This window comes from Musa acuminata, chromosome BXJ1-6 (assembly GCF_036884655.1).
Source record: "Musa acuminata AAA Group cultivar baxijiao chromosome BXJ1-6, Cavendish_Baxijiao_AAA, whole genome shotgun sequence".
Lineage (NCBI taxonomy): Eukaryota > Viridiplantae > Streptophyta > Magnoliopsida > Zingiberales > Musaceae > Musa > Musa acuminata.
In genome coordinates, this window is record NC_088332.1 from 36880909 (window position 1) to 36941856 (window position 60948).

At 37.9% G+C, this 60948-nt stretch overlaps 4 protein-coding genes across 4 annotated transcripts; all 4 read left to right on the forward strand.

Moving 5' to 3' along the window:
- Positions 1-17933: 17933 nt before the first annotated feature.
- On the forward strand, positions 17934-20138 carry LOC103988994 (uncharacterized). Its single transcript, XM_009407698.3, has 2 exons — positions 17934-18134; positions 18525-20138. Exon 2 carries the CDS (start codon positions 18564-18566, stop codon positions 19929-19931), a length of 1368 nt encoding a protein of 455 aa, XP_009405973.2. The 5' UTR covers positions 17934-18134; positions 18525-18563; the 3' UTR covers positions 19932-20138.
- Positions 20139-27755: 7617 nt separating this feature from the next.
- LOC103988995 (uncharacterized) lies at positions 27756-28873 on the forward strand. The gene is made up of 2 exons (XM_065190196.1): positions 27756-27869; positions 27974-28873. Exon 2 carries the CDS (start codon positions 28176-28178, stop codon positions 28719-28721), a length of 546 nt encoding a protein of 181 aa, XP_065046268.1. The 5' UTR covers positions 27756-27869; positions 27974-28175; the 3' UTR covers positions 28722-28873.
- A 9202-nt stretch (positions 28874-38075) lies between these two features.
- LOC135677801 (uncharacterized) lies at positions 38076-40103 on the forward strand. Its single transcript, XM_065190198.1, has 2 exons — positions 38076-38360; positions 38990-40103. Exon 2 carries the CDS (start codon positions 39127-39129, stop codon positions 39823-39825), a length of 699 nt encoding a protein of 232 aa, XP_065046270.1. The 5' UTR covers positions 38076-38360; positions 38990-39126; the 3' UTR covers positions 39826-40103.
- A 19496-nt stretch (positions 40104-59599) lies between these two features.
- Positions 59600-60367, forward strand: LOC135677515 (protein BIG GRAIN 1-like E). The gene has a single exon (XM_065189872.1). The coding sequence runs from the start codon at positions 59600-59602 to the stop codon at positions 60365-60367; it is 768 nt and encodes a 255-aa protein (XP_065045944.1).
- The last annotated feature ends 581 nt before the right edge of the window (positions 60368-60948 follow it).

Here is a 60948-nt window from a genome sequence, read left to right on the forward strand (position 1 = left end):
GAGTTTCTCTATCTACTTAATTATCTTTAAGACATGGTTCTGAATCGGTGTCCCCTAAGTCATCCTAGCATAGAAGAGGCTCTTGGATATCTCATATCCCTATTCCTCAAACAGTTTATGGACATATAGGAGAATGGATCTGACATCCATCTTTTCATATTGTCTCTGTAACTCAGGAGTCATAGAACCCAACATGTAACACTGAGCAAGAGTAGAGTCATTAATGTACTTCACGTAGCAAGCTATCTCATCCTCGCTCGCCCCTTCCTCGGGCATAGGCATAACTGTATCAAGGACGTACGCGATTTTCTCCCCCATGAGAACAATTCTCAAGTTGTGGAGCCAATCTGTATAATTTAGACTAGTGAGGTGGTTGACATCAAGTATGCCACGTAAGGGATTTGAAAGCGATATTTTTCTGAAAATAAAGATGCAGCAAAAATGAATAACATGCAGATTTTATAAAAAATAAACAATCAAGATATAGACTTCTATCTTAATATGCTCCCATTATTTTATTAGCGAGTCACTCGACACCCTCAACACATGAAACAGAAGTCTCTAGCAGACTTCTAGTGGGGAACAAGATCCAATCAGTATCTTAATGTAACCTCAAGGGACTCGACCAATCACACTAAGCCCAAAAGGTAAGCAACTCTTGCCGATTATAACTCCTTGTGATTCCCGTCCTATTCAACCTCCAAATCACCATAGTCTCGAGGGATTCAACCAATCATGATGCTTGGTTAAGTTAACACCATTGTTACAAGATAAGTCTGATTCAATGATATACCCTCGAGAGACTCGACCAAGCATACCATGTCCTCAGGTCACCGATGACATCTCTATGTCATAGGCAAGATATCGAATCGTATATAGGTGAGTCTCAAGGGACTCGACCAACTCAACCTACACCGGGAATCGATCCCTACCTATAATGATGGAAGGCCACATGAGTTAATCTAATTGCCGCATGTTTATCGACTTAATATTATCGAGCGAGGGGTTTCTATGATTTGGTCTCATAATATAACATGTCACTCATATACATATTTAATATATATCTACATCGTATGCAAATATATATACATATCTAGTATGTATATAAGCAATCACGCCAGATGATTATGGACCACAACCTAATGTGATCAGGCCCAAGCCAGTAGGCCTAATCACTTACATCAAGATCTATGTGTGTAGCGGTACATCTCCATGCCTTGTGATCATCCATCTCGTCCTCATCAGTTCCGTCGACATCTCGATGCATCTCTATGCATCACGATCGTCCGTCTCGTGGGTCCCGCTATCACACCCACGCTCTCGCTATGCCTACTCATGTGATTAAAACTTAATCATAGGTATACAGGCCCGACAATAAACGAGAAATATAATTGAGACTCGCAAGCCTCAATAATAATAATCACAAGTACATACATCATACGGTCCATGATCATTCGTCCACATATCATACATCACATGTATAAATCATCATGTAGGACTACTGGATAATAATAAAAATAATAATAAATTAAAAATTTTAATTAATTAATATTTTTTTAATTCAGGGACATGTAGGAAATTTTTTTAAATTCTGAGGGGTATTTTCATAATTTAAAAAAGAACAGAATCGAAATTTTTCAAATTCCGAGGGACAAAATTATCTTTTGGTAAGAAACCCTAATGTCCTACTGCCTCTCCCCTACTGTTGTTGCTGCCGTCGCCATCCTACCGGCGATGGCCTGTGTGACGAGGGGCGGGGGCGCTGCCCCTGCAAGTGGGCGGCCCCACGGGCGGGCGTCGCCGCCTCCGCGGGCGATTCTGCTCGTGGGGCAGTGCTGCCCCGCCGAGCGACACCCCTGCAGGCACCAATGCTCGCGGCCTACTGTAGGTAGGTCGCCGACCGTAGGTAGTCTCACGCCCCTCCCGAATTTAATTTTCATTCAGGAGGTGTGAACCTAACTCAAAATTGATAATATTATAATTCAACAAACAATCTAGGATCCAATCACACATTTGAGGGCACTAAGAAAAACATTCAAGTCATTCACCTCTACAATCCACAATTCACAAAACCTGTGCAGTTTATAATCATACATCATATCACTAGATGATTCTTAAAATCCAAATAGAGGTCAGATTACCAAAAAATTACAGATTCATAGCTTTATATCAAAACGAAAGAAGGTCTAGTTCTCAGTTGAAATCTTTCAAATTTTGCAGAATAAAAATGGAAACAGAGATTAAGGTTACTATGGGATGGGGTTAGAACACTTGCCTTAAAATTATTTGAATCCCAAATGTGGGAAAATTGATGAAAAACCTCAAACTCTTCTTCTTCTTCTTCTTCTTCTTCTTCTTCCCTTCTCTTCTCAAACTCACGTTGGCTGCAACTCTTCAGGTTTGTTTCTTTACCACGCCGTGATGAGTTCTCAACTCCATCCACGGGTAGCCCTTTCCTACTCGAGCCCTCTCACCCTACCCAAGTGTTAAGTCAGCTCTGAATTTTATATCAAACAGATAGAAGGTGAAGTGGGATTCCAAACATAATATTGTCCATCCATTTCTGAATGACCACCAAACATAATCTAGAGCATCGCGAGCTCTAAGCACATACCCTTTACCATTTCTGGCAAAGGTCCAAATAATCCCACAAACACCAGAGTACAAAAGGGTATTATGAATAATGAATTGGGACATATCGAAAGCACATGCGGAACAACGAAATGTACATATGCCTTTCGAGTCAATACGATACAAACATAATCTTTCATAAATGTATTCAGATTTGAAAGAAAACAAAAGCAAGAGCATACAAGGATTTTAAGAAATCATATATAGCTCAATTGATATAAGAAAGTTAGTTAAATTCAATGTCCAAAGAAATGAAACTGGAAGAGGCACATATCGAAAGCAAATGCGGAACAATGGGATGCATGTGCCGAATCATTACGATGCAAACATGATCTTTAGATGATAGCTGCAGATGTGCAAATAAATAAAGGATAAAAGTATACAGGAATTTAAGGTAATAATGTAAAGCTTAACTGAAGTAAGAGTTATTGCCGAAATCGATTTCCAAAGAGAAGAAACAAGGAAAGCCAAAATCGACCAAAGCTCGATTCTGGCAGAATTTGATAGGAACATTGTATGAACTATTTGGATAACCAATTATGCTCCAATTTATACAAAAGTTGCAAGGTGTCATGCATGCATGAAAGGAGCTAGGTGTCATCTTTAGAGCAAAGATAAGTGGCACCAACTTTAGGTTAGCTAGTGACACATGTCCACTATTTTTTTTTTTAACTTAAATCTGAATCTTTCATAAATTATATCAAACTTCTAATATTTACTCTTAGGTCCCTAGCCATAAAATTTTAATATAATATTATTTAATATAAAATAATTATTAAATAATCCTTATTTTTACAAACAAACCTTTTACTAAATTTTCAAAAATGGGGGATGTTATAGGTAGCTAGCAGTCAGCTGCCTACATGTAGATGGGCAAGGCTGCATGCAGCCTTTGGCCATTTTTGCATTGACAACAATAGTTGCTACCCTTCCTCGCCTTCATCGTCAGCGATCTTGATGATAAAATTCCTCCAAAAACACAATACACACAATTTATAATCAATCTTTTGCACGAACAACCTAGCTCTGATACCACTGTTGGGAAATCTAGGGGCGACATCACATACACAGTGAAAGAACAAAAACAAAATCTCAAATTCCCTAAGTTGTTCGTCGTCGTGCGAAGATTAGTGCACAAAAATCCACGAAACTTAAAACTGCATAAAAGAAAGTTTGCGTTATCTAAGAAGATCACATATCCCTGAATCCCTGCAGATCTTTAGGAGAGGATAAAGGAGGTCAAGCGTCCTTCTCTCTAGCGATGATCTACATAGCAGGGCTACGATGATGCTCCTCAAAACTCTAGGCCTTCTTTGAGGTGGAGAGGGAGAGAAGAATAGGAGAGGCAAGCAAAGACTCTAGCCTATGAACCACTGAATACCTCCTATTTATAGAGGTCCCTTGTCAAACCCTAATGGATCCTCCCCTATTGGGTATTGGATCTACATCCAATTACCCAAGCCTCTTAGATTAGTGGATCTCTATCCAATAATCTATCATGGGCTTTTATTGGATCTCATCTATAGGATCCAATAATTCATTGGCTTATTGAATATCCAATAAGATAGGGGCTCCGGAAGATATCTCATATCCGAACCTTTACTTATCACAATGTCTACCATATGTGTGTGACCCTCTAGGCCCAATATCGAGTTGGTCGTGAGTCATACTTGTCAGAACTTCTTCTGACTCAGTGAAGTATTATCTCTATAATAATTCACTCGACTCATCGACTATGGACATACTAGGCCACTGCGTCATAGTCCCCAAACAGTACAGGAGAATCCAATCCATTGGACCTGTCTATCCTCAATTACCATGTACTTATAGTCCCTTATCCATCTAATATCCCAAAGACCATATATCGAGTATGGTGTTATCAGACCCATATAGTTTCTACTCGAGTCTCGCTCTAATCGGATTCTCCTGGAGAACTCTTTCTCACTCAATCTGAATGACCTTAGCTAGGGATTTGTCTGAGCAAGAATATATGAGATATTTCTCTTATGACACCGAGAGTGGATGATCCTCTTGTTAGGATCGGAGCGGCACTAAGAGGGGGGGTGAATTAGTGTAGTTGATTAAAACTCGTAAGTTTAAAAATAATTTCGTAAATACATAGAGATTTCAATTCGTCAATGACTTGGAGAAAGTAGCTCGAGTAAAGTAAAAAGATGAAAAACGAAAGCTTGCTGCTATGTAAATAATGGTTTCAGAAAAGTAAGAACTCACACATTCAAGGAACGCACCAATTTAAAGTGGTTCGGTCAAAATGACCTACATCCACTTACGAAGCCTTATTCAATGAGGCTCCCAACTTCCACTAGCAAATCACTTTGAAGGGGAAGGACAAATACCCCTCTTACAACCTTTTACAAGTGGTTCACACTCTTACAAATTTTAAAAGAGAAAGAGGGAGGTGAATACTCAAGCTATTGAAAACAAAAACTTGCTAAATACTTTGCTAAGACTTTTATCTTAGTCTCTTACTTCTCAAAGGTTGTGTTCTCTGCTGAGCATTGAGGGGTATTTATAGGCCCCAAGAGGATTCAAATTTGGGCTCTAAATTTTAAATTCTCTTGGGTTCCCGAGGCTGGCGGTGCCACCGCCCGACCTCTCGGGTGCTAGGCGGTGCTACCGCCCAGTCCAGTGGTACCACGGCCCAATCCTCGGGTTCTGGGTGGTGCCACCACCTAGTCTAGCGGTGCCATCGCCTACACTATTTCAGCTCACTGGTTGGGCTTCAAACTTGGCCCAAAACAGTCCGAACTCGGGTCCAATTGGCCCCTACTTGGGTTATAGGATTAACACATAATCCTAACCCTAATTAATGTGCTAAGTATGAATTTAAAGACATTTCCTAAGCTATTACAAAGTCCGTAAGTCAAGACTTCTTCCGGCGAGCTTCTGGCGAACTCTCGGAAACCATTCTGCAGACTCCCGACAAGCTCCTAGACTTCACAATTTGATCTTGGTGAGTTCCAACGAGCTTCTTCGGCAAGCTTCGATCTTTCTCGGCGAGCTCCGCGAACTTCCCATGAACCTTCCGGCGAGCTTCCGAAAAACCCTTTGGCAAGCTCCCTACTCATTCTCGGCTAGTTCCGGCAGCATTCCCGACGAACCTTCGGACTTCCATCGAACTCTTGAACTCCCAACGAATCCTTCGCGCTTGACTCCGGCACTTTGTTTTGCTTTATGTCTTCATCATTATTTTTGGGAAATCATGGGGGTGACATCACATGTGCAGCGGAAGAACAAGAAAACAAAATCCCCGATTCCCAAAGAGATGTTCGTCGTCGTTCGAAGATTGGTATGCAAAATCCGCGAAACTTAAAACTGCGTATAAAGTAGGTTGTGTTACCTAGGGAGACCGTATATCCCTATTTCCTTGCAGATCCTTAGGAGAGGGTAAAGGAGGTCAAGCGTCCTCCTCTCTAGCGGTGATCCACACAGCAGGATTGTGACGACGCTCCTCAAGACTCCAGGCCTGCTCTGAGGTGGAGAGGAAGAGGAGAATAGGAATGGCAAGCAAAGGCTCTAGCCTATGAGGCTCTAAATCCCTCCTATTTATAGAGGTCCCTTGTCAAACCCTAATGGGTCCTCCCCTAGTGGGTATTGGATCTGCATCCAATAAGACAAAAGCTCCGTCGGATATCTCATATATAAATCTCTACTCATCGTAATGCCTACCATATGTGTGTGACCCTCTAGGCCCAATATCGAGCTGGCCGTGAGTCATACCTGTCAGAACTCCTTCTAACTCAGTGAATTATTATCTCTGTAATAATTCACTCGACTCATCGACTACAGACGTACTAGGCCACTACGCCGTAGTCCCTAGACGATACAGAGGAATCCAATCCATTGGACCTGTCTGTCCTCAGTTACCGTGTACCTATAATCCCTTATTCATCTAATATCCCAGAGACCGTATATCGAGCATGGTATTGTCAGACCCATACGGTTTCTACTCGAGTCTCGCTCTAATTGGATTCTCCCGGAGAACTCTTTCTCTCTCAACCCGAATGACCCTGGCCAGGGATTTGTCTGAGCAAGAACACATGAGATATTCCTCTCATGATACCGAGAGTGGATGATCCTCTGTCGACACTCAATAGCCCTCGTAAGGTCGACTACCACTCCCAATGACCAACTGTATTAGATCTGGGACAACCAAACCTATAAGTCTGGTATCAAAGAGTGGAGCACTCATACAGGACATCCTTGGTGTCTCAAGTCTAAGGACCAGATACACCACTAGGACTACGGAATCGCTGTCTGACAATCAGGCATCATCAACCATCCAGCATTCCGTAAGCGGATCAATCAGTGAACTCATTCTCCAATGAGCACCTGTATTGTATCCCTAGTGTCCCTACACGAGCAGCTATGAGACCAGCTGCATCCATCATATGGACGGGTATACAGCACACCAGTCTATCCGGTTATCACGATGTCCCTCTCGAGTAACCTATGACCGGGATTATTTAGGATATATATGTTTAAAGGTGAATCGATCTCATTATCGTGATCTCATCACGATCTGATTCCCATTGCACAAATCCAAGGACATCACAATATATGTATGCATTTATGCAATAGTTATAAAGTGATATTCGCTAAAATATAATAAGCAAAAAGATTCTGTATCAAGTCACACGTGCCATCACTCACGTGATTGGCTTGCTGGGCACTTATGACTAGCAATCTCCCACTTGACCTAAAGCCAATCACCTATGTGTCTGATCCCCATCAGACCCCTGTGACGCTCAAAGACAAAATGAGACAACGGCTTTGTTAGTGGATCTGCAATGTTATCTTCGGATGGAACTCTTTCCACTGCTACATCTCCTCGGGTTACGATCCCTCTGATAAGCTAGAACCTCCTCAGAACACTTCTAATGAGACCCGGGTTCCCTTATTCGAGTAATCGCCCCATAGTTGTCGCAATATAAGGAGATCGGCTCCTCCCTACCCGGCACGACTCCCAAATCTGTAATGAACTTCTTCAACCAGACTCCCTCCTTTGCTGCATCTGATGCAGCAATATACTCCGCCTCTATGGTCGAGTCAGCATTGGTATCTTGCTTGGAACTCTTCCAGCACACTGCTCCTCCATTCAAGGTGTACAATTACCTTGAATTCGACTTGCTATCATCGACATCAGACTGAAAACTTGAGTCTGTGTAGCCTTCAACCTTAAGGCTATTACCTCCATAGTAAAAGATCCTTAGTCCTTCTTAAGTACTTAAGGATACACTTTACTGCTTTCCAGTGCTCCAAGCCTGGATCCGCCTGATACCTGCTCGTGACACTCAGAGCATGCGCTATATCAGGCCTAGTACATAGCAGGGCATCCATGATAGACCCTATTGCTGAGGCATAAGGTATCATATCCATGTTTGCCCTTTCTTGGAATTTTCCATGCCAAAACTTTTGACAATGGTTTCTATGTATCTGGACTGGGACAAGCCAAGCATCCTCTTGGATCTATCTCTATAGATTCTAATCCCCAAGATATAGGATGCTTCCCCTAAGTCCTTCATGGAGAAGTGTCTAGATAACCAAGCCTTTATTGTGGATAGCATTCCTACGTCATTCCCAATGATGAGGATGTCATCCACATATAACACCAAAAAGGTGATAGCGCTCCCACTTACCTTCCTGTACACACAAGGCTCATCTTCGTTCTTAACGAAGTCATAAGATCTGATTGCCTCATCAAATCTTATGTTCCAACTTCGGGAAGCTTGCTTTAGTCCATAAATGGATCTAAGCAACTTACACACCTTATCTGGGCAGTTCTTGGACACGAATCCCTCAAGTTGCATCATATACACCTCCTCCTTGAGGTTCCCATTAAGGAATACAGTTTTCACATCCATCTGCCAAATCTCATAATCATAGTGTGCTGCAATAGCCAGTAGAATTCTGATAGATTTTAGCATTGCTACGGGTGAGAAGGTTTCGTCGTAGTCAACACCTTGCCTTTGACGATACCCCTTAGCCACTAGCCTTGCTTTATAGGTCTCTACCTTTCCATCTACTCTGATCTTTTTCTTAAAGATCCATTTGCAACCGATGAGTACAATACCTTCGGGCGCATCAACTAGGTTCCAAACCTTATTAGAGTACATAGAATCCATCTCAGAATTCATGACTTCTTGCCACTTCCCGGAGTCTATACTCATAATAGCCTCCTCGTAGGTCTGAGGATCAATATCCTCAACATCCTCTCCTCTAATATGTCCCACATATCTCTCAGGAGGATGAGATACTCTATCAGACCTGCGTAAAGTTGAAAATTGTGTATTAGGTACCTGAACAGACTCGGGCTGTAGAGTGGTGCTTGAGCATGGTTCTCCAACTTCGCTCAACTCTATCATTCTCCCACTGTCTCCGCCAAGAATGTGTTCCTTCTCAAGGAACACTGCTCCCTTAGCTACAAAGACCTTTTGGTCCTCGAGATGATAGAAATAATACCCACAAGTTTCCTTGGGGTATCCCACAAATTTGAATCGCTCTGTCCTTGATTCTAACTTATCGGGGTTGTGTCTTTTAACATGGGCAGGGCAGCCCCAAATCTTAACAACCTTAAGATCAGGCTTCTTCCCTTTCCATATCTCATATGGTGTAGACACTACCGACTTAGTTGGAACTCTGTTCAAAAGGTAAGCTGCGGTCTCTAGGGCATATCCCTAGAATAAGATGGGTAGGTCAGCGAAACTCATCATGGACCGTACCATATCTAATAATGTACGATTTCTCCTTTCAGAGACACCATTGAGCTGAGGTGTGTAAAGAGGTGTCCATTGAGATAATATCCCATGGTCCTTGAGGAACTGAGTAAACTCTGTACTTAAGTACTCACCTCCTCGATCTGATCGAAGAGTTTTGATACTCTTTCCAGTCTGGTTCTCCACCTCATTCTTATACTCTCTGAATTTCTCAAAGGCCTCGGACTTGTACTTCATTAAGTACACATATCCATACCTTGAGAAATCATCAGTAAATGTAATGAAGTAGGAGTAACCTCCAATGGCATGAGTTGACATGGGTCCACATACATCACTATGTATGAGTTCCAACAACTCAGTGGCTCTCTCTCCAGTTCCACTAAATGGAGAGTTGGTCAATTTTCCACGAATGCAAGGCTCACAAGTTGTATATGACATGTAGTCGAATGGATCTAGATATCCATCATTTAGTAACTTTTGAATCCTTCTTTCATGGATGTGACCTAGCCTACAATGCCACAGGTATGCACTGTTCACCTCATCTCGTTTCCTCTTAGACACATTTACATTCATGATATGTGGAGTAGTATCTAACATAAATAAACCATTATGCAATGTTCCTTTCGTGATGATCTTATCATCTAATAATATCGAACAACCATTGTTCTCAAAAACAAATTTATATCCACTAACTGTTAAACATGAAATGGAGATAATGTTTTTGATAATAGAAGGAACAAAATAACATGCATCTAATGCAATAAAAGCTCCACTAGGCAGATGTAGGGCGACCTCGCCAACAGCTACTACAGCAACTTTTGCTCCATTACCCATCTTGAGGTCCATCTCGCCTCTCTCTAGTCTCCTAGGCCTTGCCAGAACCTGCAACGAATTGCATATATGATAAGCACTACCGGTATCCAATACCCATGTGTTATCATAAGAGTCTAACAAATGGAGACTGATCATGAATGTACTTGAAGCTTCATCAAGCTTTTGTTTCGCCCTTTCTGCAAGGTACTCTTTGCAGTTCCTCTTCCAGTGCCCATCTTTACCATAGTGGAAGCATTGGCCTTTGTCCTTTACTGGGTCTTTCTTAGCAACCTTTGTTTTACTTGGTCTGCCCTTGCCCTTTCCCTTCTTAAGGGACCTTTCTGCTTTCCTTTTCTTTCTGGTCTCACTAGTGTAGAGAACTGGCTTCTCTTTCTTAATAGTACTCTATGCCTCCCTCAACATATTGAGGAGCTCTGGGAGAGTCACCTCAAGCTTGTTCATATTAAAATTCATTATGAACTGTGAAAAGGAATCTGGTAGGGACTGAAGCACAATGTCCACACACAAGTTATCCTCTAGGACCATTCCTAGACCTGTGAGTTTCTCTATCCACTCAATCATCTTTAGGACATGGTTCTGAACCGGTGTCCCCTCAGTCATCCTAGCGCAGAAAAGGCTCTTGGATATCTCATATCGTTGAGTCCTTTCCTGTTCCTCAAACAATTTGCGGACACGTAGGAGAATGGATCTGGCATCCATCTTTTCATGTTGTCTCTGTAATTCAGGAGTCATAGAGCCCAACATATAGCACTAAGCAAGAGTGGAGTCATCAATGTACTTCACATAGCGAGCGATCTCATCCTCGCTTGCCCCTTCTTCGGGCGTAGGCATCACTATATCAAGGACGTACATGATTTTCTCCGTTGTGAGAACAATTCTCAAGTTACGGAGCCAATCCGTATAATTTGGACCAGTGAGGCGGTTGACATCAAGTATGCCACCTAAGGGATTTGAAAGCAACATTTTCTGAAAATAAAGATGCAGCAGAAATGAATAACATGCAGATTTTGCAAGAAATAAACTATCAAGATATGGACTTCTATCTTAATATGCTCCCACTATTTTACTAGCGAGTCATGCGACACCCTCAGCACGTGAAACGGAAGTCTCCGGCAGACTTCTAGTGGGGATCAGGATCCAATCAGCGTCTTAGTGTAACCTCGAGGGACTCGACCAATCACACTAAGCCTAAAAGGTAGGCAACTCTTGCCGATCACAACTCCTTATGATTCCCGTCCTGTTCGGCCTCCGAATCACCATGGCCTCGAAGGACTTGACTAACCATGATGCTCGGTTAAGTCAACACCTTCGTTACAAGATGAGTCTGATTTGATGATATACCCTCGAGGGACTCGACCAAGTATACCATGCCCTCAGGTCACCGGTGACATCTCTATGTCGTAAGCAAGATAGCGAATCGCGATATAGGTGAGTCTCGAGGGACTCGACCAACTCAACCTACACCGGGAATCGGTTCCTACTTATAACGATGGAAGGCCACGTGGGTCAATCTAATTGCCTCACGTTTACCGACTTAATATTATCGAGAGATGTTTCTATGATTTGGTCTCTTAATATGACATGTCACACATATACATATTTAATATATATCTACATCGCATGCAAATATATATACTTATCTAGTATATGTATAATCAATTACACCAGATGATCATGGACCACAACCTATTGTGATTAGGCCCGAGCCAGTAGGCCTAATCACTCACATCAAGATCTAGGTGTGCAACGGTGCATCTTCATGCCCTGTGATCGTCCATCTCGTCCTCGTCGGTTCCGTCGACATCTTGATGCATCTTCATGCATCGCGATCGTCCGTCTCGTGGGTCCCGCTATCGCATCCACGCTCCCACTGCGCCTCCTCATGTGATTACAACTTAATCATAGGCACGCAGGCCCGACAATAAACGAGAAATATAATGGAGGCTCGCAGACCTCAATAATAATAATCACAAGTACACACATCACACGGTCCATGATCATCCGTCCACACATCATACATCACATGTATAAATAATCATCATCATGTAGGACTACTAGATAATAATAAAAATAATAATCAACTAACCCTTTTAATTAATTAATATTTTCTGAAATCAGGGACATGTAGGGAATGGCTGAACTTATAGGGGTATTTTCATAATTTGGACAAAAGACAGAAACTAGAATTTCTCAAATTCCGAGGGGCAAAATTGTCTTTTGTCTAGAAAACCCTAATGCTCTTTCCCCCTTTCGTTGCTGCCGCCGCCGCCGCCGCCACCCGGCCGGCGGCGGCCTGTGTGGCGGGGCGAGGGCACTGCCCTCGCCTGCAGGCGGCACGCCCGCTAGCGGCGACGCCGTTGCGGGTGGGCGCCCCCTTCGGGCGCCGCTACCTCCCCAGGCGGTGCTGTCCCGCTTGGCGGCCACCCCTGTGGGGGGGGTTTCGCCCGCGGGAGCAGCGGCGGCAGGCGCCGCTTCCTTGCGGCGGCAGGCGCCACTGCCCTACGGCGCCTCTGCCCGTGGGCTGCCAGCCCCGCCGGCAGCAAGCCTGCTGCAAGCAGGCCGTCGGCCGGCTGCTGCAGACGCAGCCCCTGTGCTGCCCGCCTTCGGCTGCGCTTCACGCACGCAGATCGAGGGCAGCAACTGTTGCTGCCCTTCTTTGTTTTTGCGTCAACGATTTTGACGTCAAAATTCTTCCTAAACACAACACACGCAGTTCAAAACCAATCATTCGTACGAATAACCTGGCTCTGATACCACTGTTGGGAAATCATGGGGGCGACATCACATGCGCAGCGGAAGAACAAGAAAACAAAATCCCCGATTCCCAAAGAGATGTTCGTCGTCGTACGAAGATTGGTACGCAAAATCCGCGAAACTTAAAACTGCGTATAAAGTAGGTTGTGTTACCTAAGGAGATCGTATATCCCTGTTTCCTTACAGATCCTTAGGAGAGGGTGAAGGAGGTCAAGCGTCCTCATCTCTAGCGGTGATCCACACTACTGGGTTGCGACGACGCTCCTCAAGACTCCAGGCCTGCTCTGAGGTGGAGAGGAAGAGGAGAATAGGAAAGGCAAGTAAAGGCTCTAGCCTATGAGGCTCTGAATCCCTCCTATTTATAGAGGTCCCCTGTCAAACCCTAATGGGTCCTCCCCTAGTGGGTATTGGATCTGCATCCAATAAGACAAGGGCTCTGTCGGATATCTTATATCTGAACCTCTACTCATCGCAATGCCTACCATATGTGTGTGACCCTCTAGGCCCAATATCGAGCTGGCCGTGAGTCATACCTGTCAGAACTCCTTCTAACTCAGTGAATTATTATCTCTGTAATAATTCACTCGACTCATCGACTACGGACGTACTAGGCCACTACGCCGTAGTCCCCAGACGATACAGGGGAATCCAATCCATTGGACCTGTCTGTCCTCAGTTACCGTGTACCTATAATCCCTCATCCATCTAATATCCCAAAGACCGTATATCGAGCATGGTGTTGTCAGACCCATACGGTTTCTACTCGAGTCTCGCTCTAATCGGATTCTCCCGGAGAACTCTTTCTCTCTCAACCCGAATGACCCTAGCCAGGGATTTGTCTGAGCAAGAACACATGGGATATTCCTCTCATGACGTCGAGAGTGGATGATCCTCTATCGACACTCAATAGCCCTTGTAAGGTCGACTACCACTCCCAATGACCAGTTGTACTAGATCTGGGACAACCAAACCTATAAGTTTGGTATCAAAGAGTGGAGCACTCATACAGGACATCCTTGGTGTCTCAAGTCTAAGGACTAGATACACCACTAGGACTACGGAATCGCTGTTTGACAATCAGGCATCATCAACCATCCAGCATTCCGTAAGCGGATCAATCAGTGAACTCATTCTCCAATGAGCACCTGTACTGTATCCCTAGTGTCCCTACACGAGCAGCTATGAGACCAGCTGCATCCATCATATGGACGGGTATACAACACACCAGTCTATCCGGTTATCACGATGTCCCTCTCGAGTAACCTATGACCGGGATTATTTAGGATATGTGTTTAAAGGTGAATCGATCTCATTATCGTGATCTCATCACGATCCGATTCCCATTGCACAAATCCAAGGACATCACAATATATGTATGCATTTATGCAATAGTTATAAAGTGATATACGCCAAAATATAATAAGCAAAAAGATTCGGTATCAAGTCACACGTGCCATCACTCACGTGATTGGCTTGCTGGGCACCTATGACTAGCAGTTATCGTAGTTAATCCTGCACACATAAGCCAAAACTCTACTCCGATCTAGACAATTATTGCAACGCAAATTGACATTCTGTTGCCCGGCACATCATTGGTTGGCGCTTCGTCCGATTCTTCAGCGCATCGTCCTCTCTTGCGGCTTGTTGCCCAATCGGCGGTTGACCTCCGCAACCCCGATATCCTTGGCATAATTCCGCTCTCCTTGGCCCGATGCCCGACGTCTGAAGCCTTCTACCGTCCAATATCCTGACGTGATCTCCTCCGGCGCAACGTCAATTCCTCCTACGTCAACTGTCTAATCCTGATCGAGTAGACCTGCATCACTCAAAATACAGTTAAACATCTAAACATAATCAATTAGTTTCATCATCAAAATCTAAGATTCAACACCTCTATCGACACTCAATATCACTCGTAAGGGTGATTGTCACTCCCGATGACCAACTATATTATAATTGGGACATACAAACTTATAAGTCTGGTATCAAAAAATGGAGTACTCATATAGAACATCCTTGGTGTCTCAAGTCTAAGGATTAAATACACCACTAGGACTATGGAATCACTGTCTGACAATAAGGCATCATCAACCATCCAACATTCCTTAAGCGGATCAATCAGTGAACTCATTCTCTAATGAGCACCTGTACTGTATCCCTAGTGTCCCCACACGAGCAGTTATGAGACCAACTGCATCCATCATATGGATGGATATACAACACACCAGTCTGTCAGGTTATCTTGATATCCCTCTCGAGTAACCTATGACCGGAATTATTTAGGATATATGTTTAAAGGTGAATCGGTCTTATTATTGTGATCTCATTACGTTCTGATTCCTATTGCATAGGTCCAAGGACATCACAATATATATATATATATATATATATATATATATATATATATATATATATATATATATATATATGTTAGTCAATATAAAGTTATAAAGTGATAAATACTAAAATATAATAAGCAAAAAGACTGTGCATCAAGTCACACGTGCCATCACTCAACTTGCTGAGCACATATGACTAGCAGATTAATTACCCTTGTTACAACTTTTTCTCCTTTTCATAGGCTTAGATGAGAACCTTCATATCTTTCTTTTACAATTAGACCTCACTCCTCTCTTAAAAGACTTCTAAGACTAAGGAGAAAGATACTCAACAACTTAAAAGAGTTTACATACTTTTTTTCTCAAGAATTTTTTTCTCTTTCTATTCTTTTTCTTGCTATCACAAGTAAGAATGAGTGAAATTTTGTATGCCCCAAATAACTTAAAAATGAAGGTAAAAAGTCAAATTCCTAGGTTTTTGGGGTATTGGCGATACCATGGCTTGCACTAGGTAGTACCACCGCTAACATGGTACCGAGTTTTTCGGAAAAATATATTTCATACTTTCCAACTTAGTGGTGTCGTTGCTTGGCTTAGTAGTGCCATCGCTTGGCCTAACTTCAAGCCATTGAATTGGCCTTCTAATAAGCCTAATTCAGGCTCAATGGGCCCCTAATCAAGTTGGTATGATTACACCTAAAATCAACTTAATTAAAACCTAAACTACTTCGATCAAGACACAAATGATTACAAACATGAATCCTACGTTATTCGGTATTTAATTGGTTCATCCGACGCTTTGTCCAAACCTTCAGCGTATCGTCCTCTCTTTCGGTATATTGCCCAATCCATCGGTATGTTGACCTTCCACAACATCTGATCTTCTTGACGCAATGTCCGATCCTTCTGGCCCGATGTCCGAACTTATTGCACGAAGTCTATCTTCCGGCACATTGACCAATCCTCTAGCCCGACATTCAATCTCTATCATGATCTATTCCGACCCAATTATTCTACTTTAATCGATTTATATTTTATGATCAAAATTAATCCTACGTCATTCAAACGTTCATTGGATCTTAACTTTATCAATTGATTTTATAATCAAAATATTTAAAGCTATATTAAACAAGAAAATTGAAAGATTAATTTCATTGAGTACCATCCTAAATTATACTCCAAAAGAAAAAATATATAAAAGCAAAAATAGCTTGAGCACATTATAAAATTAAACATGTATTTTGTCTACTATGTTGGATGATGTGCCATCCGAATTATATGCAAACATGAAAAAAAAAAAAAAAAAAAAGAACCCTCTAACATTATATTAGAGTCATTGTTGATTACTTGCCCGTTCTCGTGTACCGATAAATGAGTTATCCTAACTTAAAAATGATACCTAAGAGTAAAAAGAGATTCTCCTATTTGATAGGGACATCTCACATAAGCGAGATACCCTAGCTAGGAAGGGCACCTAGGGAAAGGGAGGTTCCCCTACTTAATATGAGTACTTCAGATGAGAGGGCTCCCTATCAGAGTAGATCCTCAATAAGAGAGATAAAAAATGGAGGAGGAAAGTTAAGTTAGGGGTTTAGAAATTTTGATTTGAACCAATTCATTATGAATTCGTACCAAACTAGTTTTGTTTAGCCAAAAAAAAGTCCTATTAGATTTGTTTGCAACCTAACTATATCAACTAGAAAAACTAAGTGTATATATGTCAATTCATGAAAAAAAAACCATCCAATAATTTTCAACAGAGAAGTGCTTTCCTACAAAAGGTGATTATGAGGGGATTTCTTTCATAAATTACCCAATATTTGATGTATATATAAAAACGTCCATCTCAACTGTGTCCATAAAAAATCTGCATGTCTCAGTGCGCGAGGTTGTCCGACCTTGCTGGATCATCCATGCTTTGTACTTGTATAATCCTCGCACGTCGAGTCCACTGTTGACCGGAGGACATTCCCAAGTTGGTCCGTGATGGGTTCAGGTCAACATATGCTCTTGGCAAGCTTAATTTAGTGTGCCACAAAAGATTCCGAAGCTCATTTCCCAAAACAAGTCTCTGTGTTCATGATAAGCCTTTTGTCTCAGCTGGCATTTCGTGTCACGCCTTGCGAGACTCTGGGTTGATGTGATTGGAAAGAAGCCCATTGATACGTTGCCGTGTCAATGGAGTTTGATTTGTTAGAGAATTGCTGATCCATTTGAGTCCATTGCATCACCAGGAAATGGGCCTTTCCTTGCTGCTGTCCAATAAAACGGTCAGATTTAACTTGAAGCACTGAATTGCTTTCAGATGGTCATTCTCCTTAACTTTATTGTTCCAAACAGTACGCAAATGTGTTGTTGTAATGATTATTTTACCATGGTAATTATTTCAAACAGTACATCGGGTGTTCTTCAGAGGCTGTCGTGAAAGAAATCTGACAAACATCGAATCAACTATAATCTTTAAGAAGATTAAGACAATTAAAGACAGATTTGGAAACAGTTTCGTTCAGATTTGGGATGGATCCACTAATTTGGTTTGCCATAAACAGACCCCACCTGCACCCCATCCAAGTCTGGTGGATGTCAACGTCCACAAAGGTGAGTTAGGCGAGTCTTGTCCCAGTCTGTCTCTTTCCATCTGTGTGATCTTAGATCTGATCCCTCCAGAAGCTAAACATTGACACACTTCCTGCAACATCCTCCCTTTCTGAGAGACGGATCAGATGTGTAACCCTTTTTTTTTCTTCTTTTAAACAGATGTGTAACCTCTGACTACAGCAACCCTCATTAAATCCTCTCCTCTCTTCTCTGTCTACAGCAGCAGCAGCAGCTCATTGAGGTTCGTATGTTCTTGCTTCGCTTTGGGTTTTAATGTTACATATAGGAAGGATTTTCTCCGTGGAAACTTTGGATTTTATCTGATTTCGAAATGAGAGAAAATTTTCCCTTTTTCCCCCTTCCCTTTCTCATTTTTAGGTGTTTTTCTTCTTCTTTTTTGTTTCCTCTCATATGTATACTGGAGATCTTCAGTCAGTGGAACAAAGAGACAAATGTTTTGGGTTATTCATGTTTGTTTGCTTTATGAACTTGAGATGATTTTGTGCTTGAAAGCCAAAGAAGAATTGTGCACCTTTGGTATTTGATGCTCACATCATTATCATCCCACATTCCATCATCGCATCAGATGCAATGCTCTGGTCCTGAGGTCATTCTTTCTCCCTGTGGGCAGGCACTCCAAGGTTGAGAGACCTTGCGGAGGAGAAGCACCATGCTGAGGCAGGTGTCCAGTAGGAACCAGAGAGGAAAAGGGGGCTTCAAGACGAAGAATGTTCTTCACGTCTGCCTCTTGGTTGCCATCTGCGTCTGGTTGCTCTATCAGATGAAGCACTCTCACGACAAGAAGAAGGCATACGAGGAAAGGGTGTCAAAGCTCTCATTCAAGGGCGGGGAGAAGCGACTTGACCTCGCAAGTTTTGGTAGGAAGTATCTCCCGCACACGGTCGAGACAGAACCTATACGTGAGTCACAGATCGAGGAAGAAGATGATGAGAAGGTAGAGCATGAAGTCAGGCGTGAAGAAGCCGGTGATGAAGAGGAAAGCGGTGCTGGAGATCACGAGATAGACGGAAAAGATCAAGAGGGATCCCAGAGGGAATCTGACCATGGAGAAGAAGTTACTGCTGCTCATGAAGAAGAGAACAAGGAGGATCGAACAAAGGGAGTGGATGGTCTTCAAGATCGAGATCATGAAGAGGCGTCGCACAAGGCTCGAGAGATGAGTTTTAGAGGTGATGATGCTTCCAGTGAGGTGGTCCATATCACCCAAGAAGTAGAGCATGAAGAAGGGTTGCAGGAGGCACGGGAGAGGAGTTTTAAGGGCGATGATGCATCCAGTGCTGTGGCTCATGTGCCTCAAGCGAACGAGCCAGTGTCGGAATCTGAAGATGGAGGATCGAGGAACCTGGATGAGACTGGATCACAGAGAACAGAGACAAAAGATGAAGATTCAAGTGCTCTCACTCAGCTTGATGATTCAGCAGGAAATGATTCGACTGCCATTCCACAAGGAAGTGAGCCTTCACATAACAACACTGTCTTCACGAGAGTTGTGTCTCCCCAAAAAACGACCACCGGCGGCGAATCTGAAACTCACAAGAAGCAGCAGCAGCCTGATCTAATTATCATGAGTGTCATCAACAACCAAACAGACAGCGAGAGACACTCAACAAACATGACGGGCAATGTAGTTCGATCGCAGACAAATTCGACATCTTTTTCGACAAATCAGATCAATTTTCTGAAGAATTCTACTGCAGTATCCATAGATGGGGTTGCAGCTAAGGCCAACCTGACAGCAAAGTGGGATGCAAATAATGTCACGGCGTCACATAATCAAACGACTTCCACGCATTCAGTCGATGGACGAACTAATACAGTTGAGCTAGAATTACAGGAACCGATAGAGAAGAACATCACAGTTGCCAAGCCAGAGGAATCTGAAGAGAGCTACAAGAATTCTTCAGCGACAAATGAGAAAGTTGTTCAAGGCAATTCAGGGCATAGTTTGGCCCATGGAGATGCAAATTTGCCAGGCATCCAAAACGGAGTACACAAAGAGGAAGCTGCCGAGACATAATAGGAATGGAAGGTGGATGGATCTTTAACAGTGTAATTGGCTGTCTCGTAATTGTCATTCGATCTCTTTTCTTGCTTCCTCCTGAAGCTATTAGAGTCACTTATGTTTTCCCCCATTATTATGCTGCTGGTTTCTGCTAACAAATGGCTAATTCCAGGGTGTGCTGTGGGTTGACAGTGATGTTGAAAGCAGCAGATATCATCATCATCTTCCTGTTTCTTTCTCTTCTTCTTTTTCCCTTTTTCGTGGGTAAGAAAACAACCTATTGTGTTGAAAGCAGCAGATAGACAGCTCAATCGCCTTGCACTTGGCCTACTTGGGCCCATTGGCCACACAATTACCACATCCCGTAGCGATGACCACTCCCTACTTATCTTGTACAAAATAACCAAAACCTACAGTAAAAGATGAATACAAGAATGAGCCATCACCGATAATAATCTTCTCATCCTCCTCTATAGGATAAGGGTCTGGGTTTGACAAAAATCATTTGTATAGGCCATCACCTTGTAGCAATGGAAGACAGGCAGCTCAGATGGTGGCGAAACACGACCCCTTTGTTTTTTGAGCCAATGCATCCACAGGAAAGTTCGTATGGAACTACGCAACGACCAAGCCAATGTCTGGGTAAATTTGATCCTTCATTCATTCATCCATGCTCTCCTTGGTGCCAGAAGTCAAACATTTGAAACTTCGAGTTGAAATTATGCTCCACCTACTCAGGTAATCTTCTAGCAACTGTACAATTAAAGAGAAAATGCTTCATGGAATCCTCATACAACTTACAAACTGGACACACTTCTATTTGTGATCTATGAATTTTCGCAAACAATTCCGAGGTTGGCAATCGCTTCCACAAGAGCCTTCTTGGGAAAACTTTAACTTTGGGAGGGCACCCAAGCCTCGTACTTGTTCTTTTGGCAAACAGCTAAAGCTTGCCCATTTGTCGAGGGGGTCCAGACCCATCTGTCTTGCTCAAGAGCTCGAGGATTTTGTTGGATCTTCAGGATTTTATCTCTGAAAGGATGATGGAACACAACATCAAGGAGATAGCAAATTCCATTCATAACCCACAAACAAAATGGCAACTCAATTCAACCTCATCAAACCATGTACATTGACAAAGATAGGTCATTTATTAAAAGATATGTTTGATATCCGAGCATCAAACATTTTCAATCAATTTTCTAAACCCTTTCCTAATATTCTCAAAGGTTCTGATGCAAATAGATCTGGATCCAGAAGTTTTAGGATAAGGATTCAAAGGGTGCCAATTACCATATTTTGTAGTAAAAACCTTCACCCATAACTTATCTTCATTATTGAGAATGGATAAGATCTTTTAGCCCAACTAGTTTCATAATTATCTTTAGGTCCCTAATCCCAACATCTTAGAAAATCCTTATGGCAAGTTATTTTGTCTTAAGAATAAATAAAATAAGGATAAACCTTTTAGCTTAAGAATAGAATTTGAGTTAAGTATCCTTTATATCATCTCTAAATCTTATTGCTAGCTTTTTCCAAAAGAATATTCTAATGACTCTTATTAAGTCTCCCATTTAATATATAACTCATAATACAAAATAGATAACAATATCAATCCCCTTTCCACCTAATACTATGGTTGTCGATGGCACCTTTGTCAGTCAACTCGATTCTATGCTATATGTATAGGAGTAAAAAAAAATAACTAAGAAGATGACCCAAGTGCTCGCTTGAGAATTAATATATAAGAAGACTAAAGTCGAGTGAGGTGTTTAATCTGTCCCTTCGATACTCGAGTTAGAACCAAAATGGAAAGTAGTGTCATAGATGAATAGTAATTGACTTGGGTAACAATAAATTAATATGCTTTTATAGTAAGTTAGGCTCAAGATAATTTTCCATGATATGAGCAGAATATTCCCTCCTAGGATTGTCATTGTTATCTGATGATCTGGGTGGTTGCCATGTCATCTGAATCTCGCTCTTTATGTTGAACTAATAATAACCACAAGCTACAATTGAAGGGAGAATTCTTCCCTGTTCCCACCCACCCAATTGAGGAAAAAATTTAGTGTCAAGATCATCTTCCCCCACCCATTAAGTCTTAGCCTTAGTGCATCACTAATGAAGTTAACGATTGAGGGTTAAGATTTTCTTATGAAAACAAATCAAAGTTTTATCTTCTCCTTCAATTATCCCAAAAGGTTATCCTAAGACTTAAACCTTAATCTCTTTACAATTCTCCCCGAGCTCCAAACTACCCTCTAATTTATTTCATTTGTCAACGAACCTCCTAAGAGTATTAAGGTTACTATGGATCCGCTCACGATGATACCTAAGTATTACAAGGATTGTTCCAAATATCTTTAACTATATTCCTAAGATAAGGGTTATTAGTCCAATAATAAATAATTAAACCTAAATATTCTACTCCTTTTCTTACCATAATCACAGTATGGTTAAACACATCAAATTAGCAAACATGATATAATCTAGTAGAGATTCTTGAATATGAGTCTTTGAAAATTAAGATCAATTATTTTTGCATTAGTAATAAAGTTTCTAAAATTCATAACAAATTTAGAAAAAGAAAATGGCTTTCCTCATAATTTATCTTTAGGATGAGAAATCATATTCATATCATAATAAACAATCAAGAAACCTCGATGAAATCATAAGATACAAGCGTATTCCAAATATTCCTTTGTAAAACATGATATCAAAAGTCTTCGTTTTGATTAAAATCGATTCCGACAAAAATCGTTTGATAAGGAGTTCAACTTGAAAGCATATGGGAGTGTAAAGAAGGCAATAAGAAGGTAATGTAGCTTGTAGTAATGTAACTTACACAAATTGAAAAGCAAATCAGAATTTAGAGTGGTTCGGTATTTATGACCTACATCCACTTTCAGATTCCTCCTCCGTCGAGGTCACCGGCATCTACTAATGGCCTTCCTTCAATAGACGAAGACCAATCACTTTTTACAGCTCTTTATCCTTTTACCAAGTTTAGAAGATAACCCTTACAAGCCTTACTCATCTTTCTTGGATGTTTACAAAGCTAAGAGAGGGAGAGGAGGACTCTTTCTCACTTTTACAACACTTTAACACCCCAACAATTCAAGAATGATTTAACACTTTCATGCCCTTTCATGCAAGAAATGGTGGGGTTTTTATAGGCCCAATGACTTCAAAAATGGAGCCAAAAAGTGTCTCATCCCATATTTCCGGGGTATTGACAGTACCGTCAAGTCACACGTGTCATCACTCACGTGATTAGCTTGTAGGGCACCTATGACTAGCAATCTTCTACTTGACCTAAAGTCAATCACCTCTATGTCTGATCCCTATCAGACCCTTGTAATGCTCAAAGATAATTTGAGACCATGGCTTTATTAGTAGATCTACGATGTTATCTTCGAATAGAATTCTTTCCATTGTTATATCTCATCAGGTCACGATCTCTCTGATCAGGTGGAACCTCCTCATAACGTACTTAGACTTCTGATGAGACCTGATTCATTCGCTTGAGTAATCGCCTCGTTATTATCATAATATAAGAGAATCGACTCCTCGTTGCCCATCACGACTTCCAAATCTGTGATAAACTTCTTCATCCAGACTCTCTCCTTTGTTGCCTCTACTGTAGCAATGTACTTCACCTCTATGGTCAAGTCAACAGTAGTATCTTGCTTGGAACTCTTTCAGTATACTGCTCCTCTATTCAAGGTATACACATACCCCAAATTTGACTTGCTATCATTGACATCGGATTGGAAAGTCGAGTTCGTGTAGCCTTCAACCCTGAGGTTACTATCTCTATATACCAGTAAAAGATCCTTGGTCCTTCTTAAGCAGTTAAGGATACACTTTACTGCTTTCTAATGCTCTAAGCCTGGATCTGCTTGATACCTACTCATGACACTTAGAGCATGTGCTATATCAGGCCTGATACATAGCATGACATACATCATAGACCCTATCATTGAGGCATAGGATATCCTATCCATGTTCACCCTTTCTTCAGGAGTCTTTGGGGACATACTCCTAGAAAGCAATATCCCATGTCTCATTAGTATAAGACTTATCTTAGAATTTTTTATGCCAAATCTTTTGACAATGATGTCTATGAACCTGGACTCGGACAAGCCAAGCATCCTTTTGGATTTATCTCTATAGATCCAAATGCCCAAAATATATGATACTTCCCCTAAGTCCATTATAGAGAAGTGTCTAGATAACCAAGCTTTTACTGTAGATAGCATTCCTACATCATTCCCAATGATTAAGATGTCATTCACATATAACACCAAGAAGGTGATAGCGCTCCCACTTACCTTCCTATATACACAAGGCTCATCTTCATTCTTAACGAAGTTATAAGATCTAATTGCCTTATCAAATCTTATGTTCCAACTTCGGGAAGCTTGTTTTAGTCCATAAATGAACATAAACAACCTACACACCTTATCTAAGTAGTCCTTGGACATGAATCCCTTAGGCTGTATCATATACACCTCCTCGAGGTTGCCAATGAGGAACATTATTTTTACGTCCATCTGTCAGATCTCATAATCATAGTGTGTTGCAATAGCCAATAGAATTCATATGAATTAATAACATGAGCAATAGTGTATAAGGCCTCACCCCAAAATGAATTAGGCAATTTGACTTTTAATGTTTGATACCTTCCTATAATATGTATTAAAGGGTCCACAATATTCTCCGCTATTACTAATGCCAATGCATTTTAATTTCTTCCTTATTTCTCGCTCAACATAAGCTTGATATTCCTTGAATGCATCAAGGACCCGAAGTTTAAAACATGGACCTAAAGTTTCCTAAAATGATCATCAATAAATATCACAAAGTAAAGTGCACCACCAAATGATCTTACCTTCAAAGATCCACAAACATTTGAGTATATCAATTCAAGTAGATCATTTTTCTTAAAAGGAATATGATGCTAGAAAGAAACCTTTTTCTATTTCCTAGCCAAACAATAAACACATCTATCTAGATTTGCACCTTTCAACCCTGAAAGCATATTCTTCTTAGTTAGACAATTAAATCCTTTTACACTGATGTGACTCAACCATCTATGTCATAAATCTAAAGAGTCAATACTCTCAACTATATTAACATGATCAATATTGACTGAAGGCTCCAACTAATACAAGCCATAACATTTCTTACTTTAGTGATTTTTCACTTATTATTAGTAAAAGAGCCACAATAACCATCATCATCAAGCTTTCTTATAGAGAGATCAAGTGCAACAGAACAACTAGTGCATGTTTCACATTCTTAAGAACAAGCTTTGTCCTAATGTCAAATATCTAAACAAACAGTTCCAGTGCCTATATCCTTTGACACTCCATCGTTGCCTATTTTCAGAACTCCAAAATCATTTAGAGTATAAGAAGTGAAGAAGTCCTGTCTTGATGTAATATGGTAGGAAATACCACTGCCAAAGACTTGACTAGTTTCATTCTTAGTAAAGTTGATATCCTCTGCACAATAAACAGTAGTAAGATCATCAAAAATAATGGAAGCATGATTATTGACCTTTTTATCTTGCTTGTTGTTGCCCTTATCTTTGTTCTCTTTTTTCCACCCAAAACAGTATTCCTTGATGTGCCATGTCTTACCACAGTAATGACATTCAAGAATCTTGTACTTTGACTTTGATTTGCTCTTGCTTCTGCTATTGCCTTTTTCTATTTTGATGTCGACCCCTATCCTTGCTTCTCCCCCTATTCCTCAGTGACGAAAACCTTTGAGTGTGATTTAGATATATCCAGAGTTCTTCTCATTTCTTCGTTCAAAACATCACTTTTCACATACTCCATTGTCAGAGTACCACTAAGAGTAGAGTTTGTAAAAAATACCCAAAAACCCTCTCAATTAAGAAACCAAAGTCTAAGTACCTCTTCTTCAAACTTTATACCCATACCAAACAATTGATCAAAATAACCTTGAAATTCATTCAAGTGATAAAAAATGGAGCTACCTTCTTTTAACTACAAGCGCATAGCTTATTTAAGAAAAAATAGTATATTATTATTAGTTCTTGAAAGTCTTAAGTTTTGCCACAATACATTTGCTTTTGTCTCAATAATAATGTGATTGAAGACATTATGTTCTACCCATTGTCGAATAAAGTCATAAACTCGTTGATGCTCAAAATATCACTCTTTTATCAAATTTAGACTCGGGTTTTTGAGATAAGAACACATATAAATGTAGCTTTTTTACAAAGAGAAGATCTCTTATCTTTCCTTTCCATTTGTGATAGTTTGTGTCATCCAAACAAACTATTCTACTCAAATTAACCTCCATAATTCAAACAAGTGAAAAAAACAACAATAACTAGGCTCTAATATCATTTTGTAAGAAAAAATAGATAAAAATATATACGGATACAGACAATAATTATCAAAAATTCCCCCCCCCCCCCACTTATATAAATATGTTAAGAGCACTATTTTGAGTATACTAGTAATGAACAATTAAATCACAATCAAGTACATAATAATATCGATAAATTTTTACATGCAAAAATCCTTCAATACGAAGGATAAAAACTACGGGACCTCTCCTGGTCCAAATCAAACTCTCCACTATAAAAATGTTATTCATAACAGCAAATATTTACAAATAAATTTTTTTCATAATAAATTCAAAACTCACAATTCAAATATCCATCAAACAAAGATAGAAATCACATAGGATAGTTAATATTAAGTCTAGTCTAGAACATGCTCACCAAAAATCAGCCAAATCGAACCATAAATAACAGCCATAAATGAGATGAAACTATTCGAAGTAGAAAACTAGCAGTATAGTTTATGTTGAAGCAACAAGAGAGATACTTAAAAAAAACCTCCAAACTTGATCTTCAACATTTAGAATGCACAACCAGAAGCCTTATACCTACCGACAAAATTTCAGCCAAATGCAACGGCTGAATACTATCCAGTAAGGAATCGAAGTAAACTGATCAGTGACAAAACAATCAATGAACAATTACTATTTAAGAAGTCAAAACCCTATAAAGAAGACCTTGTCTTCCAAACTAGATATCTACCATTCAGAATGAAGATCACTAAGCCTAGAATATCTTCACTAAAAATCAGCATAATTTGATAAAAATCTCACCGTCCGATCGCTAGAGAAAAATGACCGGATGAATTTAAAAAATATATAAAAAAAATTTCTCACTATGAAATTGATTTGTATATTCAAAATGTAACTCTAATGGATTTAAATACATGGGCTAAAACATTTATTGTTGGGCTTTCTCCATGTTAAGAGTGACCTAACCCAATAAAAATGATTTAAAATAATTATAGGGTCTCAGCCACCCATTCACATAGGGACAAAAACTTTTTCTCTATAAAACCACTTGCCTTTTTACAAACCAAAGATCCCTCGATCAGAATTGATTAAATTTAAAATATAATTATACGGCTAAGTCTATAATATTTATCTCCGGTGATACTTTCTATATTTTCAAAAGAACTTTATGAAGAAACTCATAGTGAATGCTTAAGAATTTTTCATACAGATTTGTTCTATTTTGAACGGGTCTAGGCTCCAGAATGAGCTTGGAACTTTCTCGAATTTTCTGAACCTTTCCTTGTAGCTTTCCATTTGCCTTACACAAATCCAAGCCTTTGACCTTCCCGGATAGGCTTGAACGAGATGGAGGCCTGTAAAGCTTCAAAGGATGACTACGAATCATACCATCGCCAACATTAGTCTGGCATCCTCAGACTGCACCACTTCAATAGAGACAAATACTTAAACAAGGGAAGGAGAAGAAAAGACCTTCGGGGCTCATAAGAGGAGTTTCGGAAGGGTCCAACTGACGAACGAGACAGAGTCCTATTCCGGTGGAGAGCTGCTGTTGTTACAGCATATGCTGCTGCTATTGATGTCACTCCAAAGGCTAGTGATTTCGATTCCAAGAAATTTGATCATGAACTCATGCAATCATTCTTCTCCGATATTGTGAATATGCACAAATTAATTTGTGGTTTTATTGATTGTAGGACTTTGATCGAATGTTGGCACTTTGAAAATACATGAGATAATTCGATCGATTACACCAATTTACTTTCACAATATGAGAAATTTCATGCAATAAAGGACATGACCCACCTCAGAAAAAGACACGGCCACTCACTCATGCAGAGGTGTTAACCACATGCCTCAAGGCTTATCCTCTATGCTTCTTGGTCACCAGTTCCAACCATGAACTGCGTCCTCCACCTCAAGCCTCACCTTCGCATCTCGATGAATGGCCACCGCCCCGTTCGATCCCCTACACCACCATCACCACCACCACCACCTTCAAAGCTCCAATCGAACTCATCACCCCTCAATCACGCACCAACAGCAGCCACCGTCAAATCCGAGGCCCCGACACCCGTGGAAAAGGAGAAAGCGGAAGCCATCCCTGACGCTGAGCTCCCGAGGTGGTTGCTCCTCGGTGGCGCTTCTCTCGGCCTCGCGCTTCTTCTCATGGGGATCGACCCGCAGCGCCAGGCTCTGGCCCTGGGGCCCGAAGGCCCTCTGATGGAGGAGTTCTGGGACAACGTCCGGCGGTACGTCCTGTACGCCCTCACGGTCAGCACCGGAGCCATCTACACCATATCGCAGCCTATCATTGAGCTGCTGAAGAACCCCATCACTGCCGTTCTCATCATCGTCGTGTTGGCCGGCGCTTTCTACCTCCTGTCTCAGGTGTTGAGCGCCATGGTCGGTATCTCCGAGTTCTCTTATGACTATGCATATTGAGTCGCTCGGTGTTTGACATGATTGGTGATGAATGCTGCAATCTGTTTCTCCTTCCCCTGCTGAATCCATTAGCATGTATCTTTCCTGATCACTGTGTTGTCGTCTTATGATTCTGCCAATGAGACCATCCACAGTAGAGATTTATAGTTCAACGATATGTTCTTCGGCTGAAAGGATTTGATTCGTATTAGGCATGTCTATACTCACATGACAATTGACAAAATATTTTTAATTAAACACTAAGAAAAGAAAAAAGATTTCTCATGACCAGCTCTAACACGTGTTCATAAATCCTAAAAACTTAAATTGTTAGGAAAGTGCCTAATATATGCTTTAGTGTGCATAAATCCCAAGTGAAGAATAGTTTAGGCATAAATATTTTTGATTAAATACTATAAAAAAAAGGTTAATATATAATTCAAACTCGTGATATACTCAAATACAACACCCAAAAACTTCACAAGAGAGATGATAAAGTATATATGAACTTTTGACATTTATGATCACGTTGTTACCTCTTTTTCCTGGTATTTTAATTAGAAAGTTTTTAACTTATACTTTTAATTGCTTTAAAACTGTAGTAATAGACGAATCAAATATTCCAATTGGGAAAAGTATGTGAAAAGCAGCATTTCTTGCTATGTTTTTTTTTTTTTTTGTATTTTCTCTCTATATTTTTATATCTTAATCTCGACATATCATCCATGACATTGGCATAAGGATCACTATCATTAACATTATTGTGACCATCGAAAGCCGTCGCCGTGAGAAAATTAAATGATTCATCACTTAGTTCGTTTAATAACCGTAAGAAAACCTTATTACTAACCATAAAATTTTTCACAACATTCATTTATATTTATTATTAAAAGATGATTATTGATGGAATTATCTCCAAAAATAAATTATTAGTGATGAAAATAATTTATCATTAAAATATCATCACTAATAATTAAATTAAATTTATAAATTAATCGTGAAATTAAAATAATTTTTTATATTTTCTAACAAAAATCTTATTATTATGACAATTGATATTTTACTTGGTGACAAATATTATTGTTATCACTAAAACAATTATTATTGGGATAAAAACATGTCACCATTTTTTATTATGTAGTTTTTATTATTGTAGTTTTGACCCTCCCCTGCTGCCGCCGGTAAAAAAACCCCGCTGGTAAGACCCCCTCACAGAAGCGAATCCACCGCCGGCGGCCTCCCAATCAGCGACTTCAGATTCTTGCCACAACCAAAGTTATTTAATCCTAAGTAATTATTTACTAATTGATATTTATAATATTAATTTGTAACCAAAGCTTGATTATCCTGATAGTCAAGATGTAGTTAAGTGGATATTATAATCAATTAATTCAAAATGGAGAAACAGAGAGAGTAACTTCAAATCCATTCATTATGATAGCTCGAAGTTCATGTCTTATTATTTAAAAAATATTTCTGATAGAGTCAATAGAGGCCAGTAGATTAGTCATGTTATTTACTAAAACTCTTAAAAAGGATAGGTATATAATACTCTTGAATTCATTTCAGTTAAATATTTTTAGTATCATTTTGTGTATGTAAATATTGACTTTTATATTATCTTTTTTTAATGTCAATTATATGGTATTTAAAACATATTTTCATAATCTTACCAAGAGAAATAAAGTCAATAGGTCAAAACAAAAAAAAATGCCACATATTTTAGGGGGAAAAAAGTTATGCCAGATTATTGATTAAAAATGTAAGTAAATTTTTCATAAACATTTTATATATTTTTATATTTACAAATAATATTGTCTTTTTTTTATTTTGTTAGGAAGCTAAGCTAGGAAAGAAATTAACTAGAGATGATATTTTTATTATCAGTCATAAAAAAATAATAAAATACTAGTGGACGAGGATATAGCAAGAGACCCTGTATGTATCACTTGATCTTTTCATTACTATTTTAGTTTTTATTTTTTTAATTTTCCTTTTTATTAAAAATATATTTACTTTTATTGTAGGAACAAATGAAGCATCCTAAGGCACAACATCCTGAACTTGTAATAACTGATATTCCATTAAGTGAAGATATTGTCTCTCAAGAATTAGGACCATAGACATTAGGATATGTGTGATGTTATAGTATAGAACCATCTTCTTTAGATTTTGTAGCATCATGTCTCATTGTTTAAGATTTATGGCCACACAGTTGAGAATGAGAAAGATGAGAAGTCAACTACAAAAAAAAAAGTTTGAAAAAAAAAAACTCAAGATATGGAAGAAATATGAACTCAATTACAAATCCTTCTGGATGAAAGAACTTCTTGAATAGATAATATAGGTAAAAAATTAAAAAACTTCTTTTATTATATGATTTCATATTTATATTTATGTATCTAATTATTATTATTCACTTGTGCCTGACTTTGAGAGAAGCACTATGAAAGATTTCTTTGATAATTTTTTTGATATTGTGCTACTCAAAACTTTCAAGGAAAAAGTTGTTTGTTTGCATCTGTATATAACATTATATGTACTTAAATATTGGTACTGTTATTTTTGTATAAATTGATTTAGTTGATGAAAGAGTTCTGTCATCCTTTTTGTGAATTGTGAGCTATCATTGTGGTCGGTATATTATGATAATTTGTATATTATTGTGGTTATCTTTCATTAGATAAATGTATCTATTTATTTAATTAAATAATATTAAAAATATGTGAATTATGATTGTGATTTTCCTTTGCGGGGTAAAAGTATCTATTACTGTAATTGAATAATCACGATAATAACTAAATTATTACTGTAGTTGTCCGTTGTATGGTAAAAATATCTATTACTACAATTTGAATTATTACAATAATAGCTAAATTATTACTGTACTTTTCCTTTCGAGGGTAAGAATATCCATTATTGCAAGTGAATAATCGTGTTAATAACTAAATTATTACTGTGATTTTTATTCATAAGATAAAAGTATCTATTACTGTAATTATCGATCCATAGTGATATATGAATTATTAATATGATTTTTATTTATTGGGGAAAAATATCTATTACTGCAATTGAATCACCGTATTAATATTTTAGACCTTTACTTGTGCTTTCAAAAATCACAATTACACAATTTTTAAGTACAATAATAGAATTTACTGTAGTTAAAATTGGAGTGATATATAAATAAAAACTATAACTACAAGTACAATTTGTTGTAGTGAAAGTTGTTTTTTTAGATTAAATAACCATATTCGATATACGAAAATTGTTTCTATGGAAGCTTAAAGTAAACAACCTACATTATAATTAGGAAAGAAATCTGAAGCATAGTGATTGGATGTCTTTACATGAATTTGGTGTCAAGAAGAAGGACTGGCTCCTTGTGAGGGACATGGCTTCCGAATACTTTGAGAAATGATAATTTGCTTAGAACTTGTGAGGGGCATGGAGCGGCAACATGGTAGACAGGTAGATCAAGAAGGCTGGCATCCCAGCTCTTACTGCAACATGTTCAATTGGAGGAAGAAAATGATGATGATTAAGCTAATTATTTATGAAGAATTCATTGTGTCCGGTGTTTCTAACAAAATGATCATATTTGATTATCTATGGAAGATGCAAAAGCACCCTACTGGTGGAAGAAATACCACCATCTTATCTAGGGCAGATGAAACATCATTAAAATGACATATCGAGATGACAAATAAAGCAATTTTGGCTGTGGCATGTGATGAATCTTCAATTTGTGTTGCCAACCTTTTTACCATGAATTCTGAGAGTCAATTTATCTGACAAAAGGTTGAAAATTCTGTCAGTTCATCATACCAAAGCAGGTTTTACCCCCCTTTTGCTAACACATATGCTGCCTACAAATGAATATAATAAGATAGATTAATATAGAAACTCGACTTTGTTTTCATATGGTTTATGTTCATAGTGGTCAAGGCCCCAGTACATATAGGCCCTGTATATAGAAAACACTTTTACTTTCATATAATGATAGGTTGTACTCCTTTTACTTTTTTGAAAAAAATACTTTTATATCTTTCATTAAATCCTATGTTTTTTGCTACATCTATTTTCGAGTTTTGTCCTGTATAATGTGAGATATCTTATATGTTTCATTTCACTTCAAAGATTTGGCAAGAAAGAGAGTTTGATTCGCAAATTCCTAAGCACTATAATATTTTATAATATTATTATAGCTTTTTGTTGCAGTCTTATATAACCCCTTCCAAAACCTATATGATATCATATAGCTTCACGGTATAAGTAGTAATTATTTTTTTCTTGAAATATTTTTCAGAGAACAACATCGTAACAATTTTAGCCCGAATTAAACAACACTAGATGGCTTAGATCGATGACATTTTTATGCATCATCACGTTGTTGTTATTTTTTCTATCATTTTTTTCATCTAAATAATAAAATAATAAATTGTTTATACTTGATTAGGTTGAGAGTGGTTTCTATACCAAAGGATGATGTTTAGGGCTATCTTGATATATATATATATATATATATATATATATATATATATATATATATACACACGAGATCAAACCAATGTAAACCCTTTTTTTTAGGGCATGCACGAGTCCGACATGCTCATTGCCCAAGGCTACACAAGCATCCTCCAATGCTAAGCTTGATATGGTGTCCCCCTCCATGGCCTGCGTGCCTTGAATGGTGCTGCAATGTGCACACAGTTTTCCTGAACTTGAACTGTAGTCCCCACTCTCAATGCATGCAGGAGGGGATGCCCCAAGCACAAACACCATGGATTACAACTCCAGCACTGTATTAAAACCTGAGAAGAGGACAATACTGACAGAGCACGCATGGCCAAGTAGGGTTCAAGTGACACTGCTTTATATGGCCAACCCTACCAACTGGCCGACAGGTGTGTCAATCACCACATCTTCTCTCACTTTAAGTCCTTCGACTCGATGACTTGGTGCTTCATTCTTGGGAGTCACATCTCATTCATAATCAACTTTGTGTCTGCCATGGTCATCACTGACCTCAGATCGACTCCTTATTCATTAAGGATCGTACTTGGCATGCATGGCTTCTTCTATAACCTCCTCCTCTTCTATCATTGCTTTGTTCAAATGTGAAGTGGTCGATCCTAGTAACATTAGATGCATAACTTAGAAGAAACTATAGTTTGCCTAACTCCTCCAACTCATATGGTCCATCCATGTCTCCTTGTTTTCCAACCTATCGTAATCATATCTCAAGATGATCTTTTCCTATCAATATTGCATGCCTCAAGGCCACTGTGGATTATGATGTATCCCAATTACTTCTTTTATTCCCACAGCAATAATAAATTTATTTAAACCAAAACAGGTTAATATCGAATAAAAATCAATAGAAATTTTCTTTTTCTACAAAATGATCTATGTGAGCTTCTAGCAAGCTTGACTACTCAACTCAGTCAACAGTACTATCACAGCACCAAAAAGTCTTCAAATAAGGGATTCCTCTTGCATTGATGTCAACTAGCAGTGAAGAATTACTATCAAGCTCAATAAATTTGATTCCTTCAGCTATAGCAAATTATAAACCCTCATTGGCAACAACGATAAGTAGCATTGCCCTCAAGAATAACAAGACCTACACCACCACAACTATGACTGTTAGACCATGACTCATCTATATTAAGTTTGAACCAGTTTTAGTTAGGGCTGCTCCAAGTGACTGAATCACTGCATATCCTTGCATTACCTTTGGATCTTTGGGTGTTAATGTAGGAAGTATCATACGCGAGAGTTCTAAACATTAAGACTCTTAGGCCTATCTTGAATTTGGTTGAACTTGGTATCATTCTTGGTATGTCATAGCATCCAAAATCTAGTGGTCAGACAAGCCTTGTGGATCAGTGCTCACCTTCCTTGAGCCAGGTGCCGCTCATACCTTTAGCACCTATAGCAAAAGGAGTAAGCATTTCGAAGAGATCTCGGAATTGTTGTGCAATATTACAATGAAGAATAGATGGCTCACCGATTCAAATTCAGAATTACAAAGCCAGCTTTGGAAGGATTGAGACAAATTCACAGCAACAAGCATGCAAGAGGTAGGAGGTTTGGTACGTAAAACTTTTCAGCAGAAGACCAACACCCTATAGGCCTAGCCAAAAGCGAGGTTTATTGTGCTGCTCAAAATTGTTCCAAATGGATGATATGTATTGGTCCAAATGTGGACTAATATGCGAATCAACCCTCGGTTAGAATGGTCTAATCCAACTTAGAAAAAAAATTACAATAGAGCGATGGGTCTGTCTAATTTAGTATTAAAAAAGAAAAAAATTTAAAATAATTCGTGAGCCCTCCTCTCACAACGCTGTTGTCATCGTCATTATTTCATTAGTCTTCTTCTTATCGATGCCGCTATCACCACCATTGTTGTTCAATATCACCACTAATGTTATTTACTAATGTCTATATCTCATATAGATATGCTTCCACCTCTTCTTCCTTCTCTTCTTCTATTATTTATTTTTGTTCCTCCACTATTATCTTTTCTTCTTTTGTTCCTCCACCATTTTCTTATTTCTTATTTCTTCTTTTTTTTTTATCTTCCTCTACCTGACCTTTCTATTATCCTTCTTTTTATTTCTTTTTCGAAAAGTTGATGCATATAGACATACCAACATATGGTATATCGATATTGACTGATATATACTGGTCTAACTTAATCATCAAAATAAATTTAGTACTCGAAACAATGATCCTTAGTAGGGGGTTTTCAAAATCTATGTCAATCTATGTTAGGATCATCAACAAGAACCTATTATCATTAAAAAATTTGTATGCTAATACTACTTGGGGTTAGATTCCACACACATGTTATCATAAGGAAACAACAATGTGTAGGAATTAAGAATATTTTGGCTAAGGGAGAGACCACGAAATCTATTTTGTTACCTTCCTTCTAGCCCCTAGATTCAATTAAATCGACAATAAGACAGTTAGGAGCTTCACTATTGATAAACATAGATATCCACATTAAGGGGTTATCAAAAATCTATATTGGTTGGAGGAGGTTAGTGTAGTTGCCATTATAAATAAGTCTATCAAATCAGAAGTTTAAACGTAGTCGATGTGGACCAAAATAAAAAAAATAAAAACATAGCATATGTGAATAATTTTTAGCTCCAATTAGAATTCGATGTGTATCGAGAAGTCCAAGGAAAAACCTCCATACAACACAAGAACAATTTGATTCCATAAATTTTTCCTTTGAGATAGATTTGAATGTTCTAGTTTTAAGAACTCATTTAGTAATCTTTATATCTTTAATATCAAGATCTTTTTCAAAATAAATATGAAACTAATGATAGATTAGATAAGGACCTTCCTCCTATGAAAAAAAGATCCGTGCCATCCATTTTGATCTTTATAATGTTAAAAATAAGATCATGACTAACCACATGAGTCTTTTAGGAGTCACAATAATTTTAAGATATTTAAATTTTTTTATTATTAATTTTTTAAAATAAAAAGTAAGTGACAAAAATGAGATTTGAGTGTAAGATCTTATGATAAACTATAAAAATCTTTGTCAGTTAAAATAACTAACACTTGAAAAAAAAAGATATACCTGATGCATTACGTTTTCATTCGGGGTTTAAGAAGGGTTAACATACATAGTTTTATCTTTAAATATTTAATTTTTTTATGACTACTTTTATCTAAGTCGTTAAGGAATAATTTTACTATTGTACTAAGGATCGTTATCTCCTTATCTCTGAACATATTATATACAATTTTCTTGGTACCTTTAGAAGTGCGTAAGCCGTAACTTATATTTATGATTTAGCCAAGTTCATCTTTACATTGTAAGATGTTTTATTAGTCCTAAAGCTAAGACACTGCTAGACTATAAAAGATTATATAATTTAGTTTTTTAAATAAAAAGGGGTATTGAAGACATGATTTGAAGCGCTCTTGAGAAGGCCAAGTGTTACGCACTATACCTACCTTTGTCCCTTCTTTGGAGTTTTATTAGAACAACCTACACGCACTAGTTTCCAACTTGTGCCATATGCACAAGATAATACTAAGATAACAACAAAATATTACCAAATAAAAAATTACTTAAGCATATGACGCATCTAATTATTAAATATGTTTAAGTATATTATTTAGTGGAGTTAAGTTTGCCATTATTTCAACGGCAAAATGTGGAAGATATGCGAGAGACACAAAATTTATATATGTTTTGTATACATCATGCTAGAATGATCTATAATGAATACTACTACATATCTCATATACGTTGAGGGATTACGTTTTAATTAAGAGATTTAATGGCAGTTGCTATCAATCCCGTAACACACTAATATATGTCCGAATGTTGGTTTGTTTGTAATCATATGCAGAGTGATTTTGGTGGATGTTGTACTATCACAGTATAAACCATTACTGGCTAATAAAGAAAAGCAAAAAGTATTTTTAAAATATAAATTACTTATATAAGAGTACTATATTGTGTATATTTGTTTATATCTAAACGGGACATGCTATATCTAATAGTTATTTCTAGATATAATAATATCCTTATGTGCATCACTAATATGATTTGGTTATTATTATTATTATTATTATTATTATTATTATTATTATTATTATTATTATCATATTCTTCGCTTATGCATATACACGTTTAGTAGAGCGAAAACATACATACTTGAAAAAAAAAAATGTATCATGCATCTTTGTGTTTTAAATAGTTAATAGTTATTATTATGTTCACCATATAACATAATTGATAAAAAATGATTTTATTAATAATTTGGAATATCTAAGTTAAATTAAAATGTATCTTTTATTAATATTTTATTTGCTCAAATGGACTTTCATGATGCTATATAACTTCATAGTGAAACTAAACAAATATTTTACATTGTATATGCATATACGTATGTATGTATATATATATATATATAATTATGTATATGTATATACATATATATATATACACATATATACATTTGTATATATACATATATATACATATATACATATACATATATATATATACATACATATATATATATACATATATATATATATATAACACTGTTGAAGATTAATCATCAGATTAAAAAGTGAGGCTAATAGAACATTACTTGTCCCCATAGATTTACTGTTGATGCATTTGGATTGGAAGAAAAGAAGACAGAGGAGACTATGACAAGGAAGAACATACTTCCAAAAGCTCAAAGGAGGAATCCTTTCAAGGACCCACTTTATGGCACAATCAACGGTGAATGATGTTCAAACATGCACAAATGACACAGAGGGGCCTCCTCCATTGGTATGTGTGGGATTTGAGTCGATTAGGCGTCGGACTCGGGCATCATTACCGGATAAGAAAGCCACATCTGAGCCCATCATTAGCAGCACAAACAACAGACAACCTCCTTGAATCTAGATAACTAATCATAGATCGCAAGATCTCTGGTGGATAGAGCAACATATCTGATAATTGTTGTTGTTGTGGATCACAGCAGGTTCCTTGTATCTTAAGTTTGTTGGGTAAGAGTCCAAGCCAGTTAGGTTTCCTCAGATAGATGTAAACGATGCTGCATTCGTATGGGAATATGGTGGCTGTAGTTGAAGGATTGCAGCAGTTGCATTGCCGAGGTAAGTGATTCATTCATGAAGAAGATGGTTTTACTGGTATTGATCTAGATGGGATCTCAAGGCAATATGTTAGTGGTTTAGGTGTACGATGGTCTTTTTCCTGCAAACTAAGAACAGATATTATGGTCTGCGTTCAACTTAATAGGATTGGTTTTCTTGATCTGTCTTGGAGCTGCAGAAATTTGAATGTGATGCATATAAAATATTGGCACCTTTGTTCGACCTGTTTCTTTCGATTTCTCTGATGGAAGGGGGAAAGTGCCATGTGGTGGTCTGAAGCTCCTGCATATGGTTGCTCGAGTTTCCAAGTCGTGGGAGCTCAAAACCTATGCAGTGAAGCCACCACCCATGGCCTTCCCAAGAGAATCAAAGACTCAGGAACAGGACCACCACCACCTTCTGGTGTGCTCTTAGAGAAGGCTCAGATGTGGGAGAGAGTAATTTATTCCTTGGAGAAGTGTGGGCAATGGGGGAGGTGGTAAAAGCCTAGCCAGTAGGGAAAAAGCATCACCACCTTCCCCCCGCCCCCCTCTCCCCCCCCCACCACCACACACATCTACCTCTCTTCTGCAATTGCTTTACTGTTTCAGGCCGAGACTTCACCATCTTTCCTTCTCTCTTCCTTGCAGGTGGGATCTGAGTTGGTGAGTTGTCCTACATCAAATCTTGCTGAGCAGTAAAGCATTCTATTCCAACAACAGTCTTCGTCTTCTCTTGTTGTTTATTGATTCGAGGTCCTATCAGTTGCCTCCGAGATTTCCTGCTCATGCTTCAACCACTGGTTGATCAAATGGCAATTCCTTGCTTCCCCAGCCATGCTAGAGTGGTGGCCATCTCACTGTGTCTCCTCCTCCTGTTTAGCTTCTGGAGTTGTTGCAGGAGTCATTTGGCTTCAGCATTTCTTGCCACCTTGTTCGTTCTGGTGCTCTCCACTTCTCTTCCGTTCTCTTTGCCAAGGATCAGGCAGCTCGTCAAGTCCGACTCGATCCAGAAACCATCACCAGCTGACCAAGTTTTTGCTGACAAGAAGGTCGACGCAGCAGTCGCCGGGTCTGGAGAGGGAGAGTTGACGCACACTTGGACTTCATCCGACAGCGGCACACCGGATAGTCTAAGTCGAAGCGCGTCGCAGTTCTCCAACTTCGACGACGACGACGACGAGTCTCTGCCGGAGGATGCTTGCCACTCGACGGAAAGCTCCGAGGATTCCATATCCGACGACGAGAACCTCATCGAGATCTCGCTCCCCGATGGCCATTTCGTTGCACCTGAAAAGCCTAAAGCGCTGATGAAGCCATTGCCGGATACGAGGAGAGGATTCCTGACGAACCTTCTGCCGGATTCGGTGCTGAGGCAACAAGGCCTCATGGAGCTCTTATCGGAGATCAACGAAGAGGACAACCTGATCGAGATCGATATAACCAGGGGGTCCATAAAGTACTCGAGAGAGGGAATCAAGGCATAATACGCTCATCGTATCACGTTATTTTTGGTGATATAGCGGGAAGATGAAATGGTGGGTAGGGAGGAATAAAAGAGACATGGGAGCAGCCATAGATTTGGCTTTCTTGAAAGCCTGCAATCCTGCTTAAAGCGTTAAAAGAACTATGTTGGAGGAACTCATCCTAATGGCACTGCTTTCTCTTTAACCTTTTTTTTCTTGGAACCTTCAGCCTTTGTTCCATGGCTTGACTGATTATTTTTCTGGGATGAATCTTTGATTTTTAGTTCTCAAAATCAGCTGCTCCCATACAAATGTGTGCGCGTGTCTAGTGGTTGAGCCTGGACTGCAGTGAGGGTCATGATTAGATATTTGATTTTGTCTACTTGAATTCAGCCAAAGATTTGAGATCAGGTTTAGAGGTGTTTGCTTTCATAATAAGGGTGAAGAATACCCCTATCGAGCCATTTGACCTAAGACTTCAGCTCTCGTGGACTCTAAATCAAGCTTGAGATGAGAGGTTTAGGTTTTGTTTCAGTGACCAAAGTGCTTCAGATCTCATGGACCCCAAATCAAGATTGAGATAAGAAGTTTTGATGTCCCCTCTAACTAATCCTGACTGGTAAAGTCAGGTTTGCTTTCTTTCCCTCGAGTCCATCTCCTTTGCTTGTACTGTAGGCCCATGATTGAGTCCAGGGAAAATGGCCAACAACTTGATATCACATACACGTTTAAGGGACCAGAATCCAATCGACCAATGACCAAGTCAAGATTTTGGTTCCTCAGACCAAGAGTTCACTAAGAGATATTTTTAAAATAAATATTAAATACATTTAAACTTTTGATTTTTGTTTTTTTCTCTTTAAAAAATTAATGTCCTTGAATATAAAATTCAAACGTCTGCTACAGGAATCTCACAAAAGCAAAGAAAAGATCAAACCAAAGGCTTTGGGTAGCAAACAAAGAGTTGGAGCACAATCGTAGTGCCAGAGACGAGTCACTACTCAATCACACTTCAGTTCCAGCGTTCTTATCAAAACAGTACTGTCATGTAGAAAGGAGCAGTACTCTGCTGCTCATTTCTTGGCTCGCAGCTCGCCGAAGTAACCCTTGGGATTCCCCTTGAACGTGGCCCGGCGCAAGCGCTCGCCATTCCTCCCGGGCGCCTTCATCATCTTGCCGACCGTACCGGCAAAGCAGCAGGAGAATGGACAGAGACAGAGGAAATCTTCCATTTCTTTTACCTTCTCCTCCAGGACCTTCTTCTTGCTCTCCATCTTGCCGCCTCAAGTTGCAAAGCGAAGGGACAGCAGGGGACAGGCTAAACGAAGAGGCACAGCAATGAAAGAGATGGTTCTGATGACTTTGAGCATGGCTGGGAAAGCAGGGCTTCTGGCCCGTAGTCTAGATAGATAGAGCACAAGCTCCGTTTTGTTGGAATTAAATTTGTTCAAACGTCATAAAGAGGTTCATTGCATCAAGAGGGATATTCATTACATCAAGAAAAAAAATGGATTAAAAATCTATAAAAGAATAAGTCAAATTGGTTATTGGTTCTTGAAAAGGTTTCTTAAAAGAGAACGATTCATCTTGAATACAATTAATATAATGTATCTTTGGGGACTATATAAACCCCATATGTTGGGTCATGAGTGTAATAGAGTTTCTAAAATTGTAAAAGTGTTTTTTGAAAGAAATATAGAAGATTAAAGCTTCTCCTACTCTTTCTCTATTTGATAACTTCATCCTGACTTCTTCCTCAAGTGTCATCCAATTCCAGATCCATAGATTGACAAAAGAAAATTATGACATATGGTGCATCCAAATGAAGGTTCTTCTAGGCTCCCAAGATGTATGGAAGTTTGTAGAAGATGGATTTGCTGAACCAAGTCCAGCAGAAGAAGGAGCAATGAATGCAGAAGGAAGAAAACAACTCAAAGAAAGAAAGAAAGAGAAAAAGGCTTTGTTCACAATCTACCAAGGCCTTGATGATACAATGTTCGAGATCATCGCTCTAGCAAATACTTCAAAGGAGGCTTGGGAAATGCTTCAAAGAGCATTCGGTGGTGTTGATAAGGTAAAGAAACTTCGTCTACAAGTTTTACGAGTCGAGTTTGAGAAATTACAACAAGGTACTTCTGAAACCATTTCTGATTACTTAAAAATCATTTCTATTGTTCATCAAATGAGACGAAATGGTGAACAAGTAAATGATCAGAGAGTAATAGAAAAAATATTGAGATCTCTAGATCCGAAATTTGATTTTATTGCTGTTGCGATCGAAGAATCTAAAGATTTGGAAAAAATGTCTTTAGAAGAACTTATGGGTTCCCTTCAAGTTCATGAACAAAGGATTACAAAAAGAGGAGAAGACAAAACTATGGAGCAAGCATTACAAACGAAGCTTACTCTTGAAAATAAACGAGAATTAAATTCTCAAAGAGGAAGAGGACGAGGACAAAGAAGAAGATGAGGCAGAAATCAGACCAATCAAGAATCTCCAAACAATGAAGGTGGTGGAGAAAATTCTAGCCAAAGAGGCCGAGGTTATAGTCGAGGATGTGGCCGAGGCCGTGGACATGGCAGAAACTCTAAAAGGTCTGAAATACATTGTTATGTTTGCAAAAGGTATGGACATTATTCTTATGAATGTTATTATAATCCTAACAATCAAGATGATAAGGTAAATTTTGTTGAGGAAGAAAAGAACGTAAATCAAGTTTTATTAATGAGTTATGATAATTTGAAAGAGGATCAATCTATGACATGGTATCTAGATACTGGAGCTTCAAATCACATGTGTGGCATCAAAGAGCTATTTTCAGAAATAGATACAAGTTATTCCGGGAACATTACATTTGGCGATTTGTCTCAAAGACCAGTAAGAGGCAAAGGTAAAATTCTCCTTGAACTTAATAATGGCAAGGAAGTATGCATTTCAGATGTTTATTATGTTCCTGATATGAAAAATAATATTTTAAGCTTGGGACAATTACTTGAAAAAGGTTATGAAATTGAGATGAAAGATATGACTCTCTCAATTCGTGATAAGAATAAAACACTGATATCACATGTGAAAATGGCACAATGTTTCCTCTACATTTAAGTATTTTTGATCAATCAAATTATTTTAAAGCTGATATTGAGGATATCTCTATACTTTGGCATCTTAGATATGCTCACTTAAATTTTGAGGCTTTGAAACTTCTAGAGAAGTATAATATGGTGACAGGAATGCCAAAAATTGATCGTCCAACAAAATTGTATGAAGTATGTGTCATGGGTAAGCAAGAAAGAAAGCCTTTCAAAGTGAGAATGACAAAAAGAGCATGGAATCGACTTGATCTGGTACACTCAGATGTTTGTGGCCCTATCAATCCAATATCACTTGGAGGAAGCAGGTATTTTCTTACCTTCACTGATGATCATAGTGGAAAAACTTGGGTTTATATGTTAAAAGAAAAGAAAGAAGTTTTAAGCAAATTCAAAGAATTTAAGGATTTGGTTGAAAGACAAAGTTGTTGTAAGATTAAACGTTTAAGAACAGATAGGGGTGGTGAATATATATCAAATGAATTTGAAAGCTTTTGTAGAAATAATGGAATTCTACATCAATTCACCATGCCATACACACCTCAACAAAATAGTGTCTCAGAAAGAAAAAATAGGACTATCCTTAATATGGTCCGATGTATGTTAAAGGAAAGAAAAATTCCGAAAGAATTTTGGGGTGATGCTGTTGCTTGTGCAGTTTATTTACTTAACAGGTTTCCGACAAAGCGAATTGATAATATTACACCAGAAGAAGCATGGACCTTACAAAAACCAAGAGTTGATCATTTAAGGATTTTTGGAAGTGTTGCATTTGCCAAGATACCAGAAGAGAAGAGAACAAAATTGGAGGATAAAAGTCAAAAATATATTTTGCTAGGTTATCCAGAGAATTCCAGTGGTTACAAACTCTACAATCCTATCACAAAAAAAGTTGTGATGTCAAGAGATGTTGAGTTTGATGAACAACATATTTGGAACTGGAAAAGTGATGAGCAGCATAAGAAAGCTATAGCTTCAGAAGAAGATGATACAATACAAGCAAGCACCGAAGTAGCTTTGCTAGAATCATCACCTAGATTAGCTAGGTCACATGATTTAAGAAGTCCAATTATAAGAAGGACAAGACCGATTCAGGACCTATATGATGTGACTCGAAGGATTGATACTAACAATGATAAACTTTCTTTATTTTGTCTTTTTGTAGGATATGATCCATTAACCTTTGAAGAAGCTTATAGAGATGAAAAATGGCGACAAGCTATGAATGAAGAGATTCATGCCATTAACAAAAATAATACATGGGAGCTTGCTACACTTCCAGAAGACCACCAAGCTATCGGTGTTAAGTGGATCTTCAAAACAAAAAGAAATACAAAAGGAGAGGTGGAGAAATACAAGGCCAGATTAGTTGCGAAGGGATATAAACAACAATATGGGATTGATTATGAAGAAGTATTTGCGCCAGTTGCTCGATTGGAGATAGTAAGATTACTTATCTCTCTAGCAGCTCAAATGAAATTGAAGATTTTACAAATGAATGTCAAATCAGCATTTCTTAATGGAGTTCTTGAAGAAGAGGTATATATTCAACAACCCCCTGGTTTTATTATTCAAGAACAAGAGGACAAAGTATATAAGTTAAAGAGAGCTCTTTATGGGATTAAACAAGCCTCACGAGCATGGAATTCTCGAATAGATGCTTATTTTATTCAAAATGATTTTTCTAAATGTCCATATGAACATGCTCTCTATACGAAATCTAACTCTAATGGAGATATCTTGTTTGTATGCTTGTACGTAGATGATTTAATATTTACAGGCAATAGTAGCTCCATGATTAAAGATTTTAAGCACTCTATGAAAAAAGAGTTTGAGATGACCGACTTGGGCTTAATGACTTATTTCCTTGGTATCGAAGTTATCCAAGATAATGGAGGAATTTTTATCTCACAAGAAAATTATGCAAATGAGGTTTTAAAGAAGTTTTCCATGGAAGATTGTCATCCTACAGATACACCTGTTGAATATGGCACCAAGTTGACCAAGGAAGGTGAAGGTAAATATATTAATCCAACTTATTATAAAAGTCTAGTTGGATGTTTAAGGTATTTGACATGCACTCGACCTGATATACTATTTGGAGTTGGTTTAATAAGTAGATTTATGGAAGTTCCAAAGACATCTCATTTAAATGTCGCTAAAAGAATTTTGCGATATATCAAAGGAACAATTGAGTATGGAATGTTCTATTCATCATCTAAAAAGTTGGAGCTCATTGGATATAGTGACAGTGATTGGGCCGGAAGCTACGATGATCGGAAGAGTACAACTGGATTTGTATTTTATTTTGGTGAAGCTACATCCACTTGGCCTTCAAAAAAGCAACAAATCGTTGCTCTATCAACTTGTGAAGCAGAATATATAGCAACTTCTTCTAGTGTTTGTCATGCAATATAGCTAAGAAGATTACTCCAAGAACTTCATATGCCACAGGAGAAGTCAACCAAGATTTATGTTGATAACAAATCAGCTATTGCCTTAGCCAAGAATCCAGTCTATCATGAAAGATAGAAGCATATCGATACAAGATTTCATTTCATAAGAGATCATATCAAAAATAAAGAAGTGGAGATACATCATGTTAAGACAAGTGAACAAGTGGCTGATATACTTACAAAACCTCTCAAATTTGAAAAATTTCAACAACTTCGAAAGAAACTTGGCATGCTAGATGGAACAAGTTTAAGGGGGGAGAATGTTGGAATTAAACTTATTCAAATGTCATAAAGAGGTTCATTGCATCAAGAGGGAGATTCATTACATCAAGAAGAAAAAATGGATTAAAAGTCTATAGAAAAATAAGTCAAATTAGTTATTGGTTCTTGAAAGGGTTTCTTGAAAGAGAATAATTCATCTTGAATACAATTAATATAATGTATCTTTAGGGACTATATAAACCCCATATGTTGGGTCATGAGTGTAATAGAGTTTCTGAAATTGTAAAAATATTTTTTGAGAGAAATATAGAAGATTAAAGCTTGTCCTACTCTTCCTCTATTTGATAACTCCATCCCCTCTTCCTATCAAATTTTCAACACATTTCTCTAGCCCTGCTCCTGCCATGTCGTCATATAATACTGCCTCCTTCCAGAGAATGCTGATGGCCGACTCTTTTTGAGATGAGTTGTGGGTTTTGGGTGAGAAGAACAGTGTTAAAAGTATTCTCTTTGAGTTGGCCTCACTGGGCTTCTGCCACTTTGAACCTAATCGGCATGAACCTTTACATGACGAAGGAGCAATTTAATATATATATATATATATATATATATATATATATAATTTGAATAAATTTTATTAATTTAGAAATATTTTACATAAATCATCACATGACAATATCGATCGCTCAAAGAGAAAAAAAAGATAAATATAAAATCAAATAAAATAAATCCGATATTTTTTTATTGAATATTCATTTCTTTATAGACAGAAGTTTATTAATCAAGAATATTCTTTGAATCAAATCAGAATTATTGATATGATTGTAATCTTTCTTATTTCTATATTTTTATTTTTAATATTGTATTTAATATATAAGAAGGGATTAGAATATTGTAATGAGTCAATCGTAATGAATTAATGAATTAAGTTCCTGTACTATTTTTTCTTTATGAAATAATTTTATCATCCACGTACGAGTCGTGCCGAAGTAGGATTAAAGTCCTTTAATCCTGTAAGTAAAATTAGTGGTACAAGTATATCGATTATTTTTTTATCTTACCCTAAGACCTCTTCATCTACCCTGGATGTGGGAGGGAAAGGGAAAATTAGTGTAAGTAAAATAAAGAGCACAAAAATAAGTGCAATCATGGAGAGATGTCAAGATGGGCTGAGTGGAAATAATGATAATGATGCCTTTAATTTGATCAGAACAGCTACTTTGAACTCTCGACAAGGCTTAAATTTGCGGGAGGACACATTGAGATGCCAAGACTCCTCTACCGTGATGATAGTCCACAACTCTGCGTCCAAATTGATGACTCTGAAGAAGATCAAAGAGAGCCACAGTAATAGCTTTAGAGACAGACATGGGAGATGATAAGTAAATGCATTTGATTGCACACAGTAATAACCACGTTATAGCAGATTGAAGCTTGACGAAACAGTTCGAAAGTCCTTATTTTCTAGGACTAGCTTTAGAACTTGTGCTCCCAAACATGAACTGTCTGGACTTCTTCATGATGTTTGCACTCGTTCAGCCCTCCCCAGTGACTCCAATCTTGGACAAGATAAGCAGGCTTTCACCCCGCAGTTAATCTTCTGGCACAGTCAATTCGTGTGCAAATAACATTAAACGTAGTTTCACCTCGAAACAATATAATTATTCTATTAGTTTTCTCTTATTATAACCAATTTCTGGTTATACTGATATAACCTCTGTCTCATAATGTCCATGGACATAATTGAGGGTTACAGCTTCTGTGATGCTAAGTATGCCACGCTTATCGGTACTAAAACCACATACTGCTAACTTCTAAGCGTTTCTTGTCATATTATTTTCATGGACCTCAATGTCACGAGTTGCAGGACCTATCATTCTAGAGGATTAGGATCAATATGTGACGAAAGATTGTCTGGTGATGAACAATATAGATTCAGTAATTACCAAAGCAGATTTCAGCAAACTTTGGTTGCAAAGTGGATCACTGTCTCTCATCTCTAACAAGTTCAGCAGAAACTAATGTGCCGAGTTCCATCTATTGCCGTAGTTATTATCAGGTTATGCCTGTATCAGACTGATATGGGAATAGCACAAATACTTGTAAACCATGCAGAATATGTTGGCGACAAAACAAGACAAGCAGAATATTTTCTCACCACAGAAAACCTATTAGAAGATTTGGAGTCTTGGGAGATGTTTGGTTGAAGATTTCTGCGAGAAGATACCACATCAACTTGGACTTGAATGAAAAATAGACAAGGTGCTTTCTTCTTCCTCATCCTCAAGAGGAGAGGCACACCCAACGAGTAGATGTTACTGTGTGGTGTATGGAACTGAGCGAAAGAGAACAAGTGCATATGTCGTCTCGTGCCACCAAAGCTGGTGTATACTCCATTGAGTGGAAGCTCAAGCTTTGCACTGCTAAGACTGAAGATACTGGCAACTTGAGACAGGTCTGTGGATGAATGACGCCCGAAATGACACGACAGAAGCCATGTGTTGGTGAACATCTCTTTCTTGTGATCAGTTTGCCACTGGTGCTGCCCCTTGATTTTGTAACATGTATGCACACCATGAATGCAATCGCATCCACATGTCACTTCAGCTTCGTACACTTTCATGTTCTTCCGCTCTGCTGAACTTTCAGCGTAATGTTATTGAAGCTGAAAGATTTCAGCATACTTAAATGATGCTTCGGATGCCTATCAAAAGCATCCTTGAAAATGGAGTTACAGGTTAAGAAGATATGTATCAGTGAAAATATTCTTTTCTTTTATAGGGAAAGGCTTCGTATGCAATCCAATGTAAGCCAAAAAAATCTCTTTGCAGTGACAGAAATCAAGGACAACATGTTCAAAACATTCTACGCTGTGAGAAGGTGACACAGAACGAAAACAAATAAGAAAAATTATTATTAAAAATAATTTTAGTAAATTGGTCTTATAAGAAAGGATAAGAAAAAAAAACTCGAAGAAATATTTACAATAGTTATTTTTAATAATTTCATAAACTTAGTGAAGGCCTTTATTTATATTAATTCTATACTTTTAAAACTAGTTAATTAATAATATGATATTATTAAAAAAATATAAAATATAAAAATTAATAATATGGGATACATAAAAATAATAAATAGGCAACTTGGTCTTTGAAAAAGTCTCTTTAGCTTGTTATGTATTAATCCCTTCTATTTAAGAAAAAAACTGAGTTTATGCTTAGATAAAATAAATTTTTATTTGGAAAATAATCATATAAGCCTACAATATTATAGGTCTTTGAGATTCTTGTTGAATCTCAGATTTTGATGATGAAGTCAATTGTCATTTGTTATCTAATCCATATGTTGAGATAAGTGTACATAATTAATTACGATGGAAGTAAGACATGCAGCAGGAGTTGCGCTGGAGTCAAGACCATGATCACGTTGGGGGTTCGAGAGTTCGACGGAAGTCTGGATGTTCGTCGGAGGTTCTGCGGGAACAAATCTGAGAAGTCCATGAGTTTGCCAAAGAAGCTCAACGGAACTTGCCAAGTGGATCATCGCAAGTCCAGGAGTTTGCCGGAAGTCCGTCGGAGCATCGCCAAGGGTTCGTCGGATGTTTGCCGAAAGTTCGCCGGAAGCTTGCCGGAAGAAGCGATTGATGCACCGGAGCAAGTTACAGTAAATGTCTTAAGAAATATCGTAGTTAGCATATAAATTAAGCTAGGAATGGGAGGTGATCCCATTAACTTAATTTGGGGCAATTGGGCCCTTTACAGACTCAAATTTGACCGAATGGATCAGCCCATTCGGACCCAGATTTCCTGGCCGACGGTGCATCCACCTAGGTCAGGCGATGGTACCGCTTGGGCTTAGTCTCCGAGCAAGATTGGGAGGTAGTACCGCCCCTGTCAAGTGGTGGTACCGCCTGGGCTCAGTCTCCGAGTGAGACTGGGCAGTGGTACCGCCTAAGCTCAGTCTCCGAGAGGTAGTACCACCCAGTTATGGTGGTAGTACCGTTAGGACCCCGAAAATCCGAGATATGACATTTTTGAGCTCCAAATTCAAACCAGTTTGGGGCTTATATAAACCCCCACCCTTTCCTGCATGAAAGGGCACCGAAAATCCAATCTTACTCTATGATTTTTAGAGCTCAAAAGTATTGTATAAGCTAAAAGTTCTCCTCCCTCTTTTCTCCCAAGTTTCGATCATTCAAGAAAGGAGTGAAAATTCAATAAGGGTTGTCTCCTAAGCCTATCAAAAGGAGTGAAATTGTAAAAGGGTGGTTGGCCTTCGCCTATTGAAGGAAGGCCTCTAGAGGACATTAGTGGCCTCGTCGGAGGAGGAAGCCAAAAGTGAATGTTGGTCAAGATTGACCGAACCACTCTAAAAGTGGTTTGCATTTATTCTTGTTGCTTACCTTACTGCAAACCTTTATATGTGCTTTACTTCCTCATTACTTTTGCTGCACTCCTTTACGAACTCGCTTTCAAGTTAAGTTTCCGAAAATGGTTTTACATCGGAAACAATTTCATCGTACGAACGTCGTTTTAAATCGTCGAAAGTTTTCTGCTACACTAATTCACCCCCCCCCCCCCTCTTAGTGCTCTTGATCCTAATACTTGGTATCAGAGCGAGGTTAACTCTCAAATGGATTAAAACCCAAGAGATATAGCATATGCCGGAAACCAAGAGGGCCACTCTATTACACGTCCACCCATGTTCAATGGGATAAACTACACCTATTGGAAGATCTGAATGAGGATCTTCCTTATTTCAGTGGATTTTGAACTTTGGAATCTTGTCAAAAATGGATTTTTGAAGTCTTCTCTTCCGATAATCGTTTGAAATGAATTGGAGAAGAAGACTTTCACTCTTAATGCAAAGGCTATGAATGCCTTATTTTGTGCGCTTGATAAAAATGAGTTCAATCATATTTCAGTTTGTGAAACCACGTTTGATATTTGGCATACACTCAAAGTAACTCACAAAGGCACAAGTAGAGTGAAAGAGTCAAAAATCAATCTTTTGATACATTCTTTTGAACTTTTCCAAATGAAACCGAGCGAGGCTATTGGCGACATGTACACCCGTTTCATGGATGTCGTCAATGGTCTAAAAGGACTCGGCAAAAGTTTTTTAGATTTTGAGCTCGTAAATAAGATTCTAAGATCCCTTCCTAAGAGTTGGGACCCTAAAGTCACTGCTATTCAAGAGGCTAAAGATTTAAACAACTTCCCTCTTGAAGAACTAATCGGGTCATTAATGACCTATGAAATGACTTGCAAGACTCATGAAGAGCAAGAAGACATCCTTCCAATGAATAGGAAGGATATGACACTTAGAACTTTAGATGACCACTCGAGAGAAAAGTCAAGCGATGAGGACTGTGACGATGACTTGACACTTCTAACAAGAAAATTCAAAAAATTCATTAAGAGAAACAAGTTTAAAAATGACACAAAAAATAAATTTGAACCCAAAAATGACCAAGTTATTTGCTACGAGTGCAAAAAGCCAGGACACTACAAAAGTGATTGTCCCTAAGCCAAGAAGAGAACATCAAAGAAGAATGCGCTCAAAGCAACGTGGGATGACTCAAGTGCGTCCGAAGAAGATGAGTCCAACACCGAGCAAGTTGCTCATTATGCCCTAATGACCATCGAAGAGGAGATAACAAATTTAATTGATATAGATTTATCATTTGATGAATTATTAAATGCCTTCCATGACTTATTTGATGAATGTAAAACAATTAGTAGAAAATATAAATTATTAAAAAAGGAGCATGATAGTCTTATTAGTAATTTTGATAAATTAAAAACTGAATATTATGATAGTTTAGCTCCATGTATAAAATGTCATGATATAGAAACTCTCCAAAAAGAGAACTTGCTACTTAAGGACACTTTGAAGAAATTCGAGGTTAGTAGCAAGTCTTTGAACATGATCCTTACAAATAAGGGTCACGTTCCCAAAAGAAGTGGAATCGGATTTGTGAGAAGTCCTCACCAAAATCCAACCACCTTCATAAAAGGCCCTATCTTTCATGTTCGGCACCAAAGCAAATGTAACTTTTGTTGCAAACATAGACATAAAACGTATCATTGTCCATTCAAGAAAATTAGCCCGAACAAACTGATTTGGGTTCCTAAAGGAATCATGATAAACTCTATGCAACATAATAAACAATGTAGATCAGTTTTTGAGGCACCCAAAAATAAATGGGTACCTAAAAATTATCCTTTCTTATAGAGACATACACCATCACAAGCTAGGAGCAAGAGATGGTACCTTAATAATGGATGCTCAAGGCATATGACTGGAGATCCATCTCAATTCTCTAAGCTCACTAGCATAAACGAAGGCTATGTCACCTTCGGAGACAACAACAAGGGTAAAATCATTGGCAAAGGAACCATAGATAACAAATCCAACTTATGTTTTGTTAGTTGATGGTTTAAAATATAACCTCTTGAGCATTAGTCAATTATGTGATAAAGGATATATCGTCAAATTCGAATCTAATGCTTGCATCATTGAAAAACCATATAAAAACACATCTATGATTGCATTAAAACATAATAACGTATACACCATTGACATCAATGATCTTTGCAATGAAATGTGTTTCTCGGTTTTGAATGAGAATGCTTGGCTTTGGCATAGGAGATTAGGTCATGCTAGCATGAAACTAATCACTCAAATATCATACAAAGAACTTGTACAAGGAATTCCTCATATCAAGTTCATCAAAAATAATGTGTGTGATGCTTGTCAATTAGGAAAACAAATTAATGGTAGTTTCAAATCTAAGAATCAAATAAGCACCTCTAGACCATTACAATTAATACATATAGACTTGTTCGGACCAATCTCTACATCAAGCCTAGAAGGTAGCAAATACGCCTTCGTCATTGTAGATGACTATAGTAGATACATATGGACTTATTTCTTGAAACACAAAAATGAATACTTTAGATATTTTACCAAGTTTTGTAAACTTGTTCAAAATGAAAAGGGTTTTATGATTTCATCAAAGGCTTGGTATGAGAGACTTAGTACTTTTCTTATTGAAAATAATTTCACAAAAGGTAAGGTCGATACTACATTGTTTATCAAGAATTTTAAAAATAATTTTCTCATTATTCAGATTTATGTTGATGATATTATCTTCGGTTCTACGAATGAATCTCTTTGTGAATCTTTTGCTAAAACCATGAGTCTCGAATTTGAAATAAGTTTGATGGGAGAATTAACCTTTTTCTTAGGCTTACAAATTAAGCAACTAAGCAATGACATCTTTATTAGTCAAACTAAATATGTTTTAGATCTACTGAAAAGATTTAATATGGATAGCTCAAAAGCTATTAACACTCCTATAAGCACCTCCACTAAGTTAGAAGTTGATGAAAGCGGAGAAAGCTTCGATCAAAAAACTTATAGGGGTATGATAGGAAGTTTACTTTACCTCACTACAACCAGACCAGATATCATATTCAGTGTAGGACTTTGTGCTAGGTTTCAATCAAACCCTAAGATATCTCATTGCATAGTAATTAAAAGAATACTTAGATATCTTAAAGGTACCATAAATCTAGGATTATGGTATCCAAAATCCGAGAATTTTAAGTTAATTGTTTATACTGATGCGGATTTTGCTAGGTGTAGACTAGATAGAAAAAGCACATCAGGAACATGTCAATTTTTGGGACATTCCCTTGTTTCCTGGTCATCTGAGAAACAAACTCGGTTACACTATCAACAACCGAAGTTGAGTATATTGCAGCTAGTGCATGCTGTGCACAAGTTGTGTAGATAAAAAATACCTTAGAAGATTATAAAGTTCATCTTAAAAACATTCTCATTAAATGTGATAACACAAGTACAATATGTTTAACAAAGAATCTCATTCAACACTCAAGAATAAAACATATTGATATTAGACATCACTTTATATGAGATCATGTCACTAATCATGATGTAATCATAGAGTTCATTGATACTAAACATCAACTAGCTGATATTTTTACAAAACCTCTAAGTGAAGAACAATTTGATTTCATTAGAAGAGAATTAGGAATGTTAATATGTCCGAATGCATGAACTTGTTAAGATTATTCTTTGGACTTTTTTGATTTAATGATCAAATCACTTAATTACCATGATGATTTTACACAATTACATGTCTTAATTACATATTGAAAATTATGTGTTTTGGATATAAAAATTTTCATGATAATAAGCATATTTTATCTTTATTTTTGAATTTGAAAATCTATAGCAAAACCTTGTCCGAATGCATGAAAGTGTTAAATTTCATTTTTGGATCTTCTTGATCCTAACAATCGGATTTTCTCAATACATTATTCTCTTTCAGACTTAATAAACATATGTCATATCGAGTTTTGGATTCACATCATTGATTTTTGACATATGGAATCAACTAACAAATACATCTCTCGTAGACTTATCATGTGAAAAATATCTTTCGAGAAATGGATTTGACGATTCCTTCTTATATCTTTTGAGAAATAGTTTTACGTGCAAGAATTTAATTCACACACATATCTTGATTCTTATAAAAATAAAGTGTGCTTTAATATCTTATCAATTTTAACTTCATTCGAGTAAGCTCACAAATGGCTTTCCTCCTTCATACAGAAAGATAATAACAAATAAAGATAAAGAAGCAATAAAAGTCATCTCCATGTCATGTTTTCCTTGAGATGTTTGTATAATTGGTATTCTATCACTCATTATTGAAAAATGACATAACCCTAGTTAAAATTTGCTAATATCATTCTTCTTTTTGTTGATGACAAAGGAGGAGAAATATATGAATTGATACTATGAGTGTCATATTTGAATGAGAAATATATGAATTGATGCTATGAGTGCCATATTTGAATTTAATGCTATATAAATTGATGCTATAAGTGCCATATTTGAATTTGAATTATGTTAAGATATCAAAAGCTTCCATCGAAATATATGATAAATTGGTGATAGAATTACTATGATTGTCATATTTGCACTATGTCATATTTGCACTATGTTATTGCCATATTTGCACTATGTTAAGATATCTAGAGCATACATCGCAATTCTACAAATTGATATCTTGTCATGTGATGAAATGCTATGATTGCTAAACACTTGAAACGTTTATATTATGTTAAGATATCAAGAACTTACATCGCAGTTTTACATGTTGATATCTTACCATATGATGAATTGCTATGATTACTATCTTTCACATTTGAAATGTAAAACCTGAAAATGGATGTCAAGCCTTGACATCATTTTCGGAGAAATACATCATGATAAGAATTATGATGGGAGTATTGATAAGGTTAAATGATCTTAACTTATCAATATGTCTCTTGAATTTAAAGGCTTTGAATTCAAGAATGACTTATCTCAAGTATGGCATATAGATAGAGGGAGTTAAGGTTAACTCCGTTATCAATTGATTGTCATCATAAAAAAGGGAGAGATTGTTGAATCTAGGATTTTGATGATGAAGTCAATTGTCATTTGTTATCTAATTCATATGTTGAGATAAGTGCAGGATTAACTACGATGGAAGTAAGACATGTAACAGGAGTTGCACCGGAGTTAAGACCATGATCACATTGGGGGTTCGAGAGTTCGACGGAAGTCCGGACGTTCGTCGGAGGTTCTACGGGAATAAATCCGAGAAGTCCAGGAGTTTGCCAAAGAAGCTTATCGGAACTTGCTAAGTGGATCGTCGCAAGTCCAGGAGTTTGCCGGAAGTCCGCCGGAGCATCGCCGAGGGTTTGTCGGATGTTCGCCAGAAGTTCGCCGGAAGCTCGCTAGAAGAAGCGATTGACACGGACAATATGTGGGCTTCCTCATAACTAGTTGTAGGCTTACTAATAACTTAGGGCTTCCCTTCTGCTTACTTAGCAGTTGCATTCTGTTACTTACAACTTTCATTCTCACTTCCCTACTTGATAGAATTGGCTCGTTATAACCAAGTCCTTTATACTGGGCGTCAGCGAGCTAAAGAGCGGCACCGATAAGAATGCAATCCTGATAGAAGGGCATAAGTGCTAAGACACCAGAGCAAGTTGCAGTAAATGTCTTAAGAAATATCATAGTCAGCATGTAGATTAAGCTAGGAATGCGAGGTGATCTCATTAACTTAATCTGTGGGCAATTGGGCCCTTGACAGACCCAAATTGGGCCGAATGGATCAGCCCATTCGGACCCAGATTTCTTGGCTGGTGGTGCAACCGCCTAGGTCAGGCGGTGGTACCGCCTAGGCTTAGTCTCCGAGCGAGACTGGGCGGTGGTACCGCCCTTGTCAAGTAGTGATACTGCCCCTGTCAAGCGGTGGTATTGCCTGGGCTCAGTCTCCGAGAGAGACTAGGCGGTGGTACCACCCCTGTCAAGCAGTGGTACCTCTTGAGCTCGGTCTTCGAGAGGTAGTACCACCCAGTTATGGCGGTAGTACCGCCAGGACCCCGAAAATCTAGGAGATAATATTTTTGAGCTCCAAATTCAAACCAGTTTGGGGCCTATATAAACCCCACCCTTTCCTGCATGAAAGGGCACCGAAAATCTAATCTTAATCTGTGATTTTTAGAACTTAAAAGTGTTGTATAAGCTAAAAGTTCTCCCTCTTTTCTTCTAAGTTTCGATCATTCAAGAGATGAGTGAAAATTCTATAAGGGTTGTCTCCTAAGCCCGTCAAAATGAGTGAAATTATAAAAGGGTGGTTGGCCTTCACCTATTGAAGGAAAGCCTCTAGTGGACATTGGTGACCTCATCGGAGGAGGAAGCCAAAAGTGGATGTAGGTCAAGATTAACCGAACCACTCTAAAATTGCGGTGCTCTCTGGTTTGCATTTATTCTTGCTGCTTACCTTACTGCAAACCTCCATATGTGCTTTGCTTCCTCATTACTTTTGCTGCACTCCTTTACGAACTCTCTTTCAAGTTAAGTTTCCGAAAACGGTTTTACGTCGGAAACGATTTCATCGTACGAACGTCGTTTTAAATCGTCAAAAGTTTTTCGCTGTACTAATCCACCCCCCCCTCTTAGTGTTCTTGATCCTAACAATCCTCTAATCATCTAATAAATTAATTATATAGGCATTATTATTAATTTTATTTAAAACTAAGTGCCTATAAGAAATCTTTTTTATGTAACAACATCATCATATCCTTCCTTGAACACATTCTCTCTCCTATGCTTTTTTATGTAACAACGTCATCAAGTTCATACTTTCTCGAATATTTCATGTTCATATCAAATCTTCTACTTTCTCCCTTAATATCTCTCACTCCCTTTTGGGTTCATCTACTAGAGAAATAAATTTAATAGAGTTGCTCCCGGAGCCAAATCAGTTTAGCATTAAATATCTCTCATGGGTGAAAGTTCATCTAGTAACACTTTAGGGGTAATCTCTTTCAATTCTTCTAATATATCTTAGTTTATTTGAATCTTTACTATAGATGACTTTTCTTCTTTTATAATAAGAGCATACTATATTCTTGTTTTTTTAGAACTAGCAATAAATTTCTGCCTAGAGTTAGATTTGATAAAAAAGACTTCCCCTCCACTTTAGAAGTGTTATATTTATCTCCCTTTTTGTTAATCAATAGAATGGTAATTTTCTTTCCATTCTATCAAAATACATAAATATTATTTCTTCCAAGATGAGTTGTATTCACATCATACTACCATAGCCTACCAATTAGCAATGGCACTTATATGTCAACTACCTCACATATAACTTCCTTCTCATAGCTTTTCCCAAGTAAAAGAGAAACTCTACAAATCTCAGTTACAGTGACAGTTGAGTCTTCTTTAATTCACCGTAGCTTGTATGGTGTTGGATGAGCTTCTGCCTATAATTTAAAGTACATCACCAGTGATTTGGATATAATATTATCATAGCTTCCATTGTCTATAATCAATGCACAGACTTTGTTATTAACATTGTATTGAAAATGGAAGATTTTCTTACATTGAGATGGATCTTCTTACCTTGAGATGAGTAATAATCTTTTTATAACATATACAACATGTTCCCTTCTTCCTCTATTATTTCAATATTATCAATATCATCAATCGTATCATCTTAGGTATCTCTTTTTTTCTTCCAAGTCAATTTTATAATATGTAGGATTAATAATCTTATGAGTATGACACTTGTTGGAACAAGTTTTCATATTTGAAATACTTTCCAATCAGGGTCGAGCATATGAATTGTTTATAATAGTTAGAATATACTTAGCTTGCATTATTGTTCTTCTGATATTTATGTCTTGATTTGTAGATTTTATTGACTTAGTCACAACTTGTTTCTCTTTCACAATAATAGGTGGTGTTGTCATAGTATAGATTTGTCGGGTAGTAATTGGAGGTCGAGTCAACAACGTTTCAACCTTTAATGTCATATTGTGAGCTTTATCTACTATTTATATTGGAGTTAAAGATATTTTATCTTGAATTTTAAAATCCAGTCTATTAACATACCCTGTTGTTTGTTGGTCTTTTGACTTTAATAAGTTATATCTAGTTGAAAGGCATAAGAATTCATCGGTATACTCGATTATAGATGAGTGCCTTGGATATAGTTTTGATATTATTTGAACAATAGTTATTCATAGTCTAGGGATAAGAATCTTTCTTTGAGAAGTTGCTTCATCTTTTGTGATGTCTATATTGGTGTCTTTCCTTATCCTCTTTTGTTATTTTGCAATGTATCCCACCAAGCTGCTACACCTCCTTTCAATTAGTATATAACAAACTTGACTTGTTTGTGATTAGGAACATCTATTACCTTAAAGAAGTTTTCTATTTCATAACTCTAATCAAGAAAATCTTCAATGCTATTACCTCAAAGAAGTTCTCTATTTCATAACTCTAATCAAGTAAATCTTCAATGCTGAGGTGGTCATTAAAACTAGGGAGGTTTGCTTTAAGGCGATAATCTTCAAATAGCCTATTTCGTTTGAGTGGTGCTTAATATCTTTCGTATCTTTCACTATCATTTTCTAAATCATCGTTATATACCATTAGTTGTTATGGACAAATAGTATGTCAGTTGAAGTGTTGAGGTTGAGTTACACCTGTACCTCTTCTTTGATTAGTTTTGTGATAGTCCATAATTCCTTCTTCGTCTAACTCATCTTAATAAGCTGGTTGCCTACGTTGGATTGCAAGCCCATGTTGACGATTAGACTAGCCATAAGCATCAACTTTGTCATGGTTGATCCTACTATCATCATGAACTCTGTTGGTGCTTAAACCCAAGTTAGTGAGCATGTCGTGAATCTCTTGAAGTTCTCGAGTCATCCTCATGCTTCCAACGTTGCCCATAGGACTGGCATTCCCGATTATTACTGTTAGGTTATTGCTATTACTTCTATCATGAAAGTCGTCACTATCAAATTTGTCACTGTCATCGCTGATAACACTATTGTTGTTATCGTCATTATTACCACTAAACCTTATCTTGATGGGCTATAGAGTTATATTTAGTAAATTAAGTTTCTGATACACAAGATCTACATGATGAGTGTGGATATTTAGTAAATTATCTTGATGGGCTATATGGTAAGCGGAGAGTATGCTTCTTAATTTTTTTAATCATAAAAATATTATGCTATCAACAAGAGCCCGACTTATCTTTTTTTTTATGATTTCATATAATTAGAGGAGACCTTTATTTATAAGCCTTTAAAATTAACTAACTGAAACTATTGAAAGAAACATAAAATATAAAACATTAATAATATGAGATAAATAAAAATAATAAATGGGTAACTTATTATTTGAAAATAATCTTACTCCGCTTATTCCGCATTAGAATATTACTCTTTGTCCCCTTCCTGCCACTGCATGGGCCATCCATCAGCATCGATGCCACCAAGTGGAAGCACCTCTTCTCTCATGGTCCTGTAGTTAAAAAGAGGGTTCATCACTTCAGATGAAACCTGCAATATCCCATGCAAGGTATGCACTTGATTTCCATGTCCTCTTCCTCCCAGTCCTTCCCCTCAGTGATGTCGAAGGGTTATAGCCAAGCTGACTCCGACGAGATCGACGTCTTCGAGGCAACATGGTACTTCTCCGGCGGAATCGATGGCGCAGGCCTCGGCCTTCAGAGATCCATGAGAGAAGAGAGACTGATCAGCTGGGGAGGAGATAGGAGTTTGGACACACTTGCAAGGTCCACCAGACTTCCACAGCAGTCCAAAAAGGTTGAGAACCAACGCAATGACAAGAAGAGCAGACAGCCCAGCTCGGCCGGTCGTAGGTTAGCTAGCTTCCTCAACTCTTTCATCAAGCAAGCCATCTACAGGAAGAAATCAAGGGCTCTCAACCCCACTGAGTCAGAGGAGGACGCAAGTTTTGAGAAGATGCATGCAGGGAGGAGAAAAGGTAGCATCAACTACTCCCAGCGCATGAAGAGAAATGACTCCAGCATCCTGTGTTCCACGGAGCGTTGCTGCAATAGCAAGTCTAGTGGGCACCAGAAATATGCTCCTTTCTGCTCACAGAGAGAACTTGGGTACGATAAGAGGGTAATAGATGAGGATTGGCTGGTTGAGAGAGCTAAATCCATGGATGGTTATCCTGAGAACAAATGGCTAACTAGTAAAGCTGGTAATCGGCTTCTTGACAAAGAAGCATTGTGGAGTGAAGAGTTCATGAAGAAGCAACACAAGTGGTTCAGGAGGACAGAAGAGGAGGATCGGGGAGGGAGTGAATCCAGCTCTGAACTGTTTGAGCTGAAGAACTATGATCTGGGGAATGTTGCCTTTCGTTGAATCAGCATAAATAAATATATTACATCTGATTTTGTCAAATCATGTTTCCTCTTACATGGGAGATGGTCTCTCATAACCAGATTTCTGTCTTTGGCTTGCAAATATGTGAAATGATGCACCCTATTTGTTGAAAAGCACAAGAATTTTCTTCAAGTTTCAGCATCCTAAAGTATTCCTTTTAATGATAATTGCTAGTTACATGTACCCTTGGTCACATCTAAGATTCTACATCTCAGAAACACAATCATCTCACTTCTCATCTGCTCAGATGATTCCCAGGAAACAAAGTAAATGTCCATGTTTCTTTCTGTTTTTCTTTTTTTTTGACAAGAACAAAAAGCATTGCTATATTACTTAAAAGCACCCTGGTATAATCTGTGCTCTGCTCATCAGAGCTCAAAGCCTCAAGGAACTCAGGAGGAAAACCTAGCTTCCACATAAAGTCAAGTTTCCAAAGCTTGGCCATAGAAGCTAACTAGTGAGAACAGTTGTTGACTTCTCTAAAAACATGGGTAATAGATACTTGTTGAAAAGATTCTAATGCCAGAATACATTACTAACATAGTCAAAAACAAAGGAGG

What these genes read in the sequence shown, in the direction of transcription:
- LOC103988994 (XM_009407698.3), top strand. Translation starts at nt 18,564, where the DNA reads ATGCTGAGGCAGGTGTCCAGTAGGAACCAGAGAGGAAAAGGGGGCTTC.
- LOC103988995 (XM_065190196.1), top strand. Translation starts at nt 28,176, where the DNA reads ATGAACTGCGTCCTCCACCTCAAGCCTCACCTTCGCATCTCGATGAAT.
- LOC135677801 (XM_065190198.1), top strand. Translation starts at nt 39,127, where the DNA reads ATGCTTCAACCACTGGTTGATCAAATGGCAATTCCTTGCTTCCCCAGC.
- LOC135677515 (XM_065189872.1), top strand. Translation starts at nt 59,600, where the DNA reads ATGTCGAAGGGTTATAGCCAAGCTGACTCCGACGAGATCGACGTCTTC.